Source organism: Crassostrea angulata, chromosome 6 (assembly GCF_025612915.1).
Source record: "Crassostrea angulata isolate pt1a10 chromosome 6, ASM2561291v2, whole genome shotgun sequence".
In the NCBI taxonomy this organism is placed as follows: Eukaryota; Metazoa; Mollusca; class Bivalvia; order Ostreida; family Ostreidae; genus Magallana; species Magallana angulata.
Genome location: NC_069116.1, coordinates 49,780,132 through 49,852,220, shown reverse-complemented (window position 1 = coordinate 49,852,220; position 72,089 = coordinate 49,780,132). Strand labels below are relative to the sequence as shown.

At 32.8% G+C, this 72,089-nt stretch overlaps 1 protein-coding gene across 1 annotated transcript; it reads right to left on the bottom strand.

Moving 5' to 3' along the window:
• Positions 1-20,370: 20,370 nt before the first annotated feature.
• LOC128188076 (uncharacterized) lies at positions 20,371-49,321 on the bottom strand. Its single transcript, XM_052858879.1, has 3 exons — positions 48,999-49,321; positions 32,296-32,795; positions 20,371-23,537 (listed from the first exon to the last, which is right to left on the bottom strand). The coding sequence occupies exons 2-3, from the start codon at positions 32,786-32,788 to the stop codon at positions 22,957-22,959; spliced, it is 1,074 nt and encodes a 357-aa protein (XP_052714839.1). The 5' UTR covers positions 32,789-32,795; positions 48,999-49,321; the 3' UTR covers positions 20,371-22,956.
• Between the last annotated feature and the right edge of the window lie 22,768 nt (positions 49,322-72,089).

Genomic DNA, 72,089 nt, shown 5'->3' with positions numbered 1-72,089 from the left:
GTAAAATTTTGCTTTTTTAATCACTATGACTAGTTTTCTTCTTATCATGATTTGACATATTATCAATTTTTGAAAAATCTAGCAGCGCTACATCACCTTAACTTTGTTTTTTATGAATCGATTGATATTGACTTTGATGAAAATCAATATGAAATTTTTTTTAAAAATATATGGCAAAATTAATAGCAGAGGGATATTACACCTTAAATAATATTATATCCATAATATTCATACTATTGTAACGTGCAAGGGGGTCACTGCCTGTGATCCCCGCGGGCCCGTACCCGAGATAGAATCGGATAGCCCTTATTGCTGCCAATATTTACAAGTGCAGACTTCCATCACCACTCCTGCACACATATAGGGACTCAACGTTACGCAGGCAGGGATGACCGCACACCTACCTAACTGAACAGGTACCAACGTTAACGCCAACAACGCAACCTAACGCAAGCAGGGAGTGCCGCACACTTGCGCCAGAAAGGCCTGAAAACCAGCAGGGATGACCACACACTAATGCTCTGCCGCAACCACCACCATTACAAGCAGGGATGACCGCACATTTGTATTAATGCGTTACAAAGCATGGATGACCGCACACTCTGTATCGTAGGGTAGAAAACACGAAGATTAGATAGAACAGGGATGTCTACACGCTCAATCTATTCGTACCTGTTCAAGTTTAACCCCAAACAGTCGGCCTAGAATAATTCGTGGTATCTAAAAACAGGAAATCAAAAATAAACAAACTAATCCGGCCTAACCCAAAACTGCTTATGCAGAACAACTTATATACATTTGATATTTATTATTGTATAAAAATAATAATCATCATCACACTATTGGTAATTATTGGAAACATTAATTAAATTATCAAGAATCAATAAATCAAAGGGGAATAACTCTTGCTATAAAATACATTAAGAAGCTGCCCACTTCACTATTAAATAATGCAGGTGCATTTGGCCAAAAAAGTAAGGAGAGAGATGATGTGATACGCTTTCATTAAAGATGGCCAAGTTAAATACCTTGTGTTATTATTTTGCTACATTCTAGTATATAGTGAACGTTTATTGCAGAAACATGTGTTTGTGGATGGAATAAGTATATACATCAATTCGTGATCAATGGTCTCCAATTGTTCGCAATTGATATCGGGTTCGGTATCCTCTTCATAACTTTATGAAATCATTAAAGCACACTTTATGCCATTTAGCGTAAGATATTACACCAGAATCCAATATTTCATCAAAACGAGAATTTTATCTAGTTTATTAATTTTGTCATTCGTAATATTGAAGAACTCGCTATGATGGAATAATAAATTTGGTATTATAAGACTTAGTGTGCGTTTTAATAACACGAATAAATCATCTTTTTAAATGCATTTCTTGAGGGGTTTTTAATTACCAAATTCGAACTTCGATAAAATGGTACAATTATTAATTTTTCTCTTTAATATATTTTAACATTATACACTAATGTATAAAATTGACTGAGTAATATAATAAAGTAGAACTTATTTTAGAAAATCACTCAAGTGACATATTGCAATTTGTCTTCATCTGTCGTCGTGCGTTAACAATTTTACATCTTCAACTTTTTCTTAAAAACTACAATTGTTACTATTTTTGGTAAGAAGCATCTCTATGGTAAGAGAAATCAAATCTGAAATTTATGGCTCTGCCAATCAGGGTGCCATTAACGGGACCGAATAAAAAAAGCCAAATTTTCACAAAAAATTCTTATTTACTTTCACACATGTGGGGAACAACCTAATTTATTGTAATAATGCCTTTGAAAGCCTTAACCAAAATTGTGAAACATATTGCCCATGGGCCAGGGGGTTCAGGCCCTAGGTTGGTTTAATATGGCCATACAGTAAATGTGTTTTAAATGGTCCTCTCTGCTCCCATATACGTCTGAGAAAAATTAATTGCATTTTAATGATGTCCATTAAGCCCTTTACCTAAAATGTGAAATTCATGGTTCTTTGATCAGGAGTTCAGGCTTTAGGGGTGTTGCTAAAACGCGGAACGGAAAACGGAACGGACAGCGGAACGGAAAATGAAATATCAAGTTTATTGCTTTAAAATGATAAAGACTGGCCAGAAACGATTTGCTTTGTATCATTTATTTATATCTAATAAATGTTTATTAACACGTGGTTGTCGTATTGATATTCGTATGAATTTCTATCGAATCTATACTTTGTCCCGAGTTTTTGCTTCCACCACTTTTTGCTTGATATTTCGATTATAATAATTACCTTTGTGCTCAAGCTATGTTCATCCACTACTTTGGAAAAATGTCCAGATTATCTGTATTGAAACGCCCCCTCTACCGCTCCATGTTTCAATACAGATTCCAAAATAAAAAGTTTACGGGGATTTTGCATTACATCAGCCATTAATAGGCCCGGATGATAACGTTGAAAAATTGCACGAGGTGTCCCGAGTACGTCCGAATGGAGAAAAGATTTAAACATTTCCCATTAAAAATCTCCGTAAAAAAATTGTTTTCGTTCCTGAAAACGTTTATGAGTGAAAAGGGATAATTTGTCAATGAAGATATCTTGGATATTTTCCATTTCATCGATTTCATTGTATCTCTTTCACGGGTATGTGTATTTTTATTAAAAATCATCAAAAAGTGACGGAAGCAATAACTTGGGACATACTATAGTTTTGCTTTTAATTTGCTTTAATTGAGTACGAAACGGGAAAAAAAATCAAATGTACACAAATTGTGAAATATTAAGAGTAAAATAGCTATAACCTGCTTTGACTTATTTTTCTTATATGGCATTGCTGGCCTTAAAGCGTAACGCAGTTAGTGAAAGCGTTTCATGCGTTTAATGAATATTATTTTATTTGAAATATGATGTACATGTATATATTTACATCAATATTGGAGTTTCGGTGTTCTATACAATCGTAAGCCATATAGACGATACAGTAACATTGAGATTTTAAAAAAAACGTACGACTTTCGACATTCACAATCATCTTTACTAAGTCTTGCTGCATTATCTATTTGCAAACCTGTCCCGCTATTGTAAATATCATTTTATCAAAATAGCATCATTTAATTGGACCAAAAACAGTGTGGATATCGTGTTATGTCTTTCTTCCACTGATATAGGTGTTCGTTGTCCACATCTTCTACTGTTTTAAAATACTAAGTGAAACTAGTATTTTTAGCAAAGTACTTTTAATTTGTTTACGTGTGCCTTACTTGGCATTTGATCATTCCTGCAGCTACATACACATGATTCGAATAGAGAGCTCTAGACGTCGTCTGGTGTGGTTATAAATTAGGACTATAGTCTGTCGATCCCAAAATATTTGTGCAGCACATTTGGACAATTATGCAAAATACACATACGTAAAGAAGAAGTGCAATTGAAATAAATAAAACGGGAAATATCCAAGAAAAAAATCATTGACACATCTTACTTTTTAATCACTTTTTAATCGGAAAAATTCACAGGATCGAAAACAGATTTCTTAATTTTTGAGATATATATAATGGGAAATGTTGACATCTTTTCTCTATTCGGAAATTACTCAGAAGACCTCGCACAATTTTTCAACGTTATCATCCGGGTCTGTTGCAATGCAAACCCCCGTAGACGTTTTTATTTTTAGCCGTGTTTTGAAGCCTGATAAGCTAGAGGGGATTTTTCAAAGAAGAGATCTTGAAAATTTTCATACTTCCGAATGAAACATCGCTTGAACCCTGAGGTTATTATAAATATCGAGTTATTTAGCAAAATGTGAATCGAGGATATCTTGGGACAGAGTATAGTGGTCAATGCATAAACTGTTAATTTGAGGAAATCATACATTTTTTGAATAAATAATCTCATATTAAAAATCTTTAAAATTACATTAAGTATTTCGTTTTTAGCATGATTAAGAAATTTATCAAGTAAATAACATTAGATAAGATTTTCCGTTTCGTTCCGCTTTCCGTTCCGTTTTCCGTTCCGCATTTTAACAACATCCAGGCTTTAGAGCAGGGCCAATGTGGCCACATATTAAAACTGTATAGATTTGATATTTTCTTCTGTACGATCACAGTTGTTGGATATTAAATCATGCAGTGTTGTTACTTTCATAGTGCCCTGATGATAAATGGTGAGATTCGTGGTCCCCAGACCATGGGCATGGGGCAGAAGTTGAGGCTAAGAGTTGTGTTAATATGACTATACTGAACATGTTTTTTTTATTTAGGTTAATTGCTGTTTGGCATCCACTGACAATTTTAACTTCATCTTGAAAACTACATGATAAATTGGCTATATTGCATTGATATGTGTTCTATTTTATAAAATCTTTTTCTCTAATCCCACACGTCTGTAAGAAAACCTGAATTCATAATCATGTAGACCAGGAAGCCCTCTACCAAAATTGTTTTATGACTCCTTGGGAAGGAGTTTTGACTCAAGAGTGGGGCTACAATAGTCAAATTGTGTTAAATTAATCCATGTAATGCATGTGGGCAAGCTGTAAACTATATTAAACATTTAATTGTTTTATTCAGCTTTTGGATTTTAATGAAAGAAATAAGTACATATTTAGGAAAGAGAATGAATGAAGCTGTGTACTGTGTATGAAATCAAAGATATCATGAAAGCCTTTGGCAAAAGTTGTATTACAGGGGTGTAACAGTTAATGGAGTTATCTTCCCTTGCTTGTTCATATTTAATAATTAATCTTAGTTAAAAAAAATGTAAATAATAAGTTAAAATATTAAAAGAATAAAGCTAAACACTTTTTTTAAAAATTGTTTAAAACAAAACAATAATATCCACAACCATTTATTTAAGTTTTTTAATAAACAGCAGAGTTGTTATTTGTAAAGTAAAAATGTCAAGCCAAACAAATGAAATATGATATGTGTACAATGATTTATTTAATAAAATCCAGATGGTATCATTGAATGAATAATTGATACATGTAACTGAAAAGGTAAAACATGAGAATTTATGTAGCAAAATAACTCATCAGTGGTTTTTGTTTTTGTATAAATGTCATAAGGGGGAGAGTGTCTGTCTGGCTCCTGGGGATGGTATGGGGGTTGTTAATGTTTGTAATAAATCTTGTACACAAGCCATTTTTAGTTTATCTATGAAAACATATATTAAACATCAAGGTAATCTTGAAAGTTTGATTTAAACATATTTTATTATGCAAATATACATTTACATAAATGGATTAGGCAGCAGGCAATGCCTATGTAAGCCTTCTCATAATCTTGAGAGTTAACAAATATGGGATAATTAATTTCTACCAATGTCCTTGTTGTAGGATTTTAGTATATAAGTGGTGTTCATTACCATATTTTAGATTTTGTTTTACTTCAGAATTAAGCATAATAAAATCATTTTTGAGAATCCTCAAAAGGTCTGTGTATGTGCTATGGTGTTCATTAAAGCTGAACACCTTTCGTAAATATGCCCCGTCTAATGAAATACATCCCAAACCATTATTAAAATAATTTATTTCAAAAGTGGTTCTATTTCAATAGTGGTTGCAATAAACACATCTTAAACTACTTTTGAAATAATTTATTTCAATAGTGGTTGTAATGAAATAATTTATTTCAATAGTGGTTGTAATGAAATACATCCCCAACCACTAATGAAATAATTCATTTCAAAAGCGGTTGCATAGTGATTCTAATAATGAAATACATCCGTAACCACTATTGTAATAATTTATCACAATAGTGATATTTGTGAAAAAAAATATTTGAAATTTAAAATGAAAAACATCAACAATTTACAAGTATATGGAAATAAAGCTATATGGTGAATTAAGGTGGGACCTTTTACAAACTAGGAGGATGATTCATAAGTTAACCTTATTATTTAAAATCATAAATGTTTTTTCACCCCAGTATTGGTATGAATTATTAAAATCATATATATTGTCCACCAAATCACACTTATAACATAAGAACAAGTGATGTAAAATTTAAAATTCCACAAATAAGAACTACATCGTATATAGACAGTTTTTCCCTTTCTCTGTCAAACAATGGCTTCATTTACCAGATCAATTTAGAAATGCTTCTAGTATATCCTCTTTTACGAGTCTATTAAGTTTTTAATTTTGTGACACGTACATAAAATATAATACATTGTCGATTAAGGAACAATGCAAATATGTTATAGCAGATATGTATAATCATGGTTTAACAAAAACCGCAATGTGTGGTAATTGTGTAAATTCTGTTGAAGATGTCTATCATTATTTTTTCCAATGTGCCAAGTATGAATCATGTACTGTTACTCTTTTTTCAAGCCATAAAAAATATCATAATTAGTTCTGATCATCAACTTTTACTTGCATTAATGTTATTTATTTAGAATATATCTTAACTCATCATTGTCTCGAAATCCTTTTGATCTAGATGTTAAAGTCATGCCAAACAAAAATATTGTTGTTTTTATAGCATGATTGGAGTCCAGGTAACGTACGTACATGCTCTAGTATCTATATGTAATGTTTGTTTTCTTCTTGTAACCTTATAAAACAAGAAGTATATTTCTCCTTCCGTGTCCCTCTTTTGGTGAGCATGCGCAATCAACACTCAAGCAACAAACCGTGAATGCCCATCGCCCGTATTCTCCCGCAATCCTTTTTCAACATCATCATAATATTTGATAAGGAAAATACCTTAAGTGTTTGTAATGGTTACCAGACCAGTTGAAAGTTGATGGATCAGAAAGTATAATTTAACTGTGCGTTGTACGACTGTCACTTGTCCCATAGGATCTATAAATGTATTGATTTGTGCTGATGCTTCATGTATTTTATCATTTTATCGGAGATATAGACTGTACAGTATATAATTATGTGATTTACACATGTTTATGTGTTGAAATGGTAAAGAAAGAAAGAAAGAAAGAAAGAAAGGAGGAAAGCAAAATACAATTGCGCTCCATACAGTGAACAGACGTTGTGATTGCTGTCTTCAAGGAAACCTTTGATCGATACATGCATATTGCAAGTGTTGTAAAAAATAATTGATTAACTAGACACGATCTCGTTGCGAGCAACGAGTGGGTCTTCCGTCCGAATTTGAATAGATTAGATTAAACTTATCACTTCAAAGATAAAATCGTAGATCTAAGCGAAAAATAGTAAAAAAAAATTGCGGCAATCGGGACTTGAACCCGGATCACCTAGGCCATGTCCACGACTCTATCGACTGAGCTACTCAGACTCTACCTTCCGAACTTTGACGCTTTATTTCTCGAGAATGCCTAAATTACCTGAAAGCACCTTGTTGCGAGCAACAAGTGGGTCTTTCGTTTGATTTTGAATTGATAGGGTTCAATTAAACTGTTGACATTTGGTACGATTTACTATCATATTAACTTCCTTTTAAACTAATTTTCCAACCTACAATGCGAAATGCAGATTTCCGGAAAACGTCATTTTTAAATTTCAATATCTCTGCAATGCGTTGTCCGATTTTAAAACGGTTTTCAGTTTTGTATTCAGTACAAAAATGTCAACTAAAAGCATATGCTTGAAAATTCCAAAAATCGAAATATTAGAATCACTTCCGGTGACGACCGGAAGTGACGGACGACCTGCTCATATTAAAATTTGATAAGTTTAAAACATATTCTGATGGGAATAAATTGTAGATTATTTGATTTAAAAAAATTCTAAAACACAATTTTCCAAAAATGCTGTTTGAGCGGACCGGAAGTGACGGACGATCGTAGTTTTACCTGATCGGCCCTAGACATTCAAAAATCTATCATTCCTGAAACTTTCAATTTTCTATCTTTAATCGTTTTTGCGAAAAAGGGAGGACAAGATCACTTTTTACAAAAAGAAAAACGAATATAACGGCCGACCGGAAGTGGCGTCATCAACAAAATTGTACATGATAAAAGACCTTGATATTTTGTATTATTCCTGAAATTTTCATAAAAATCCATTGTAGCATATTTGAGATATTTGAGTTTTAAGAGAAGTGTTAAGAAAAAAAAGAATAATAATAGTGAAAAATAGAGAAAAAGAAACCTAACAAAAACAATAGGGTCTTCCGTTGGAAACGGAAGACCCTAATTAGGCTTTTGAAGTGAACTGGTAGTTTTTTTTTATCTGGGTCAGAGTTTGACCCCTTTCTTTATTTATGGTTACATTGAAATTAATGTTAAAACGGGCTTGGCCCCTGTGGATCGACCCTTAAGCAAAGTATTGAGTATTCGATCACAGTCAGCTTTTCGTTTTTAAATAAAATAAAACTAATTTTGTACCTTAATTTTTGATAATCTCCAGTTTCAAATTGTAAATTCAAAATTCAAAAACCCTGTTTAAAAGTATATAGATTAAAAAAAAATTATTGTTCTAGCCCATAAGCAATTTACCCCCGAATTCAAACCACTTGTTTTTTTTTCCAGCAGGAAATCGATCTGGAAGTTTACATTGTATGTAATTGTAAAAAAGAACCAAACGCACTATGAATTTGAGAACCGAACAATAAATTTAGTCCGAGCGGCTTCAACTTTCGCCCAATTAGTGACAAGCACTATTTATTTTCGTCGCTCTTATCAAGATGGCTGCTATATCAGGACAAACTTAAATAAAGGCGCTTGAACTAAGATATGGTGCTAGATTTTAGTAATTGATGTTTTTGGGGTAGTAATATGATCGACCATTAACTATCTTTAGCGTCTTGTCTCCACTATCGTTTGAAAATGACGGAAAGAAAATTACACTGCCCAACGTTTCATATTCGTTTTATGTTCTGTATATCATATTTGTTACCTCAAAGTTTTAAACAATATTTGTTCGAAAAAAAATACATTTGTTATTTAGGGTAGATGTGAAAGCATTTTTTGTGTTTTTAGAATGATTACGGGTATGCAAATACAGTACAGTCAAACATCCTAGTTTAAGTCTCTATTGGTTGAATTTTCTGGTGACCCAATTTTTATTGTGATTTAAAAAAAAAATTTCAACTTGAAATAGACCTTTAAACCCTGTAGTCTGACACCCCTCATTTATTGTCACAAAACGCGTTATAAAATATTTAAAAGTTTTGTTATAGCCAAAACATTTTCAGAGTAAATAATATGATTATTATCAAATATCGGTGTATATTTTATTTGAATTTTTTCATTCGAAAAGTACTTTTCCGCCCAATTTTCAATTCATTATGTTGATTTTAACTTTTTGTTTTTGACATTGCGCCGCATGTAGAATTTCTGATCTAACATGCTTTCATTTCACTAATTTAATCTCAAACAATATTCGATTTTAAAACATTATTTGAATGCAAATTTCTTGAACCCTTTGTGGCACAAATTTCATCTTCCTTTGTCTTCGATTAACTGAATAACGCCACTTGTCTACGCTATTTTGGGACAACCCTCGTATATCCATTTCGAAATTTTCTAAAGCAGCAGAGGTTGTAGGCTTGATCAATTCAATACGCATTAGTTCTGTCCCGGACGTTCAATCAAGCTTTAACACAGAAGGGTCTTTAAAGGTCCTCTACACCCTCCGAAATGTTTTGCATAGAAGACCATTTTTGTATATTCCTCAAGGAAATGAAATTCAAGCATATATTTGATTACACAAGAGGCCAATTGGCCTTAACGGTCACCTGAGTAGCATATAACCCATACACAAACTTGTTGAGGAGTCTCATATATGCATCTAATCACCTCCCTGCCTGATCATGAAATCTTTGAAAAAGAACTGTAAAACCTATAATTTTGGCGAAAAACTAAAAGATCTGGTCTACAAAATCATGAATTCAGTTTTCCTCTCAGGTATGTGGGAGTGAAGAAGATAATTTTAACATTGTATGCATTAACACCTATACATCCATTTTGGCCCTGCCCTAGAGTCAAAACCCATCTTTTAGAGGACATGACAATTAAAATTTCAGTAGATGACTTCCTGGTAAACATAATTATTAGTCAGTTTTTTATACAGATGTGTGAGAATAGAGAAGACAATTTTTACAAATTATATGCATTAACACTAAATTGCCATATATTGCCGCCCCCCCCCCCCCCTCTCATGTCCTGAACCCCTGACCCAGGGGCCATGAATTTCACAATTTAGTTAGAGGAGTTAGTGGACATCATAACCATGAAATCAGTTTTTTGCCCACACCTGTGGGAGTAGAGAAGAATAAAATTCAAATGAGCATATACTGTAAACGTATTATATTGTGCGTGAACGATATTTGGCGGAAATTAGTTTTTGAACAAGTTGGCGTAAATTTGAAATTGCGTATTTTTGAATGTGAGTATTTATATACATATATGCATTGCATGAAGCGATGTACTTGATTTAGCGGGTGTCGCATTCCGCCAAAAGCGCTAAAAAGAATACACAGCCAAATGTGGTACGTTTACAGTATATTGGCCGGGAGAATGTAAAGAAAATATGAAGATTTTAAGATAAAAAAAAAAAGTAGCGGTTAAAGTTTCCGGTCCAAAATTCGAAAATGTTTGAAATTTCCTTGTAATACTTCTAATAATGACCGGGGGGTCATTATTCTACCTCGAAAAATGACCCCCGGTCACAAAAGGAAAAATTATACTTCTCGTTTTATAGGGTTAGGACTAAACTCCTCTTTGTAAATACAGGTACATATGCCGGTGTAAAGACTACTAATGACCCTTTTAATGACTAGAAGTATAACTTTCCTTTTGTTTCCCTCTTTTGGTGAGCATGCGTAGTCAACACTCAAGCAACCAACCAGGAATGCCCACCGCCCGTATTCTCTCGAAATCCTTTTTCATCATAATCAATAATATTTGATAAAAAAAAAATTCCTTAAGTGTTTGTAATGGTTACCAGACCAGTTGAAAGTTGATGGATCGAAAAGTATAATTTAACTGTGCGTTGTACGACTGTCACATGTCCCATAGGGTCGATGAATCGTTCTAGATATTGATTTGTGCTGATGCTATATGTATTTTGTCATTTTGTTGGAGATTATACACTGTACAGAATATGATTATGTGATTTACACGTTGAACATTTTAATGTGATGAATATGGTTTTAAAAAAAGAGAGAAAAGAGAGGAATACGTAAGTTGTAAGAACTTGTTGCCAATCCTCTTGTGTAATTACACAATAAAATATGGTGAAATCAAATCAAAGAAAGAAAGAAAGAGGCAAGCAAAGTACAATAGAGCTCCATACATAGAACACACACAGTGTTTGTTGCTTCAAACTAACCTTGGAACGACCCCTAGATTTTTTCTCAAAGGACCCCGCATTCTCTGCTCTGTTAGTTTCCACAAGACTGAAGATGGACTAGATATTGATTTCACGTAAGAATAATTTTCACCAATTATCGTTTTAAAAAACCCTGTTTTTTCTATAATTTGAACACATGTCGCTTAAAACATTTAATATAGGTACTTGAACAAACTACTGAGTATTTGATCACTGACAGCTTTTCTTTTTTAAAGAGACAGTACAGCTGAAAACATATGTATGAATATCTTCAGATTTACCTATTGTAACGTTAGGAATTTTTTTAGAAATAATGTTGATTGTAAAAGTTAAAATACATAAATATCCCTTTCACATACTTAATTAACGTAATTATGAGCTTCCAGAAATTTAAGGGTCGTACGAACCGGAATAATCTTATATCGTTTATTTGAACCACGTGGACTTTGATTGACAGTAATTGACACGTGCTGAGAACTACAAGACCTTCGTCCGACTACGGTCATCATGGTTATCAGGTGAAAGGGATTCTCTTAACGGAGCACATCCTCACTTACTCGGTAATTTATAAATGAATTACCAATTTCGGTTCATTTTAAAATGAACAGATATAAATATGTCAAATAACCCCTCAAGGGGCCTCATTTGCAAAAATATATTTAGGTTGTAGTAACTCCTATGATAAACACGAAAAATACATGCTTACAAAATAATAATTGTGGTTATTTTAAAAACTTTGAACAATAATTACCTGGGGGAAGTAGAAAAGACATATTTTTATCAACAAACATGTCCAGGAGAATCTTTGCAAGCCCTGCATGTGTTTTGTTCACAGTAAATACGCATGCGTAATAGTATAGAAGGCTGAATCCCGTAAAATATGTGATAGGTTATACGTAATTATTAATTTTAATGAAATCATTTGATTTATTTCGTGGAAAACTTTGTAATTTAATGAGTTTATACATTTGTGAGTAGTACAAAAATACCGAACCCCATCGGAAATTTTTTTCTAAGTCGGTTTTTTGATAAGATGCGTCGTACTGTCTTTTTAAATGATACAAAACTAATTTTGTACCTAAATTTATAATACAGTAAAACACGGTTATAACGAAGCGCCAGGGACGGGCAATATTGCTTCGTTATAAGCGTAATTCATTACATCCATCAAGTTCACAACATATAATATAGTCACGGGGAATAAAAATCACTTCGCTGCAAGCGTCAATTCATTATAAGCGTGTTCGCTATAGCCATGTTTTACTGTAATCTTCAGTTTCAAATAGTGAATTCAAATAACATATTTTGATATAATAATATATTGATAAAAATAAACCATTGTTCTAGCCCATATGCAATATACCCCAGAATTCAAAACACTGAATATTTTTTCCTAACAAGAAATTCGATCTGGTAGTCAATGTCATTGTAACATTGTAAAGAAGAACCAGACGCACTATGAACTTGAGCACCGAACAATTGGGAACCAAACAAACAAATTGGTGACACGCACTATTTATTTTCGACATAATCATAACAAGATGGTTGCTATATAATGATGAACATTTATAAATGCGCTTGGACTAAGCTATGATGCTTGGGTTGTTTTTTTTTGTTGTTGTTTGTTTGTTTTTGTTTGTTTTTTTTTTGGGGGGGGGGGGGGGGGGGTTATCTATTTTTTTTGGTTTATGGGGTGGTATTATAACCGACCTTTTGAGAATCGATAGAGTCATGTCTCTACTATCGTCTAAAAATGACCAGAATAATAGAACCGTCCATTTTATACTATATTTATCGTATTTGTTACTTTAAAGGTTTAAACAATATTTGTTCCAAAATATACATTTGCTATATAGGGTATATATAATAGCATTTTTGTGTTTTTGGAATAAATACGGGTGTGCAAATACAGAACAGTCAGCCACCTTTCTGTCTTCCTTTGGTTTAATTTCTTGGTGACCCAATTTCAAGCTAACTTGAAAAAAACTTTTTAACCTTGTAGTCTGACACCCCTCTCTCATTGTATATCCATTTCGAAATGTTTTAAAACACCAGAGGTTGTACGCTTGATAAATTCAACACGCATTCATTTAGTTCTGTCACGGACGTTCAATCAAATTTCAAAAGGGTTTTAAGGCTCCTCCACACCCTCCGAAATGGTTTTGCATAAAAGTCCATTTTTGTATATTCCTGAAATATATGGAATTCAAGCATATATTCGTCTTAAAAATGACAGAAAAGTTTTAATTAAGTGGAAAAATAAACTTTTTAAAGAATGTTTTTCAGTGTATAGAGAGAAAAGTATCTGCTGTTTTTTACCTGGGGACATGCAGGTTCGTTGATTGAAGCGATATCCATTGCGCTACACAGATAGACAACAAATAACGTTCTTGTGCGGATCTAGAGGGGGGGGGGGGGGTCAGGTAGTCCGGACCCCCCTTTTACCTGCAAAATTTAATTTTTTAAAATTTACATTATCAAATTACCAAAAATATGTCTCAAACCCCCTCCAATCAACCCCGGCATACTAAAATAACCCCATCTGGAATTTTTGTCTGGAATCACGCATGCATGTTGGTGACCTAACCGGGTTGAAATTATTTATCAACGTTTATCCTTACCTCGCCGTCTATAAAATCATCTACGCTAGCCAGGGAGGGAAGATCCACGGTGTTTCTCTATTCTTCCGAAGATGCTTTAAAACATATTATTATCTTAAGGAAAAAACAGACTGTAGTGTGTCCAATTTGATGAGCAAATGCATATAATTACATATGATTGTCTGCATACACAACCAACTAAGTGTATCAGTACACAGAGCAATCCTCCGTATTTAGTCAATTTAAAATCAATGCGAAAGGATTCCGTAATTGCTACATTGTAATGGGAGACAAAACTTAAGGAAATGAAAATGATGAAAGTTTAAAGACAGGGCTTTCTTCAGTCTGATTAAAATACGAACAATTGCTATTGTAGATATCTGTACAGTATTTTAATCAGATCGAGTTTTCTTTCGACATATCCCACGGGTTACATGTATAACTTAAATGCTAACAAACCAACTTTTGGAGCCCATACCATCCAAAGAGGGGGGGGGGGCACTTTTTGGAAATGGAAATGTGAATTTGCATTTGTATTCGATATTTTTTTAATTATTTGTACAATTTCAAAATTACTTAAAATATAAATACATGTATATCATTTTTTGATTTTAGTTATAAGTGATAAACAAAGATGAAAAATCATTATACAATGTCAAAATTCAAATGAGCAAAGATATTGGGAGATTGTAAAAAGATAACATGAAGATTTTAAGATATAAAAAAAGAAGCGCTTAAAGTTTCCTATCCCAATTTCGATGATGTTTGAAATCCCTTGTAATAAAACTTCTTAAAGTAAAGATGTTTAAATATATAAAAAAAAAAAATAACCTCCAAGGTAGGGTCTTAGATGTTTCCGAGCCCGATGATTAAAATTACCGTATATTTATATTAACATTGTATTTTACGTATTCCCAGGATTTCTCTGACTAGAGATAGTGCTACCACACTTGATTTACAGTAGTTAACCACTGATAACAGCTTCCAAATACTAATGATACATTTAAAATATATATCAATAAAATTCACTTTCAAATGACAAATTGTGTTTAAATATAGAATCTTTTGTTTTAAATATATCTGTCTATCATCTATCTGTCTACCATTCTGAAGCTAGCAGCCACTAAGAGGACATTTAGATGTTTTCATTACAAGCTTTAGATGACGTCTGTAAAATACTGAAGTTGTAAAATGTTAAAAATAGACAAAGTTCGGGTGAGCTAAATGAACACTTGTAGGTGTCACACGCGTCTTCTTAAGGTTGTAATGGCTACATTAAATGAGAGTCTACTTCTAATCCATAGTGTTGATTTTATGTGCATGGTCAATATCGAAGGCGATATAAATCATTGAAATGATTGATTTGGAAACCACCTCATGATGTCCCTACAGCCAAAAACTGAGGACACGGAATGATAGCCCTATAGGTTCCCCATCTCTGGTTATTTGTTTGATGCACACTAAAAAGATAAGAGATATAATCGTCTACATTTACTCCTATATCATTGTAAAATAATAAAAATGACAAAGTGTGAGTGTGAGCTAAATGGGCCCTTAAGGGTGTCACATATAACTATATTGCTGGGGTAAAATAGTCCCCAATTAGCTTTTACATAAGAGGGATTTTCCGCCAATTGAAGTCTGGTGCATGTTGTTTTGTCCTTTACAAAAAAGATTACTTTATTGAAAAATCAAAATTTGTACATTACAAAAAAAGTAGATTATTCGGAAATCATAATTTTTACATGACAGTAAAAAGACCCGGATTTAACTTTCCGACACATGTTTCTTTATAACTTCTTTGTACACTATTTGGGTACTATAAAGCTAGCAAAAATCTAGCGACAATATCTAAATTAGATGTAAACCCTAAAATTTCATTTTTTAGAATTTTTATTTTTCATCAAAAATGTGTTTAATATATTTTTTGTGACGGTAAGGTCGCAATTGTGTATTTCAATTTTTTTAAGGTCAGCGTCTACGTAATTATCAGTTCAAAACATGACTCGTAGACAAAGATCAAATTTTAGTTGATTCTCTGTAATGTGCTAAATAATCCCAATGGTGATGGGTAGTTGCTGCTTTTAAAGACTAAAGAATAGAATAAACAACTGCTAGCTTTAGCCTGTTCGTTTGTATATCCTAACATATAATTATCTAAATTTGTTTATGGTTTATTCACGCAAGGGGTGTAGATATTTGCTTATATCATAAAGCGTTAGGGCTCCTGTGCGTTGGTGACGCGTAGTGATACCTTTCTATCATTCATCGTCGATATATCATTAACCGTTGGTTTTTCCAACTGTTAATGCAATTTAAGCGGCGTTGTATCATTAACGATTGTTACAAAGCCCTAGAAACAGCTGTTTATCTATATTGTTAAACCATATATCTAATCTATCTATCTATCTATCTATCTGTCAACCTGTCTGTCTATACGTATGTCTGTCTTAATGCTTTCTGTCTATCTATCTATCTATCTATCTATCTATCTATCTATCTATCTATCTATCTATCTATCTATCTATCTATCTATCTGTCAACCTGTCTGTCTATACGTGTGTCTGTCTTAATGCTTTCTGTCTATCTATCTATCTATCTATCTATCTATCTATCTATCTATCTATCTATCTATCTATCTATCTATCTATCTATCTATCTATCTATCTATCTGTCAACCTGTCTGTCTATACGTATGTCTGTCTTAATGCTTTCTGTCTATCTATCTATCTATCTATCTATCTATCTATCTATCTATCTATCTGTCAACCTGTCTGTCTATACGTGTGTCTGTCTTAATGCTTTCTGTCTATCTATCTATCTATCTATCTATCTATCTATCTATCTATCTATCTATCTATCTATCTGTCAACCTGTCTGTCTATACGTGTGTCTGTCTTAATGCTTTCTGTCTATCTATCTATCTATCTATCTATCTATCTATCTATCTATCTATCTATCTATCTATCTGTCAACCTGTCTGTCTATACGTGTGTCTGTCTTAATGCTTTCTGTCTATCTATCTATCTATCTATCTATCTATCTATCTATCTATCTATCTATCTATCTATCTATCTATCTATCTATCTGTCAACCTGTCTGTCTATACGTGTGTCTGTCTTAATGCTTTCTGTCTATCTATCTATCTATCTATCTATCTATCTATCTATCTATCTATCTATCTATCTATCTATCTATCTATCTGTCAACCTGTCTGTCTATACGTATGTCTGTCTTAATGCTTTCTGTCTATCTATCTATCTATCTATCTATCTATCTATCTATCTATCTATCTATCTATCTATCTATCTGTCAACCTGTCTGTCTATACGTGTGTCTGTCTTAATGCTTTCTGTCTATCTATCTATCTATCTATCTATCTATCTATCTATCTATCTATCTATCTGTCAACCTGTCTGTCTATACGTGTGTCTGTCTTAATGCTTTCTGTCTATCTATCTATCTATCTATCTATCTATCTATCTATCTATCTATCTATCAACCTGTCTGTCTATACGTGTGTCTGTCTTAATGCTTTCTGTCTATCTATCTATCTATCTATCTATCTATCTATCTATCTATCTATCTATCTGTCAACCTGTCTGTCTATACGTATGTCTGTCTTAATGCTTTCTGTCTATCTATCTATCTATCTATCTATCTATCTATCTATCTATCTATCTATCTATCTATCTATCTATCTGTCAACCTGTCTGTCTATACGTGTGTCTGTCTTAATGCTTTCTGTCTATCTATCTATCTATCTATCTATCTATCTATCTATCTATCTATCTATCTGTCAACCTGTCTGTCTATACGTGTGTCTGTCTTAATGCTTTCTGTCTATCTATCTATCTATCTATCTATCTATCTATCTATCTATCTATCTATCTATCTATCTATCTATCTATCTATCTGTCAACCTGTCTGTCTATACGTATGTCTGTCTTAATGCTTTCTGTCTATCTATCTATCTATCTATCTATCTATCTATCTATCTATCTATCTATCTATCTGTCAACCTGTCTGTCTATACGTGTGTCTGTCTTAATGCTTTCTGTCTATCTATCTATCTATCTATCTATCTATCTATCTATCTATCTATCTATCCATCTATCTATCTATCTGTCAACCTGTCTGTCTATACGTATGTCTGTCTTAATGCTTTCTGTCTATCTATCTATCTATCTATCTATCTATCTATCTATCTATCTATCTATCTATCTATCTGTCAACCTGTCTGTCTATACGTGTGTCTGTCTTAATGCTTTCTGTCTATCTATCTATCTATCTATCTATCTATCTATCTATCTATCTATCTATCTATCTATCTATCTATCTATCTATCTATCTGTCAACCTGTCTGTCTATACGTGTGTCTGTCTTAATGCTTTCTGTCTATCTATCTATCTATCTATCTATCTATCTATCTATCTATCTATCTATCTATCTATCTATCTATCTATCTATCTATCTGTCAACCTGTCTGTCTATACGTGTGTCTGTCTTAATGCTTTCTGTCTATCTATCTATCTATCTATCTATCTATCTATCTATCTATCTATCTATCTGTCAACCTGTCTGTCTATACGTGTGTCTGTCTTAATGCTTTCTGTCTATCTATCTATCTATCTATCTATCTATCTATCTATCTATCTATCTATCTATCTATCTATCTATCTATCTATCTATCTATCTATCTGTCAACCTGTCTGTCTATACGTATATCTGTCTGAATGCTTTCTGTCTATCTATCAATCTATCTATCTGCCTTGATCATGTTTTATCACTAATTCAGAACTTACAAGTACAAAACAGTACAGGCACATTCTATGGTAAAAATTACATATTACTAAATGATTGTGTTATCTTTTAAAGGCTGCTTTTAATTTCGGGTTATTAAATGGTGCAACTGCAAGGCTTAATGATAAAAAGTTGGCATCATTAATGGTTGAGAGTGTAGAATATTTGCTAAATATATAGGGCTAATGCTATATATCATTTAGCCGTTGGCGATGTCAACTGTTAAAGCAATAATTTATACAGCACGTTGCAATTACAACGTTTAATGATATTTATTTCATTAAGCTACGGTGCATCATTACCGGTTATTTCAGAACCGTTTTGTTTATCATGGTAAACGCTAAAAATAGGAACACTAAACATGTGACTTTATCCCCCCTCCCCCCGGTATTCTGAAAAACTGGGTATATGATTTATCCATAGTTTCGCCTCCCATTTTATGTTCTCTGCCTTCATGTATCTACCCGGATACCATGATTCTATATCTGTGACCTCTCTATTTAGTTTTATAAGAAGGGGGTTATTTTCTCATTTTAATACCTGTGTTAAAATATAAAAGGTTCTTCAATAAAAACAAATGAAATTTGATTGTAATGGAAATTAAAGTAAACAAAAACTGGCACATCGCGATATCATTAAAACAAACATTCACTGTACAAAAGTTTTGGACTTTTTAAAAGGTATACTAGAATAAACAGTATCATTACTATACCGCATAATAAATAGCAAGACACAAAAAAACTAAATGAAAGATAAGTAAATCTACCGCAAAAAGAAAATTCAAGGTGTTTTAATCAGGTTACGATTTACCACTGAGGAACATGCATTGTATACAAATAGACTGGTGTTCATAGGTAATCACGATATAAAAAAAATACATCACATAATGGATTTTTGTCCCATTTTACACGAATATCCCTTCAATCAATATCAGTTTTATCATAAACCGTTTAGATTTACCTCTAGCTAGTCTTCAAGTTGTTGTATATGTTATGAATTATATATATTATGTACATTTTTCAGTTACTGTGTCTTTGCCTGTGCTAACTCAACGTATCGATTTTGTACTACACAGCTCAGTAAATTCAAATGACGTATAGTTGGAGTGAAAGCGGGTTTTGCCTTAAGTTATTGATTTTCAAATATTTAATCGTACAATGGCTGAAAATTATATAAATATAAGTAATGAGGAATCATTCATTGAATATTATGAGGTGATAATTTCGGTCGGGCCCAATCAAATCTATAAGGCCCGAATAAAGCAAGATTAATTCATTGTTTTTTTTACTTCTGACCTGACTAATATTCAAGTGTACTGGATATCGAACGCAATATCAAATAATTTGAGCTGTATTTTGCATCTTTGTTATTTACTGTTTACTTATTTATTTCACTTCATTTCATTATCAGTTTTTTTTTTATTATTTTGCTGCAAAAGTAAGCTTTTATGACAAATCTGCAATTAACAAAATTTAAAACTAAAACCAATCTTTAAATTCAAAAAGATCAAATAGAAATGTATTAAGATTATAGCAATATAATTTCTTTCTACAAAAAAATATACGAAGAGAAGGGGGTGGGTAGAAGTAATTTACGACAATGCAAAAAACAACGACGTGAAAACTGCACCTCACATATTGACTTAATCTCGAGTAGTAAATTAAACAAATCTAGATCTTTGCATATCTTGAGTATCGTTGTTTGCATAAATATATAATTGAAAGTGATAATTAGATTGATTCCAATTGTTTTTATTTCAAAAAAAATCCCCAAATTTAAGCAACAAAGAACACATAATTCATACTCGAATAATTACACAAATATACAATGGCGGTTTCGTTCATTATTTCATGAATTGTGTATAATAGTGATCAGTGCATGATTGTACAGAAAAATTCTATCTTTTTAATGTATTATCATTGAATTTAAACATATTTTATTGTACACAACATATACAAAAGAATTTTGAAACATGAGGAGAGGAAAAGTAAGTTGAAGGAACTTGTTGCCAATCCGCTCTACGTGTAATTTATCGAATAAGATATGTTCAAATCACAGAATAATAATTTTGTATAACGATCAACATCTCATAATTCTGCACAATCATTTTTTTTTAATATTTTTACCTTGTCCATTTGGATCTTAAAGTCACTTTACATTTTGAACAAAATATTGATGGATACAACATTGTATATGATCGTGCTATTATAGCATGTATGCATACAAAACAAAACAAAAATATTGCATATTCATTAATGATACATTTTTTTCGTGTGAAGAATATCTTTTCTATATGAAAATAACGGGTAGAAAATTTGTTCTTAAACGTAATAATATTACTATCATGTACCCCAAATCAAACATTACATGAATCATTTAAATACACGCTGTCACATTCACAAAAGTTATGTTCAATGTCATGTCAATTCTGGCAAATGAAATCTATTCAAAATTTTATTATGTATGGCACTTTGTTGCCCCATACGAAGACAATGTTCATAATGTATGTATGGCACAAAAGTCTTAAAAAACGTTTAAAGATTTATCTTTAAATGTATTTTCTTTACACAGGCATAAAACTCGCTTAAAAGTAGTCTAATTTTGGACAAATGGCATTGATTTTTTTTTCGCTGTCGAAAATGCTTATACATTTTGTACCTACAGATAAATTTTAGGGGAAGAAAAACACAACAAAAACCAGAACTTTCTACACAAATCCAAGTTATATTGCCAGCTAATTTGAAATAATTCATTAGCACAGTCACGAAATTAATATCATCATCGCTAATATACATTGTATTTTAATTAAATTAGATTGAGCAATGGTAACAGAGAAGAGGCCCATGAACCACGCTGGTTATATGAGCAACCTTATCGGACGTGGTACCACTAACAAGCTTTACAATAAGTATATCCGAGCCATTAAGACCCAGTTAATAAAAGAATAGCTTAACTTAAATATTAACGCTATACATGGGGAAAAATATATACTTTTCATAAACAAATTGTATATTTGTTTCTTTTTTCCCTTTTTCATAATCATCGACTTAAAAAAAATACTCACAATCATCAACTTTACTGAATGTACATGTAGCGACCGGACTGTCAAATAGATATTTCATGATTTTGTTTATTTAGAAAAACCTGATACATTTATATACCGCTTTTAAAAATACGAAATCGCAGTTGGGGCCCTATAATAAATTTATGGGATTCAAGTTCTTCGGTGTCAGATCCAATAAATATTTTTCTATATTTTGTGACCCTTCCTAACGCCTGCGGCTGAAGTTAGAACAAAGTTCAACGAATACCATGCATGTAGCTAACAATGAAAAGTTAATATTTAACTTTGTTTTTTTTTTTGTTTTTTTTGCAAACATATCATCCAAAAAGTATAATTATTCCCAGATACTTCACCCATGACTGAGTTTGAAATTGATTTAGGCGTGCTTAGCACCGTGCAAATATCATCTTGCCACGAGTGATTGATGTAAAGGTTTCACAATTTGATATCTTTAATCAATACTTTCTCTGCCAGTCTGACACTGAAACTGAATTCGTATCGACTGAATCCATTATAATATCAACCCATACATTATGAAATAGCACCTGTACTGGCTGATGGAAAGGATTATCAAATTGGTGAATCAAAAGTATCATTTAAATGGGAACTGAAATCTAAAACTAAACGACGAACAGTTAAAAACTAATTCGAAGTAAATTTTGAGCAAATAAAACAACCTTATACTTTAGACTTTTACATTAGGTCTTGTTTATCTCGTGATTTAACAAAAAAAATACTTTGTAAGCAGCGAACAGAGAGCTATGTGGATGAATGTAGACTTTCTTCTAGCGTAAACTCCGAAAAGTCAAACTCGATAAAAAAAAGGGCAATTTTATGGGCAAAAATATATATATTCATAAAACACATTGAACATCCATCAACATATTAGAATGGTCGTTGTGATGGACATGGAAAAAATGAATGAAATAAACAATGAATTTTTAGACAAATGTATTACGCAACCCCCACCCCCAAAGGATCGGGAATTTCATGATTTTGGAATATTACATTTTTCTTTGGCTTATCAGATTTGTTTTTGGAGGAGTCTGCCCACCTCCTGTCGAAAACGAAGCTACATACCTGGATTTTATATTCAACATGCAACAAGAAAGATAAAGAGGTGAAAAGGGATCCGCTGTGAAATGTATCAAAGACAATTCTAAGTATTCTACATGTATGTGCTTCCAAACTTTATAATCCAAACGAACATTTAACCCAAGAATTGTAAGACACTGACATCGATCTCTAAGTTTCAGCCTGGTAGCCATAGAACATCATATCCCCATTTGCCACTTTCAGCTATATTCAACGGAGCTTTTCCAACGTTGCATACATGAGGTTTATATTTTCGCGCTGTCATAAAATCAATAATTTTCTTCGCGGTTGGTTGATTTCTGTGGAACTCCCACTCCATTACAAATCCAACAACATTGATTTTCTCGAAAAATTTCGTCGCCTTTTCGACAGCACGGGCTTCGAAACCCTCAACATCCATTTTAATGAACACTTTTTGAAATTCTTTCATAATTGGCAGTTCCAGAAGATCATCCATTGTGATAGTGTACACTTGTCCATAGGTACCCTGAGCCCGACCTAATTTCAGTTCCTTGATATGGCCAGAATCTACATCCACAAATGTGCCGCCCATGTTACTCTTGTCCACACCCAAGTTGACGACCGAATGCCCGTTAGAGATAGCGTTGTGGATAAGGTATACATTGTCCTGTAAGCCCCCCTCCATGACAGAAGCACATATATGTTGCATATTCCTATCCAAGGCCTCAACAGCCAGTACTTTACGTCCAGCCTTTGCGGTGCTCAGTGTATAAACACCTGAAATTACACACACACAAAAATTCATTAAAAAATTCCTTGTTCAGGTGTTTTCATCATACATGCATGTTACAACGCAATTTTTTTCAATGTGCTATAATTTTGGGACCAATTTAACGCACTTTAGAAAAAAATATTTTTTTTTCAAAGTGCGTTGATATTGCCGATTTTATAGCACTTTGAAAAAAAAAACGTTCAAGATTTGGTCAAAATATTTAATAATATATGTGTATATACAATAAATGATTGTTTTAACCATGCTTAGCTCAAAGGGATATATTTAAAAAAGAACTCAATGCATTACTTCGTAAACAGTTTCTCGATATCATTTGTTTCTTTTCTCATAAGCTTACGTAGTTTAACAATTTACACATAAAGAACAACTCTAGAGATATCAAATTTCCAAAAATGCCATAAATCGCATCGCTTAGCAAATATATATATATAGTATTTAAGCTTTTTTGACATAAAGCTTAAATACTAGTGGTGGTTGTGTCAAAATTTCAGGTCTTTACTTTGAAAAGAACACAAGTTACGCATTTTTAAATGATATAAGGCTAAATTGCACAAAAATCATATGAACACCAACAAATGTATGTTTCAGAATTATCGAAATACATTGCATCCTAAATTTATTTGGCCTTGAGTAATTGATGGGTATGATTTATATTTTTTTTGTTAAGATAATGGACTGAAATTAATTTTTACATCATATTAAGTCATTATTTTGTGTATTTCAGAAAAAATTTGAAATAAATAATTTCAGGGGTGTTTCGTACTACCTTAAAAAGGGGGTTTATGTTGAAACACTTACAGATTATCTTAGATACAAAGTACCATTTGAGAAATTATAATTGTTTGTCCAGCTCGTTTTTTTTTTTCAATATCAATGTACTATTTCTACAAGAAAGCGTATTTCTTTTTCCGTTCTTATACGTTTATCCCCAATCTGCTGAATATTATCATAACAGCTTTGGTTTGCTTTTTCCGATAGCGTCACAGTCACTTCTGTCAGCTACGTCAAGCATAAACAATACACGCCGCCGGTGTGAAAACCTTATGATAGTCAACTCCTTTTCTTAGGCGGAGTTATCAGTCCACGCTTATGCAATGCCAGAGCTGAAGGATTTCTCAGAACAGTTCATTTCACCCCCATATGGAGTCATTGTCGGCTATCCCCTATGTTTAAATTGCAAAACTAAAACTCTCTCTCTCTCTCTCTCTCTCTCTCTCTCTCTCTCTCTCTCTCTCTCTCTCTCTCTCTCTCTCTCTAAACGGGCGTTTAACCATAGCCTCAAGCTACGGTCCAGAGAACGGCGTTAAAAAATTATAATATTTAAAAGTTGTATGTGCTAAGCGTTCATTTCATGTAAATACCGTAAATGTATAATGCTCATGTATTACCGACTAACTTGCCAGTCGAAGTGATAGATATATATTCCTCGATTTCGACACCTTTCGATCGACAGTCAATAAACGAATTGAACGATTATATGAAAGAATGAGACGGAAGTGGAGAGTGCAAGGGGTTATGTACAATGTACATGTGCGTCTTCATTAGGCAAGTGTCCGATTCGTTTCTCTTCTGTTACTTACCCTATCATTTTCGGTGTAAATATATATACTCAAATATCCCCAAACAATTTACTGCATATTTCTTTACTTGTCACTGAACCCCCGATCACCAGCTCCATACATGTACACTGGTTTGTTTACATATAAAAAAGACAGCTCTTGATCCGCTCTCCGAGTAAGCTTACTTTAAAGGTTGTTTAATAGGAGAAAGTTTGGGGCAAGTAAAGCTACAGTTATTAACAGTAGTAAACTAAATGAAGAATTATTTAAATGGATATTTGCACAAAATGTGGTATATGACGTAAATCTTTTCAAAAATAGCGTTATTTTTTTGCGCGGTAAATTGCCTTAAAGATTCTTTTGTACATGTAAGTATTGTATGCACTGTAGCTTTATATTTACTAACCCAAACTTTCTACAAAGAGCTACAGCTATGCATGTACTATATGAATGTTTTATCACAAGTGTACACTTTCGACAGTCACGAGTACCCATGTGAATATATGTTGTTGTTCTGTCCGTGCAAAATTTAGTCTGAGTTAACCAGCAGCCAATCAGCGGTAAGCTGAAACCACCAGTAAAACAAGTATTCCTTTTAAAGGAATGATCGGCAATAATGTATATTGATAGCTAGAAGCAATCAACATGATCAGTTTGATGTAAAATAATTTAAAAATCTGTACACCATGATTTCATCATTATAAACCGTCAACAAATTTAATTTCGAAAAAAAATTTGGGGAAAGCCGTTCGTAAACTCCTAAGCTTCTCTAGTTTTATATTTTTAACGTAATTATTAAATGTTAATGTATCTTCTTCTTTAGAATACTGAGTAGGGCTCTTCAAAGAGCATTAACACGTATAGAAAGAATGAGTTGTATTAAAATAAGTTAATGTGACTGAAAAACATTGAATGCCATCATAGCTTGCTATTGAGGTCGCATTATAACGTAACCTTGTTTATAAATCAAGCCGTCTTCCTAGCTTCTATTATGCAACATCAATAGATCGAGGTCAGTTCATGGAGCATCTTCTGATGATTGAGGTCAGTTCATCGAGGTCAACTGCATTACTGAATGAATCTTTCGATCGAAATTCTTACGCGTGAGGCAAAATGTGCATTCTTGAATTTAAACGTCGAACTGTATTTTATGTATGTTTGCATCTCTTAAGGTGTATGAATTTAAATAAAACTGAATAAAATGTTATATAACTACGAAACCAAACTTCAAGTTTTTGTAAGAACTACTAATGCAAGCGGAATGTGTGCGCACGTGGAAGCATTTGCCGGATGCCTCATGTGGACACAATAGTGATCGGCCGAAGCCGATCACAAAAAGGTTTGTGGTTAAAGCTGACATGAATTCATAAATACGCATTATTTCCTTTTATCTCAGACTACCGCTATATTAGTTGTCGATTTCTATTGTTCTGCCCATCGCTACACACCCCCTACATAAGGCCGAGAGCACTATTCATGCTTCTCCGCATTCAGGTATTTCATTCACCCGAACACGTTACCTTGGACGAAAATAATATGACAACCACTTCACTTGCAAGGCATATCCAATGAATGACAAAACAAGACAGACTGAAATCCAGCCACAAATACTTCAAAAATCCTCGATAAATGTAGACCGTTTTCCTGTGTATAATATAACATCGCACATGCACAAACTACACACTGTGGCAGATCGAGCAATGTCAATGATCGCATGGATTTTTAGAAACGGAGCGTTTTTGTTGGAACGGATGGAAACGCTGTTACGTTGTTACTTTCTTGGATTGACCATCATTTAGCTACTGTGTTGGATGAACTGCCGCCGGGGTTTTAAAAATGATGCAGACATTATGTATTCTGTATGAACGACACACGTGTTTGATGTGCATGCGAAGTAAAGCAGCGCTATCTGAGCAAAATATTACGGATACCATGGAAATTATCTCAAATAATAAATATATTTTGTATTTTATTGATTGTTGTTTCCTTTATTATTTATCACAAACATTTTACTATATTGTGTACTTCATGCATTCAGAAGTCTGTGCAACCTGAATGCCTCGATCAGACGACCGTTACTTTCTCAACCGGTATATATACCCCAGCGACATTAGAGGAGCGATCAAAACTAATATGGCCACCAAATGCTTTTATGAATTCATGTCAGCTTTAAGGTGCGGGTATTGTTTATGCATGACGTAGCTGATAGAATTGAACGCGACGCGATCGGAAAAATCCAACCAAAGCGGTTTTAGTAATATCATTTTTGGAAGGAAAGATGAGGGTTAGGGGACCTTCCTCTTGTAATCAATTTAATGATGTACTTGTAATATAATTGACCTGTATCGGTGGTTAACCCCAACCCGCGCCACCGTGCTCATAGACGGTATATATATTAAGGGAGATTCACTAAACTCTGTCCCGAGTTTTTGCTTCCACCACTTTTTGCTTGATATTTCTATAAGCATAAATACCTTTGTGCTCAAACTACGTTCATCCACTAGTATGAAAAATGTCCAGATTATCTGTTTTGAAACGCCCCCTCTACCTCTTCAGGTTTTAATACACATCCCAAAATAGAAAGTCTACGGCAATTTTGCATTGGATCAGCCATTAATAAGCCCGGAGGATAACGTTGAAAAATTGCGCGAGGTGTTCTGAGTACTTTCGAATGGATAAAAGATGTAAACATCTTCCATTACATGTATAAATCTCCGTAAGAAATTTGTTTTTGTTCCTGTGAACTTTTATGAGTGCAAAATGATTATTGTTCAATGAAGATATCTTGGATATATTCCCTTTTATCGATTTCAACTGTATTTCTTATACATGTATGAGTATTTTTATTAAAAATCATCAAAAAGCGATGGAAGCAAAAACTCGGGACAAACTATAGTGTTAACATTTCATCAAACTATCAACAAATTAAATACAATTACCAAACAGACTATAACCGGGGTTAATCATAAAGGGATATAGTAATTGAGAACACAGCTACATTAAAGTTTATACATACATGTAGTACTTGGTTTTTTTAATAAAATGGCAAAATGTGATTGTTTGAATGAATGTAAATTATGAATCATTTTAGGAATCATATGAACATGCGATTTCTGTGTTTGTGTGCAGTAGTATAAAAGACTTCTTAACATGATATGAGATGCTTTTTATTCCTCTAACCAAGTTAACATGGTTAAAATTTTAAAAAAGTTTAAATTTTTGAATTTCATAGTTTCATATATTTTGATTTGAGAGAGAGAGAGGTCCCAACATTCGATAAGATTTCTCAAGGCACCTGAGGCTCGTAACATAAAGGGTACTCAAGTCTAAGACAGTGATTAATTAGGACTTAACTAAGTACACTCTTAGAATTAAGTCCGTGACTAGAGGAGTGCTTAGCTAGGACAATTTATCCAAAACTTAGGCGGCCGATAGAGGTGGCTTAAGTTTATCTTAAGTTTGTTTTACACAAATTAAGAAGTTTATTTGTTAGTTATTTCAATTCAGCAAGTAAATACAGTGTATTTACAATATAATTTAAACTTATTATAATCTTGATATTCACCACAATCAGAGTTTTGGTTTAATTGATATAAACATTAGCAATGGTCGTAATGAGCTGTTACATTTTCCATACAGTATGCAAGTGGGCTGCAGAATACCTTGTAAACACGTAATGGTCAGTTTACAAGAAGTACTTGTGACTATATTTGTAAACTTGCAAAACCTGAGAAATTATGAAAAGGATGTTTGAAGACAAAAACACCCCTTAGTGTTTGAAAGACGATGATTGCCTCAATTCAATATATTGACTTTATGAAGAAATTATAATCAGAGTAAGGAAATTACCTTATTGGTGAGGTAAGATGTAGAACAAACGAGAAAAATAAATCCACTATATTTTTCTATCAAGTTTTAAAAGCATCGCGATATTAATATTACGCCGCGGGCAGTCTCGAGAACGATTAGTGAATATTCATCAAAACAAAGAAGTAACAACAATAGACTGAATGTATGGCCTGAGATCCATTGCTTTGAGCTTTTTAAAAAAATTTAGGTGAATATATATTTACACTCATGCCACCTTGAATTTTTGTGTCTACCAAGAAATACCAAGCACCTGTATCTATTAATAAACATGATATCAACTTAAGATAACCAAGCACTTGTATCTATAAATAAACATGATATCAACTTAAGATAACGATTTATTAATATTTACTTTTTAACATAAGCATGACTTAGCTTAGAGATTGCTAAGTTTGCTTTATGTTACGGTATAAGGCATACTTAAGTATGACTTCTGTAGGTCCTTAGATTCCGCCCAAGTCCTACTTATGACCCTACTTAAGTCATAGTCTAAGCGAGCCCCTGGACAGAGCACGGGTGCTGTCACAGACAGGAAATGTTATGCAATAGCGCGTTAACCCAGTGAGAGCTTTTCCATAAATTGTGATTTACTTGTGATTTTCAATATCCCTGTCTGAATCATGCATTATTTTATTTCCATGCGGTAAAGATCAAAAGCGCATATGATTTCTGAAAACGCCCGTTATGACGTCATGTGCTCTTATGTAGTGATCTGCATTAAAAACACATTAAAATACTGCTGTTAGGACTACAGGTATTACAAAATTTAAGTTCACATAAAATATTTGTTATTTGGAGAGAGAGAGAGAGAGAGAGAGGTGTCTCAACATTCTATATTTCCCACAGGGCATGGTCAAAGCACGTAATCAGCTTTAAGGAGTCGTAAAAAATCTGAACTATGTAGGAAAAAAGATGCCTGTTTAAAAAAGTTTTCGAAATTTTATCAAAATATTCTTAATATCACAGTTTTGGTAACAAGATATTTTCCAGTCATTTCACATTTAAAGATTTTTCTCGACATTCCTATGTAGTCATTTTACCCTTCATTGTGACCCCACACTACCCCAGGGAATCATGATTTGAACAAACTGGAATCATCTACTATCTGGTGATGAATTCATACAAGTAAAAGCATTCCTGGCCTATTGGTTTTTAAAAATAAAATTGAAAAATTTTTCTCTTTAATTCCTGTGTAAAAATTAAACCCCTCATTGTGTTCCTACTCTACCCTTGGGAATCATGTTTCAACAAACTTTAAAAGGGTGCTTAAAAAAAAATAACAGCATTCTTGGCATATTCGCTTTAAAGAAGAAGATTTTCAAAGATTTTTTTCCTATATATATTCCTATGTATAAAATGACACCCCCTCCCCATTGTGGTCCTAACTTACCCCAGGGGATCATGATTTGAACATACCTGAATCAAATCTAAATAGGAATACTTCCATACAAGTTACAGCTTTACTGGCCTACTGATTTAAATGTAGAAGATGTTTCAATATTTTTTCTATTTATTCTTATGTAAAATTCTACCCCTTGGTGTAGCCCCATCCCACCCTTGGGGATCATTATTTGAAAAAAAAACTTGAATCTACACTACTTGGGGATGCTTTCGCATACCCGGTAAGTTACAGCATTCCTTGTCTAATGTTTTAAAAAAGAAAATACTTTTCTCCCCAACTTTGGCCCACCATTGTAGCCCCATCCTACTCCTAGGGATCATGATTTGAACAAACTTGGCTAGCAAAGATGCTTCCACACAAGATTCAGCTTTTATGGCCAACTGGTTTATGAGAAGTTATTGGAAAAATACCAATTTTTTTTCAAAATTCCTAATTAATTCTCTTCTTAAAAAAGGGTGTGGCCCTTCATTTTAACAAACTTGAATCCCCCCCACCTAATGATGCTGTGTACCAAGTTTGGTTGAAATTGGTCCACTGGTTCTGGAGATGAAGATGAAAATGTGAGAATCTTACAACGACAACACCACCATCGACATTTTGATTCTACCTCTAGATTTTAATGAGGGCCATCTCAAAATATAAAAAACAAGTGAAAAGCTGTCAATGTGACAGCAAACCGGGTTTTCTTTTATGTGAACTTTATCCATAATCCATGTCAATTAACCCATATCCAGTGAAATGGTGTACCCCTATATGCAATAGTGTGCCAAAAAGTGACTAAATACAAAAGCTAGTATTTTTTTCATAAATTATCGGAAATCAAAATCCTTGCAATATGCACACCTCTAATATATGTACAATTGATCTGCAAAAGAACAACTTCCTATCTTGAAAACTGTAGGAGGAGTTATCCGTACAATGAGGGTACCCTATATGCAATATTTTGCCAAAAAGTGACTAAATTCAAAAGCTAGTATTTTTTCCATAAATTATCGGAAATCAAAATCCTACCAATATGCACACCTCTGATATATGTACAATTAATCTTTAAAAGAACAACTTCCTATCTTGAAAACTGTAGGAGGAGTTATCCGTACAATGAGGGTACCCTATATGCAATATTTTGTCAAAAAATGACTAAGTTCAAAAGCTGGTATTTTTTTCATCAATTATCAGAAATCAAAATCCTAGCAATATGCACACTTCTGATATATGTACAATTGATCTCCAAAAGAACAACTTCCTATCTTTAAAACTGTAGGAGGAATTATCCGTACAATGAGGGTACCCTTTTGGCAGCCGCCCGCCCGACAGCTTGCCATTTTCACCATTTTAATAACCGGATTTTTGCTTCGGAAAACCCGGTTAAAAATACACCAAATTTGCTAAATATTTAGGGTATTACAAATATAGATTGGTTCAATGGATTCATTCAAAAATTAGGAAAAATAACCCTGAGGATACCTCATGATGGGTGTAAAATTTCAAAGGCATACACTTTATACTTTTTCTTTGATGTTGTTTTTTATCTCATGTACTCCTACAAAGTTTCATTTTATCATAACATCCATAAAGCACAATGGCAACACCTACTAAACAACGAAAGAATTGTTTAAAGAATAAAAATTTTCTTAAAAAATCTAAATATTTTTATATTTATCTTCTTTACTATGTTCAATTTGATAAATGGTATGGTAAAAATTTCATAAAAGGTATAAATACTTTGTATTTTATAAGAATACCGGTACTCAAAAACATTTTAAATTTTAAAATATTGCACAAGATAAATTTTTATGTACACTAAACTATCCAGCAAAGTACTTTAAAAAAAACACACATAGTTTATAGATAGCTAGTACTTTGTAATTCGTTCTCTGTAGACGTAACATGTGAACATGCACAAATATTTACCAATATTGGCTCCAATATCGATTATATTAAGATCGGGGTGATCTTTCATCATCTTGGAAATGACCATCAGCTTTTCAGATTCAAATGTTCCTTTGTCTTGCAGTGAAGTTGAGACCCAAATATCTTGGTCTCTCGGATAAATGAAGATGGGTGTAGGTCCATTGCTGGTTTTAAGGGAAGCCTTGGGAAAATCGAAGCAGGCGTTACAAACTTCCTGGTTCTCATACCAACCTTTCTGGTCACGGCTGTATATGGTTTTAATTTTTTTCTGCCTTTTCCCTCGACAATCAATAAAATTTTTATCAGTTGGGTTAGAATCACTTCGTATCTCCGAATTGTCTGTCTGTGCAAAGCTGGGGCTTTTCTGGATATTACTTTTTACGTCATTTATAAATCCAAATGAATTTCGGTAAAATGCTAAATACAAAACCCCTACTGTTACTGCAAGGACAACCAAAGTCAGGTTCTGGGGCCTTCTGTCACATGACAACATAATGAATCTGAAAGAGACAAAAAAAAAGTTGTTAAAGTGATTTGCTCTCATCATGTACCCTGCTTCTCCCTTTCCTTTTAATCTAATTAGCAATTGTTCAGGTTACATCTCATTAATATTAAATTGTTTCAATTTAATATCATAAAGTATCATCACATTGATGATACGTATTGTTCTAAAGACCAAAAACTGAGAACAGACTAAATTCAAATTTTAGATTTCGATTGCATTAATATAATTTTTAATAACATTGTTTCATTTGTTTGAAATATATAAGATTGTATAGTCTGCATATTTTTAATTACAAACACATAACAAAAAATAAATTTTATTATCAAAAGAAAAATTGTTTTGACAGTTATTGTAATACTTATTTGAAATGTTGACTTATAAATAAGCCTGATGTAAGTTTACAGACTAAGTATTGAAACGTGGAAATGTCTAATACAAGAAAATTTCTTCAGAAATGTGCACAATAAACTTCTTTTTCATCCTTACAATTTACAAATAAAAATGCATTATGTTATATGCATATATATAGTCACATCTATTAGGGTGTGAACCCCTTTGGTATTATTGTCTATTTCAGTTACAGAACAGAATTTACTCTTTATAAGTATTCATAAAATCATGGGTAATTAATACCTCAATCGTTACAATACAAGATGAAACTGAGGCTCACAACCTTGGATGAATCAGTTTTATTCACCCTCAGTGGTAGATTATCAAAATCAAATTAGATTAAAGGGACTGCTGACATATATATTATTCAGGATTTCATTCTTTCACATTATAATATTTCCTTGAGTTTAAAGGGACAGGTCACAATTTTGGTCAAAAATTATTTTTTCGATTTTAATGTTTACAATGCTTCAGTGAGGCATTTTTAATAGGCAAGTAAAATTTGAGTGTCATTTGATGAGTTATAAGCGAGTTACAGAGCTTACAATTCTTTGCTATGTAAACAAAGCTTTTGTTTACATTTTGAATGTTGAAGTGAAAATTCCAGTTTTTGACCTAAAATGAATGTGTTAATCGTTAGGAACTGTTAATTTATGCTTAAAATGAATAATAAGATAGACAAACCAGCTTTAAAAAGAATTTTTACTGGAATATTGAACCTATGTAAACAAAAACAGGGCACGAGCCTAAAATGTTTACATGACAAAGAATTGTAATCCCTGTATCTTGCGTAAAAGTCAACGACGGTCACCCAAATTTCAATTGATCATTAGAAATGCATTCGTAAAGCATTGCAAATAATAAAAACAGAAAAATAAAATTTGACCAAAATCGTGACCATGCCCCTTTAATTTAATTTACTCTGGTCCAGACATTGTTGGTTGGGTGATTAATGTGGCCAACGATCTACTGCTTGTATTAAATGAATGCATTAATTGTTCAAAATCTGAAGCAATTAACATTTTGCTTTCTTTGATGAAACAATAATTGTAGGCCACACCAATATACTTTATTGTTCATTGGTCATTCAATGAAAAAGGGTATGAGCGGACGAGTGATTAAATTATAAAATCATTATTTTTTTGTAGCCAATTTAAAATGCGAAAATAGAGCGGGAATAGAACAGAAAACAGTGCAGAATTTCATGGATGTGGGAAATTAATAATATTTGTATAGTTTTATTTAAATGAGTGCACAGGGGCGAACGAAACGGCACGTCTTTTAACCCCAAGGAACCCCAAGGAAACCCCAAGGAACCCCAAGGATACCCCAATGACAGAAATGAATAACTATTGATACCCAAGGGGGTCTCATTAGAGTGCAAGGGTCACCCCTTACCCTTGGTACCCCAATTATACCCCAAGGAACCCCAAAGATAACCTAATAATACAGATTTATAACTCCTGATACACCATAGAACCCCATGGAACCTCAAGGATACCCTAATAATACAAATTTTAAACTCTTGGTACCCCTGGGGACTCACTGGTATTTCCAGACACACCTCTAAGAACCACAGGGAACCCCAGGGATATCCCAAGGAACTCCAAGAATACCCTAATAATACAGAATCATAACTTTTGATACTCCATAGAACCCCAAGGATACCCTAATAATACAAATTTAAAACTCTTATTAACCCTGAGGACTCATTGGTATTCCAGATACACCTCTAGGAATCCTAGAGAACCCCATTGATATCCCAAGGAACTCCAAGAATACCCTAATATTACAGAATCATAACTCTTAATACTCCATAGAAACCCAAGGATACCCTAATACATTGTAATACAAATGTAAAACTCTTGATAACCCTGGGGACTCATTGGTATTCCAGATACACCTCTAAGAATCCCAGGGAACCCCAGGGATATCCCAAGGAACTCCAAGAATACCCTAATAATACAGAATCATAAATCTTGATACTCCATAGAACCCCAAGGATACCGTAATATGTTGTAATACAAATTTAAAACTCTTGATAACCCTGGGAACTCATTGGTATTCCAGATACACCTCTAAGAATCCCAGGGAACTCCAGGGTATCCCAAGGAACTCCAAGAATACCCTACAAATACAGATTCATAACTCTTGATACACCACAGAACCCCAAGGATACCTCTAGGAACTTAAAGGATAACTTAATAACACAAATTTAAATTCTTGATACCCATAGGGACTCATTGGTATCTCAGACAAAACCCACGGATACCCCAAGGAACTCTAGGGATACTCTTATACATGTATTGGTTATATAAATTTTATAACTCTTGATATCCTATGGAACTCCAAGGATACACTATATCTCTTGATACTTTTTGGGTCTCTTTAATATTGATATCCTAGACAAATCACAAGGTATCCCAGGGAACCCCATGGGTACCCCAAGAAACCTAAAGGATACCCTAATACTAGTAGTACTCTAATAGTAATAATACAGATACCCCATTGTTATCCCTGACACACCCTATGGATACCTCAAGGAACTCCAAGGATACCCAGTAATATAACTTTTTATACCCAAATGAACCCCAAGGATACCCTAATAACACAATTTTATATCTCTGGATACACCCTCGGGGCTTTTTGATATCCCTTCTCCTCAAAAGAATGAATATTGAGTAATTTTACATGAAATAAAAATTAGCTTGTACGATCAATCATGATAGAACAAACCCTTTATAATTATCAAAATTTACTTCTATTACAAGTTTCTAATTAATTTTTTTAACTTTATTTTAAACATAATCTCAAAAAACTGCCTGTTATTTCTTTTTTATTAAAAATTTGCTTAAGGTCAATAATTGAACAGACTATAATTTACCTGTAATTAATTTCCTTTGTTCTTTGAAACCCTTACCTGAGCACCATTCCCACTTAGCTAAAATCAGTCACCCATAAAAATTTCAGAATTATAGCAAAGTGGGAAGACACCCAAAATTCACAAGGGTTGTCTACCAATAAACAAGGAGATGTAGGTGTAGGTAAATATATTGCAACAGTGATGGTGAAGCCATTGTGTATGTAAAGGGTTATGTTGGCCCTTTAATCCCTGTCCAAGAGCTACCACCAATATACAAAGGGTGTCTACCTGCAATTAACAGGTATTTTGGTGCCTCTCAGGTGAACATTCTGCACGCATAATGGGTCAATCCATTGTGTTGTACCCACTCCACACTTCCATGATCACTTCTTGTCTTTTCTCAAAAGTACTCCAATAAGGGTAACACCCCCTATGTCAATAGTAAAACAAGTTTGGGTCTTTGTAACTGAACAATATCTCTCTCCACTTCATTTGAAAATTTCACCAAAGAAACATTGTCATATTAAGTGTTCATATGAATGGTTCACCGGAAGAATTGCAGACTTCCTTGTGGTGACATAAAATTTAGTGCCCTATTTTCATGAATTTGATATAATTTGTTACTGATTCAATATTGGCTGATCATCAGTTGGTAAGAGACAACAAATTCTGCTGATTAACGGTACTCGATTATGATTTTCAACTGATTTGACAACACTAATTGTTAAATTCATCCAAAGTGAACAGATATTTTAAGTCAGGAGAAACATTATTTTTATCATACCAGTATGTATTGGGGTATCACAAGTGTTCCTTGGGTTGCCTAGATGTTTTTATGATATTCCATTGAGTAATTGGGTATTAATTAGTAATATGTTTTACAGTACAACTATTGGGGTGGTTATTAGATTCTATCAATTGGGTACCTTGCAATTGGGGTTCCTACAGGTATCCTTGGGGTACCAATAGTTGACCTTTGGACTCCAATGAGTATCCTGGGGTATCAATAGTTATCAATTTTTATAATTGGGGTATCCTTGGGGTATCAGGAGTGACCCTTTGATTTTTAATGAGACCGGCCTTGGTCATCAAATTTACTTTCCACCATTGAAGTACATGCATGTATCTATGGGGTTCTCAAGGGTATCCTTTGGGTTCTCATTGGTATATACTTGGGATTCATTTGGGTTCTTTGGGGTACTTATCACTTTAAATAAATATGTATAACAGTAATATATTTACAAATTAATGTATCTGATGATATTTTTTTTTATTTAATTGTTTTAATGAAAAACCAACAAAATGACAATAATCCCACCCTTTGCAGTAAATGGAAATACCGGTAGCCAAGCAATGCTCTTCTGTTGATAAAACTTTGAATATCTTTCTAATAAGAGTCTTAAAGCTATACACGCTATGATTTGCGTCAATTTTGAATAAAGGGGAAAATGTATGTGTTTGATTACTAATAAAAGTTACCTTTATTCTGTTAATTATAATGCTCAATTCGATCACGTAACAAATATATCAAATATTAAACAATAAAAAATATTTATTTTCCTGCCAGGAAAGTAATGCCTCCTCGTGAATATCAATATATCACGTGATATCGACAGCTAAATTTAGCCTATCATACCAAAACTGGTGAAGGGTCAACATCTTCATAATTGTAATAGTTTCACAAAGGAAAGGATATTTTCAGTAAAGCATAAATTTGTCCGATATACGAGTACAAACAAAAGAAAAAAATACAAGCCTGTGAGTAGATATGAATACTTCCTTTTAAAAAATGACGTAGACCTGTGTTTTTCCCCTATGTGCTATTTATAGATCCTATAAGTGTTAATGCAGAAGTAAGGGTATCGTGAATGGCAAGCGTATTTTACTCATTATACATGTATGTATTTCAAATTAACAATTTACTGTTAAGCATATTAAAAATCAAGTTGGATATTTAATTAGGCAAACAATAACGACCACCTAGTTCTCCGCGGACATGCGCAATGAGGTCGCTTTGCTCTTCCTTCATCAATATTCATGAAAAGGTATATTTTCCTGGCAGGAAAATAAACAATTAAAAATCTATATCTTTGTAACGAGATGGAATTCACCCTTGTAATTTACAGATTAAGGATAACTTTTATAAGTAGACAAACACATGCGTTTTCACTGTCATTCAAAATTGACGCAAATTATAGCGTGTATAGCTTTAACAGATGCAGTTAGTTGTTTCAAATTTTACTCACTTTCTGCTATGGTACAATGGAACTCCATATCAAAAAATTGATCCCATAGGACTTTATATATGATTTTCTTTGACAGGCGCTTGTTAAATTTAATAAACCCCCAAAACATTACTATAATTACCATACTATGTAAAAATATGTAAGAAAGAAAATTTAATATTACAAACAATTTTAAAATTGTGGAAACACTACAATCATATCAGTAATTTTAAATCTATAATTTAAATTAAATTCCCTATAGGGTCACTTCATCAATTTACTTGCATGACTAATAAATTTAAACAACTTCTAAAAATAGTTCACTTCTTTATTTTAATAATGTTATTATTTATTTCCTTTTAAATTAGCCCCAAAGCCACTGCCCATTTTACAGATTATCAATTTTCCATACACACATGCTCCATCTAAACCATGGCTCAGATAATGGCCCTCTTGGGACAAATGAATTCAGCCAGCTCCTAAGAATTTATCATTGACAAACAAAAATTCTGCATTGTCAGTTGATAGAATACTTATAAAAGATAAATTTAGTTAACGCATAAAGACAAAAAACCTCCATTTGAATGTATTTATATAAATATATTTTAGGGTATTTTAATGCTATAAATTAATTAATAAAATCTGTAAGGATTACCTCCCTTACTTTTCAACATCAGTGAACAATATATAGAATGAGGAAAATGAAAACTGCCATAAAATCATTAAATCTTGTCTGATCCTAAAAAAATTACAGGTGCACATCTTCAGATGGTGATCAACATATGTACAAATTTTCAGACTGTTCCATGCAGTAGTAAAAAATTCTATAGGGGGGACAAAGTTGCATCTACAGAGAGATGGACAGACAGACGGACAGGGTGAAACCAATATACCCCCTTAAACTTCATTTGTGGGGGTATAGGGGTATAATGAAACTCCTGGGGTATCACTAGTTACTAATTTCTATTATTGGGGTTACTTGGGGTTCTAATGAGTATACTTGGGGTTCCTTGGGGTATCCTTGGGGTACTACGAGGTGACCCTTGGATTCAAATGAGACCCCTTGGGTATAAATAGTTATTAATTTCTATCACTGGGGTACCTTGGGGTGAGACTTTGATTCGAATGAGACCCCTGGGGTATCACTGGTTAATAACTTTATCATTTGGGTTCCATGGGGTTCTTACGGGTTTCCTTGGGGTTCCTTGGGGTACTAAGAGGTGACCCTTGAAGTCCAATAAGACCCCTTGGGTATTAAAATTTATTAATTTTTGTTCCTTGGGGTATCCTTGAGGTTCCTTGGGGTTTCCTTGGGGTTTCCTTGGGGTTCCTTGGGGTTAAAAGACGCACCCCGAACGAAAAAGAAAATATATTGGTGTAGCCTTAATTGAATTTATTTTCTACTTTTCATAAAGGGCAGAAAGAACTCAATGCATGAGATCTCTCTACCTAAAATTATATCATATATAAAATGTGTCATGAATATTAAGAAAATTTTTATTAACAGCTTGTAATATTTTGTTCTAAGAGCTGTCTCCATTTAATACAAACTATAGACTTTGACCCGTGCGTGCACGGCCCGGGTTGACATTGCATATGAAATCAGACATTTAAATATGAAATAGATACATCGACACTATATAAATAGTGCCTGTTTGGGAGGGTAACAGTTGAAATTGACACCCCGAGAAAACCATTGTCAACCGACCGAAATTTTACTGCTTTTATATAGGAATAACGTGAATTCTACAGCGAACCGTACACGCATTTCACGCATGTAACAATTTTTAATGTTACCCGTTGCTAGGTGCGTTGCTAACGCTGAGGGTAATAGAACGGATTATGAACTGCGTCTTAGCCAATCAGATTTCAGTATTTAACATGAAAGTATAACAAACAGTATTGTTGACATTTACATATATGTAACCAAGCTTTAAACCTACAATAAAGCTATTATAATTTCACTACACTCTGCTTAGTTACACATGTTACATGTAGAACAATCTAAAGGCTTTCGCCACAGTTAAAATGTATCCCATATAGCCGTGATGTATGAATGAATTTTTTTTTACAGCAACACCAGCTATTGTTACAAATGGTACACAAATCAAAGGCCTGAAGGGCCATAATGGCTTACGGGTTTGATATGACTATATTTACATGGATCGAGTATGATTCCCTCTATTTCTTACGGAAACTTTAGTTTATTTATAGCTCTATAGAAAGTAACTAGCTACATGTAATTCATAGATCTATAGAAACTAACAGGACCGATATCAACATGCCCCATTTGTTGATTGGTCGAACCTTAGTGACCGAAACAGACAGGATTGAAATCTAGATGCCTCTTTTATCAATTGGTTGAAACCACCATTGCTTTTAGGAAAATCATAGACTCACTGCATGAAATAATTATGATGATGTCAGACTCAAACTCCAATATCCAATGACTGAAGTGCATTAACTGTAAATTCATTCCACGATATAGGACACAAAAACACTTAAAACCAACATGCTCTCAAATATCAGTATACCTTGAATTCCTACGTACTATGAACTTGCGCGAGAGTTGGTGCACGGTGCGGCGTAACAGTGCCACAGCCAGCACGAAATCATTGCCCGTAAAAATAATATAACCAAATGATGAAATGTACTGCATGTTATGTACTATAATTAATGAATTCTCGTAAAATCTACACCAACAAGTATTATTCCATTTTATTTGTATTTCATAAATGTATATTTATTCATATTTTTCTGGGTTTTTTTCTACTTTTTTAAGAGGCTGATCTTCACAAACTTTTATAAGAAATATAGATTCACAAGGCAGTTCTAACACCTTCTGTTTTATTTTTTTCCCTTTGTACAGAGATAAACTCTTGGGGGGGGGGGGGGGGGGCAAGAAACAGGCAGAACAATGCAATTACAGCAAACTTGTTTTGACACCAAATTTAATTAAAATTAATTACTGCACACTTTGCAGTCAGTCTCTCTTCACATGACATGTGTACACAGTCATTTTCAGAGGCATACTATACCATGCTATACGATGTTTCTATGGTATAGTAATGTGACATCGCTTCTGTATATGACTTGCAATCAAGCTTAACTGTATATTGTTTTCTTATTTGAGTACAATTGGTCTCTAGTTTCCAATATTTTTACGACAAATAAACAGTTCAAACATAGCACAACCAAGGTAACTCCATCGAGGGAACATTGTGCTATTTTTAGATCTTGGAAAACCCCCAATATTCGATAATGGCGGAGGTGTCGAAGAAGGCACATTATATTAAAACAAGTAGTAATTGCCCTCAATTTATGCATTTATTACCGATTTATAATCCCAGTTTCAATATATCTCAATCATAAGTACATTCCTTTAACCGTTAAACACTTCCCCCCTTGCTGAGATCGATGTCGATCGAAGTTAGCGACGCTCTCTGCGGGTGCAAACGTTTTTATGAAGATTGAACGAAATAACGACAACTTTACATTTACTTATCACTGTTAGGATCTGAAAGAATTGGGAAAAGAATTTTTGCTTATAATACATGTAAGTATGCATAGCGGAAAGCATGGCGGCACTGTGTGATGCATGGCGGGGGGCAGTATACCTCTATGCAAAAACACTGCATTTAATATTCATTCGCGTTAGATTTCGAGTTTATTTAAATAAGGTCAATTCATATTGGTTACAATAACATAAGTGATGATAACATATGGAAAATATAATCTTGCCTAAAGATATTTATTATGAACAACAAACAGTTAACTTTGCAACATTGCAACATTCGAATAGAACTATTTTTTGTCGCGCATGTTCAGATAACTGAACTCTTTGCCGTAAAGATTTTCCGGCAACTAGATGGCCGTAAGCCATAAAAATGATTTATATTTGTGATATAATAAAAATCTAACTCATTGTGCTCAAAGTAGAATTTTTTAAAGAAAAAATATTTAGATTATAATATCAACCTTATCTAACATGTTTAAATCATGCAATGCTCTGGATCTGGAAGATGGATCAAAATGCATTTTCAAATGTACTTCCAAATATATATATATAATAACTAAATATTGAGAATCTATATAACACATATATGTTGCCTGTCTTGATGACAGGATGATAATTAATCTTCTATTTTCAATCATAGCATTTTCATACACTAAGCTATTCAATAAAATATGTTGTTTTTTTTTATATATAAATTCACTTTAATCTGATAGTGTTTTATTTAAAAAAATCAGTCGTCCATTGCTCTGGTAATGGTATGAAGCTCATTACTGACTAGGTCGTCTCTGACGAATAACACACAGGGATTTCTTTCCTCATTAAAGATCAGCAAAACTCTGAGATCACCTACAGCTGGGTTTTTTGACTTAATATTGAGCTGAGTGTTCTTATCTGATGCTTAAATTAATGTAAAATGTCCCATTTTACATTAATTTAAGCATCAGATAAGAACACTCAGCTCAATTAAGTCAAAAAATTGTTATAAATTATTATAAATTATTATAAATTATTATAAATTGTTATAAACTGATTTATATTTATCAAAGAAAATGATTTTTGAAGAAAATGATTTTGTGTCACCTGTCCTTTAATTAAATCAAAACCCCTACCCTATACACTATACAAGTGTTTTGGCCCCACCCTAGATTCAAATCTCTACAGTGGGAGACATGAAATTCAAATACTGATAGATAGCTTAAATTTTCTTCTTTATGCAGCCAGTTGTTATTCAGCATCAGCAAAAGTAAAGAAGAAGATATTTTTAAACTTTAAATAAATATAACACTATGACTATTTTGCCCTCAAGTCAAAACCTTGAGTCGAAACCCCTACCCAGGGGGACATGAAATTTATAATTTTTGGAGAGAGCTTCCTGGTCTACAAATTTATGAATTGAGTTTTCATTACAGGTGCATGTGTGGGAGTAGAAAAGACAATTTTTAAGCATGCATTAATACTATGCATCCATTAAATATCCCCTCCCAAGAGTCATAACCCATACTCCTGGGGTCATGAAATTTAAAATTTTGGTAGAAGACTTCTTGGTTAACATATATAATTATGAAGTCAGTTTTTTCTTACAGATGTCTGAGAGTTACAGAAGATTTCTTAGCATATATTATATGCAGTTAACACTTAATAGCCATATCCCCCCCCCCCCCCCACCAATGGCCTAAACCCCTGACCCTGAGGTCATGATTTTCACAATGTAGGCAGAGTTCATACACATTATAACCATGCATTCAGTTTTTTTGTAAAAAAGAAAATTTGCTAAGATTTAATACACACATTTTCCATATATACCGGGTAGCTATTTTGGCCCCACCCTAAGGGCTTAACCCATGTCCCAGAGGTCATGAATTTCACAATTTAGGTAAAAGACTTCATGGACATCATACACATATATTTAAATAATAAACATGTATTTAGGTTTTAATAAATATACATTGAATATAGGAGTGGAGAGGAAAATTTTCTAAAATTTGGAGATTTTATACATAAATTTTACCATATGGCCATATGGGTCCCACCTTAGAGCCTTAAAAACCCGATCCAGGGGCCATGAATTTTACAATTTGGTAGAGGGCTTCATGGACATCATTACCATGCATTCATTTTTTTCTCACATATGTGTGGGAGTAAAAAAGATTTTGGAAAATTCGGCTTTTTTTTTTAACAGAATTGGCCCCGCCTGTGGCATTCGGGGTTGTAGAGCCGATAACAGAATTTAACAATTTAGATTCCTCTTACCATAGAGATGCTTCATACCAAAAATGGTAACAGTTGGCATTGTTCATATTAAGAAGTTAAATATTAAATTGTTAATGCATAGAAGAACAACGACAAATGAAGACCAATTGCAATAGGTCACCTGAGTGACTCAGGTGACCTAAAAATGGTTATAAAACATTATATCATATAAACTCTGACCAAGCTGCTTTCAATAGATCAGAAAGTTTTTCACTTGGTGCAAGGAAAAGCTCAATGTACTGCCTTCTGCAACTTGAATTGGGCAATAGAACACACAGAGCTGTTCCCTCCACCAATGGAAAATATTCTGGTCTATTGACTGCTCAGGCATGGAATAACTGAATATTATTACATGTTCAGTTTAAATATATTGCAGTACTTAATTCTATATATTTACATTCCACATATGTTTTGTTTGTAAAGTGTGTTGAAAGCTATGGCAACTATAACACTGTAACACAAACAGGGTACTCAAAGGTTACTCTATATATTCCAATGTAAAAGTTCAACCTCCCATTGTGGCCCCACTCTACCCTACTAATGGGGGTCATGATATTTACAACTTTAAATCTACACTACATGAGGATGCTTCCACACAATTTCAGCTTTCCTGGCTGATTGGTTTCTGAGAAAAAGATTTTTTAAAATTTACTCTTAATATTCATGATATTTCTTTGTAAAAGTTTGCCCCAATTGTGGACCTACTCTACTAATGGCAGAGTTGGGGTCAATTACTTTGAAAAGTAATTAATTACTTTCAAATACATTGACAATTTTATCAATTACTTGCAATTACAATTACATTGATTTTTTAAAATGTAATTAATTACTCTCAATTACTTTGATAAATGTAATTAATTACATTTCAAATACTTTAGTTTTATTTTTTTAAATCTTGAGAACATATACATATATTAATAGCATTAAGATATACATAGCTTTATGTACGGTTATGTTTTTAAAGGTTGTATAGTTCAGTTCAGATCAGATTTCTTGAAAATTTCTAGAAAAATTTTCTTTAACATTAAATTCATTAAGTACCATTGAGTTCATTTTTGGTTCTGAATAATATTTTCTCTACAGTGAATTAATTTTTATTCACATATTAAAACTATGTTTATTCAGAAAGTACAACTTACGGCAGTACAGCATATCAGTATATATAAATAATAGTTGCTATAATTCACAAGAATGAGATATTTTGACTCCCTTAAGTCTAAAATCAATGGGGGTTCTTGGGTGTTAACAGAGTTCACACCTCCACAAAATAAGATCTTTACCTATTGCCCTGGGCAGTGTTGACTGTATAAACATATGAAACATTATGGGACATTAAATTATTGTATAAACAAAAGTCAATGCCAAACATGTATAAAATCTATTTATCATTATAAGACACCTTTTTTAACCTGCCACTGAGCGCACGTGTAAATTCTGTATCTTGGACGAAATAGAGGACGAATTCCACTTTCTCCTAAAATGTGATCTATATAACAATCTCAGAAGTGAACTTTATAAAAGTGTTAATTTTTCGAATAATTCATATTTATCTCAAGACAATTTATTTCAAACTCTCATTTGCAATTTTCCAAGACAAACTGCTAATTTTATACATTCTGCATTTAAATTAAGACAAAGTAAATTCTCGCGCATGTATTAAAATTATTACTTAGTGTTTACAGTGACTTATAGGTCCAATGGGCTGGGTGTTTGATATATGTAATTTTATACTACTTAGTTGTAAAAGATGTAACACATGTCACTATAATAAATAAATGATGATGATGATGATATATTTAAAACTTGGAAAAAAAGTAATTGAGATGTAATTGAAAAGTAATTGAAAATACACAATATTTTTGGAATGTATTTAAATACATTCAATTACTTGTAATTGAAGACAGACTCAATTACAAATAACTTTCAATTACTTTTAAAAATGTAATTAATTACACTCAATTACAAATACTTTTTTCAATTACCCCATCCCTGACTAATGGGGGTCATGATTTTCACAAATTTGAATCTTGACACTACATGTACATGAAGATGCTTTCACATACTCTATATATTCCTAGAATATAAAACTTTTCACAGTACCGGTAATTAAACTGAGAAAATCAATAGAATAAATTACCATAAATTTACATATTAAAGTGCCTTTTCCCATTATTTGCCTACACCTGTGTATGGGCGGCAGGGATGGGGTCAATTACAATGGAAAGTAATTAATTAAATTACAATTACTTGCTTAAATTCTTCAATTAAATTACCATTACCATTACAAGAGTTTTCAAATGTAATTAATTAAATTACAATTACTTTGCAGATGTAATTAATTAAATTACAAATTACATTTTCATCAAAATTTACTAAAACCATGATTTATATACAACATATAAACATTTAAGGAGGTTTATCTATAATATGAATAAAATTTCCCACTAATCAAAATAATTTCACTGTTTGAGAATTTGCTAACTATTCTAATAATTAGTTACAATTTTTGGAAAGAAAAAATATAAATTTGGTTTTTATTGTTTATTTTAAAATGCAGGTACTGGTAGTCACAATATGGAGGTGTCCCATAATTTCTGATATTCAATAAACATTTAAAAGTCATGTCCCTTAACCTACACCTATAGTATTTCTTGCATGCAAAACTATTATATGAAAGCTTTCTCCTTTGCATTTTTATACACTATTTTTTTTCTTTGTAAATACAATGTCAAAGTACAGGTTAATCTCGGGTAGAGGGCAGACTTTAATTGTTATCAAAACACAATTCACACCTGTTGTTCTCTACCTAATTATCAAAATGTTAGCAATAAAGGAACACACCCTGTGGACATGTTAGGCACCAAAAACTTAAACCCATTTGAAGCCATGCATTTTAGCTCTGTGTATTTTAGGTTATCAATTACAAAGCATGACTTGATAGTTTATATAATTTCGATAACACTGATTTTGTACGTAAATTAAACAGTGATGATTTAAACTAATTCAATGATAATTGACACACTAATTATTCTAATAAGAAGGGAAATAAGTATTTTTTAAGAAAAAAGAGATCAAACAAATCATCAAATACATGTACTTAATTCAATTTGGGAAACTTATCATTAAATATTGAATCACTGAAAAAATCCATTTTGAAAAATATTTAGTATTATAATGATATATATAATAATAGTTTAATGCCTATTAACTACTCTTCGAACTTGATCTAATGTACCATTGTGGGGGGAAAATGGGTAGTGGATAGCTTAATATTTATATGGTTATCAGTGTGTAATTGAAAGTAATTGGAATTACATGCCTTTTTTAAAAGTAATTAATTAAATTACCATTACATGTAATTGGAAATGTGGCCAATTACACATTACTTCCAATTACATCAAAATTTGTAATTAATTACACTCAATTACCATTACAAATTACCATTACCCCATCCCTGATGGGCGGAAAGTACCTGTTACAAAACCTAGCTTCAGGTACCCAGGGTTGTCTCTAAGACCCAGGAGGCAGGGAATTTCCCCGCCTAAAGTGACGTAATTACCCGGCTATTATTGCATTTCAAACACAATCTACAGTAGCTATTAGCTAGACCTCCAGATCTCCTTCTACTTTTTTATTTCTCCCTTCTACTTCAATTTTTAGAGACAACCCTGGGTACCCATTCTCTTTTCGTCTTTTCCGCCAAAAGAAATGGTTCAAAATTTTTGTTCCAGATCATGTTTTCACTGGTTGCATGTAATCATCATGTTTAGAAGAACACATGTTCTACCCTTAATTCACCCAAAGATACCTTGAGGGTGTCTGATTTTACTCTAAATATTTAATTTTATACTTATTAAACTGAAAACATTCAAAATGAGTCAACTTCGGTTAACATGTTCATACAAGACCAATTTCTATAGGAGGATCCATGAAATTGGAAATTCGTCTATAGCACCTATAGCAACGCTACAAACCTTGGGCATTGTGTCTCGACCAATCATTATGTTTTGCAATTCAATGCCAATAAGTGAATACCTTGGCCGCCATCTTTATATTTCATACGAATACTCATTTTACGACCATAAAAATGATTGATTTGTTATTTGTTCAAAGTGTTAAAGATTAACAGATAAAATCAGCCAAATAAGTACATATACAGCGTTTATACCATGAAATTTCCATTCTATGTTAAAAATTTACAGATGGCCTGTTAACAAATTAAAATAAATAAAAGATTGACAAGTTCAAGTAATCCCGACAAGGAAAAAAGTTTAAAAGAAAAAAGTGGAAATCTGACATAAGCAGGAAACATAATTTACATATACACATCAGATTGTGCCACAAAGTGGAAAAGTAGGTAGTCTCCTATTACCCACTCCAGGTCCTATCAAAAACAGTGATGATAGACACCATGCATACACTGGTATACATTGTCTCGATCATATTATAATTAACATTGTATTTTTAACCATTATGTTTTTTAGTCTCAAGTTTCAGTAAAAAGGAGCACATAAGTAATAGTAAATAATAGGCATAATTGGCTGATTGTCGTTTCTCGTGTAGACCAACAAAGTGATCTTACGCTTTTTTAATCATGTTTTCTCATTATATATAGCGATTAAGCGCTAATTTAATATCATTCGCACAAAAAGAAGGAGATACACCCAGAACACGAAATAGTTTGTCTTTGTTTAGAAAAGTGATCACGTGCATACTGATAAGAAATGTACATGTATATACTGGTATATATATATTCGAACATTCGGGGAAACAAAACACAACATGTACTTAGGCATTCTAACAGAATGAATTTCTTGTGTGGGGAAGTAAAAGACAGCCACCGGTCTGAAAATTTTTCGAATGAAGACCCGGGAGCCCATCTATCCGATTTTTTTTTTCAGACCGGCGCGAGAGTATGACATTTGCCAACACCACTTAATTAATTGTACATACCTGTTTATAGTTTCAAATTAATTCCAATTTAGGTAAAAATAATACGCCAGAAAATGACACAGAAACTAAGCCAGCCTCAGTTTGTTGTCCTGTACAAATTGTTACTCGGCATAACAAACTATTTCAAATTATTGGACAGAAAGTTCAAAACTCAAAGCGACGGAGACGGCCGTGCGAATACCTCGATATCGGTCTTATCAGTCCCATGCCCCGAAAGGTACGGAAGGGGTTTCTTCTTTTATCTCAGTTTTTATTATCATAATTAGGCCAAAACTCCGTTCAACTCTGTCGTTAGAGATAGGCTTTTAGCTGAGTGATTTTTTTTTTTAAAGTTTCATTTTTTATGACTGTCTTTACGGTGTTTAAATTGTAGACACTGCCCTTTGACTTGGCTTTGCGTTGACCGGGTATTCCCCCTTGCCTTGGGTATACAGCACGTTGTTTACTCTCCCGCGAAGTACCTATCGATTACAAACAACGCGCATGAGCTATAAGGGTGTTTTGTTTGAACAGCCACGATTTTAACAACACGTTGTCTAATCACAGCAAGGGGCTTATGTATAAAAAATAAACATCGTTATTATTTTTCCTTTGCCACTTATTAACAATTTTTTTTCTATACAAGCCAAAACTGCATAAGATAATTTTCAATACATGTATACATGTAGTTCTGTTATTATATAACCCACACAGGCATTAACATGCATTAAAGCTCACGCAACGTCACACAGGAGGATGAATGCAATCGTGTTGGCCAGGTATGTGAGTCTGAGTGTGAATTAATGTGTGTAAGTAGTTATATTCTATGGTGGCATATCTCTGCCCCATGTGTGCAAGTTATGTTTCTATCAAATATGCTGACATGTAAGATAAGCATGTTGACATGCAAGATAGTTATGTCAACTTGCAACATAATTATGTTGACATGCAAGAAAAATGCAATCAAAAATAGAATTATAAAAAATCTCAATTATTGCTCACATACATTGATGTGATTATGATGACATGCGACTTCTTTATGTCGACATGCAATTTCTTTATGTCGACATGCAACTTAATTATGTTAATAGGAAAAAATGACGATATGCAACATATTTATCTCGCATGTGAACATAACTAAGTTGCATGTCAACATATTTATCTTGCATGTGAACATAATTAAGTTGCATGTAGCATGTAAACATAACTAAGTTGCATGTCGATTTGAATAAGTAGCATGTGAACATTATAAAGTTGCATGCCGACATAAATAAATGTGAACATAACTAAGTTGCATGTTGACATAAATAAGCAGCATATAGCATCTTGGTTGTCACATTAGGCGATATTTGAGATTTTTTTAGTTTTTTTATATTCTTATTTGACTGCAATTTTCTTACCTTTGTTTTTTAACTTCAATGTCCAATTTTACTGTTTATTTCTTATTTTTAATTCAATATTTTACATGATCCCATAGAAGTGGGGATGGGGAGACAACTCCATGTTAATTCAATTTTTTGCATGTATAATACAATAGCCAGTGGGCACACAACGTTGTTTCAACGTTGAGAAATGGTTGAAATCAAGTTGCAACGTTGATCAACCATTATTCAACGTTGAATCAACGTTGAGGTTTAAACGTTGAAACCCAAACCATAACTCGTTGATTCCACGTTGAAGACCCAACTTATTTTCAACGTTGAAGACATCAACCACTTTTCAACGTTGAAGCAACGTTTTAACACATATTTTCAAATTTAAACCTCTTTATCATTTGTTTAATTTAGGTTTTACTTATATTTTGAAAAGTGGAAGCATTAAATGACGTGTTTTTACAAATATTAAATGTTAATTTGAATACAATTTTATCTTATATATATTCCAATAAAATTAACATTTTATTGTCTTATCCAATTAAAATATCTATTTTCTTTTAAATGAAAATTTAAATTAATATTTCACATTTCATTTTTAGACGGTGGCTGTTCAACAGCCTCCGTATATTGTGATTGTCTTGTCCGTGACGTCAAATAATGAGGATTCCTTAAGCACCATCTAGCGGTGGTCGAAATAATGAATAATTATGAGATTCAATGAATAAACATGGTGTGCTTCTTTGTCTCTGTCGTATACCGTTCGCATATTATCAATTAATCTCCCGCGGAGACGTATCTCTCTTTACAGCTGCCCCCTCCCCGCAAGTGATTTGGGAAGTCGGTGTATTTAAAAAAAAAATATCTCTCTCTCTCTCTCTCTCTCTCTCTCTCTCTCTCTCATAAAGCCTATGGACACAATAAACACATGAACTTAATTTTGCTATTTATTTTGAATTTGCAGAGAACTCAAGTTCAGTAGTATGGTTCCAGTTTTAATTATATATATATATATATATATATATATATATATATATATATATATATATATATATATATATATATATATATATATATATATATATAATCTGCAAATTCAAAATAAATAGCAAAATTAAGTTCATGTGTTTATTGTGTCCATAGGCTTAATGAGAGAGAGAGAGAGAGAGAGAGAGAGAGAGAGAGAGATATTTCTTTTGAGAAAAAAGAAGTATACGAATTAAACTTCACAAACACTGTCACAGTATATATCATTCTTTAAATTAAACATCACAAACAGTGTATAATACTTCATTGTTAAGTATGCTTCCTTTCTCTTTACTTAAAATCACACATCACAAACAGTGTAGAATACATGTACTTCATTGTTAGACATATTTTTTTTCTCTTTACTAGAAATCAAAACATCACAAACAGTGTAGAATACTTTATTGATAGGCGTGCTTCCTTTCTCTTTCCTTGAAATCAAACATCACAAACAGTGTAAAATACATGTACTTCATTGTTAGACATACTTTTTTTCTCTTTGCTAGAAATCAAAACATCACAAACAGTGTAGAATACTTTATTGTTAGGCATAATTCAGTTCTCCTCACTTGAAATGAAAACTTAAAACGAAACGTTTTTCCCTTATCTTGGAAGGAGCACGTGGTGCACCTCGCGCGTTGATTTGATTAACAGGGGTAACACGTGGACTTTGACTGAAAATGCATGCTGGATTCAATCACAATGTATTATATTCTTTTGTGGATACTAATTTTATGAATATATAATATTAGTATATATTTTAAATGAATGTACGTAAAATTACGCCTAAAACGCTCTCTCTCTCTCTCTCTCTCTCTCTCTCTCTCTCTCTCTCTCTCTCTCTCTCAACGATCGTAATACGAGAATATCTGGATCGACGACACTCATTAATGAAGAAACCCCTTTTGCAAGATAGAAAAGGGGGGGGGGGTGTTGTACAGTTAGACAAAGTAGTTTGCAATTTAGAGGTTATCTTTTGTCTTGAGCAGGTGTGGAAACCTCTAAAATATACCGTTTTCAACCTTTCGTTTGCAAATCACTATACATAGGAAATAATATCAACTTAAACTAAATATACACAAGAAAAGAAATGTGTACATAAATAGTTTGCGTTGTATTTTTTTAGTTCGAGTTGTATGCATTTAATAACATGTACAGTAAAATGAGTTTCCAATGTCGTTTTGTGATGCAAAATAATTTCCTCCTTCCTTTTTTGTAAAGATTAAACACATTTAAGTAGTAATATATTAGCAAGCTTATAAGGTTAAGATAAGAGAACAACACAAATTTTTTTAATATTATCTACCTAACTCTGATGTCAACCTGAAAAATATCCTCGCGACCTTAAATTGCCATAATAATAAACCGCTTTGCGATTATCCTAACATGATAAGGGTAAGCGCGCTGTTTTTCCTTAAATAAAAAAATCATATACATGTATTGTCATTAGTTTAATTTCCTCCGAAATGATGCCTCCGTCTATCAGTACTTTCAGTATTTTGATTATAAAAAAGATTGTTTTCATACAAGAAATTTGAGATTGAGCTGTGAGTACTGCAAGTGGCTAATTGCATTTTAACTGGGTCAGTGAGAAGGGGATGCGCGGACCTATCACTACTGCAAGCACTGCTGATCAAGGGAGTTATGCAATTTACCAGGCTGCTCTATGTCAGCTTGACCGCTAAAGACGCTATGTGGCGAACAAAGAAAGTCAGTTCTTAGGTACACCTCGTGCAGTCACTACACAGATTTTATGTACAGTAAAATGCCGGGATTTTAGCTTTTGGACGATTAATTTGTGACTATTTTATATTTTACACTGGAGTATCTTAGGAGTTATTTTTTAAATCAGTCTGCAGAATGCATATGATGAACTGACTATTGTGGATTCTACGTTTTTGTGTTGACATCCTTTGTTTCATGTCATGGAAAACAAGCATAGCTACCATTTGGCGGAATGTACGTGGTTTCTCCTACAGCCTTATTTAAAACATTTTGAAATGCCAAGTTCAACTTTTTAACGAGGACTTAATACACAAGTTGTTTAGCAAAGGATATACTCAAAAACTTCTAGGATTTAAATAAAGGTCGACTTTACACATTTGGATTTTTTAAATTAATTGTCAAAACACATAAAACAACACAACGTAATAAAAGACGATATGTTTATGAACAACTTTTTACATAAATCACTTAATTTTAACTTGTTTTCATTGTCATATCTATATATTTTAAACCAGATTTCAACACATTTTCTACGTTGAATCAACGTTGAATTTTGACGTTGAAACAACGTTACATTTTCAACGTTGCCTCAACTTTCATATGCGACCTTATTTCAACGTTGATTCAACGTTGATGCCTGACGTTGAAACAACGTTGTTTCAACGTTGAAATGCCCGCTGGGTACTACGCAAAAATGGGGGGGGGGGGGCGATGCTACGTACACGTGCCTGAAATATATACATGTAAATAATAAGGAATCATTCCTTGAGAATTGTGAGGCGATAAGAACGACCGGGGCGTGATCAAATCTATTTACATTTGCAAATATGCTTCCATTTATGAACCTACACATGTACAGAAAAGCGAATACGCACAATTCTGTGTGAAATTTTAAATGGCGTCACAGTGATTATAGCACGCACTTATCACTTGTCGGATGAAATATTTGAAACATTAAATCTCCATTAAACATTATCAATTTTAAACGGTTTACCTTTTTCAAATGTAAAAATAAGTACACTGTAATACTAGTAAATGCCCTTTGGGCTTCATAGGATTTGATCACATGACCATAACTGTACACTTCCGTTCCTACACTGTGCATACGGTATATTCGGTTTTATAGAAGGAATCGTAGAATCAGTGGATCGGTATATAAAGTTCCTTCCGTGATTTTGTCTTAAAGTTTTTTACTTAATCTTTATAAGACACCTTAAACGTTTAGATAAAGTTCCTTCCATGATCTTGACTTAAGGTTTTTGACTCCATCTTTATCAGACATATAAAACACTTAGATAGAGTTCCTTCCATGATCTTGTCTTAAAATTTTCGACTTCATCTCTATTAGACAATTTAAACATTCAAATAAAGTTTCTATAAAGTATCTGAAGAAACAGAGAGAGAGAGAGAGAGAGAGAGAGAGAGAGAGAGAGAGAGAGAGAGAGAGAGAGAGAGAGAGAGAGAGAGAGGAGAGAGAGAGAGGGGAGGGAGAGAGAGAGAGATTTCATTTGTAATTCACTGATATGTTATCGTTTACAGTAATGCACATTGTAGCAGAATCCAAGGAAGCAGTTTCAGTCCACGTACTACACATGTCAATCAAATCAGCCCGCGAGCTGCACCGAAGAAAATAGAAAAATGTTTGACATTAAAGTATTTTATAATGTTTTAATGTATACTAGGATTCTTACACACTCTGTGTGTGAAAGTTTATTTGTTTACATACTACGTTGTTTAAGCAGAAAACTACACGTGTAAAACCCGTCTCTCTCTCTCTCTCTCTCTCTCTCTCTCTCTCTCTCTCTCTCTCTCTCTCTCTCTGAGTGTAGATTTGGGTGCGAACAATATTTTGAAACAAACATGAACAGATCCAATTTGTTTTTAACATCTTTCAAGTCCAGTTCAATCATTACCATTTCCATTTCTTTTTCATCCAATGATATTTTTTAATTGAGATTGCTTATCAAACTTTCAGAAAGTCGAAGACCCCCTCCCCCTTTTCCCCTAACTTCTTCGAGTTCATTGTTCATGCATTTAAAATTAAGACTTGTTATCAGAAAGATTATGAAAGCTTTTGCTTCCTGTACTTTAGTGAATAACCAATGGAAGCCGTAAGGTACTTGTATAATTTACATGTGACTGACTCACTACACCTTGGAATAGTGTCTCGATCAAATCAACAGAAATTTTCTTGATTAGAAAAGATGCAATGTGGCATAATGCATCAGAAGTATATACTTGTAAGTCATATAGGCGAAAATATATACAATTTTGTATTTTTAACACTTATGATTTCAAAAGTTCAATGAAATTGAAATGAAACGCATGCAAATTTAAACTTGTTATCTGCGGTTCACAAGCCCGAAACTCATGCACAGATACCGGTATGTTTTACAACACAGGTAGACTTAAAATTTCGAAGTCTTGCTAAAAATGGAACAGTTTTCAGCATACATTTCATGATATATATGTTTAAGTCACATACATAAGTTATATACCATTGGATTTGATAAATTCAAGGCTTTTTAAAATGTTTGATGCTGTGTATATTTGAAACACGGCAAATTTCGGCCAATAACGTCCCCTGTTCTTTAGATGTTTGGTCTAAGAAACGTCTCTTAAGTTTCAATTCTTCAGAAACTAAGGCTGTTTATTTTGATAATAAACGTAATACAGTAACCCCTACGTTAAAATTTCAAGGATGCGATTTGGAATTCGTATCCACCCAATGGCATATATTTTCTGAGGACCTTTCCTGGTCATCTTATATAAATTCTATTATTATTATTAGCAAATGCTCAAAAGAAATTGGGATTAATGAAAAAACTTTAAGAATTTAAACTTATTAACAGAAAATCACTGTCACTACTATATACTTTATTTATAAATCCCCAGTTACAATTTGAATCTGATGTATGGGGAGGATGTTCTATCACAGCTGATTCTGACAAATTAGAAAAAAATACAATTGATTGCAGCAAGAATTGTTACAGGTTTACCTATTTTTGCTTCTCAGGAATCTTTATTCCTTGAAACTGGGTGGGAAATGCTTTATAGTAGAAGGAAAATACCCAGGCTAAAAACAATGTACATGTATAAGATTGACCGAAACATTTTACCCAGTTATGTAATGGATATTTTTCCCCAAAAAAAAAAATTAGCGCGCTACAGTATCAAACTATACTACCAGAAATGCACAGAATTACTCTATACAAAAATGTCATTTGGAACTGTATAAATTTTTGTTTGTTCGTATTGTTGTTAATCAATGGAATATTTTTTTTATGCGCTTTCAACGGATGTCTGTGAAAGTGACTCTGTCCGCATTTTTAAAGAAAAAAAAATGCATGTTTCTGTTCAAAATGAAAATATACTTACTAGATATATACTTACTTACTATATAACTAGACCTAATTTTTTTAACATATGGAGATACACATTTGGATATTATTCATACTAAACATTGTCACAACTGTGCACTAACTAATTATTAATTTCGATGTAATATTATTAACAGTCCACACTGTTCATATGGCAAGTTCGAGGATACTACTTGATTTTATAAATAACTAAACGAAGTTTGGTGTGGGTTGGTAAACTCTGATAATCAAATGAGAGACCTGGAAAATTAACATGCTTGGATGAAAATCTCACTTGCGGTCAGATCTTTTGCCTATCTGGCAATCTGTGTTAACACGTGTAGTAATACATACTTTCGTGACTGAGCGGAGAAAACTTTGGTACACCGAAGTCGAATGTAAGCCAAGGTATTTTAAATAAGTCTCAATAAAATTTTATTATTTTCAGGATTTTTCTCTCTTTCTGAAATTGCAGTTTTTAATTGCATTAACACATGCCGAGAATATGATTCCATCGCTTATTTCCAAAATCATTTTGGAAAAAGAGATGAAATCAGTTTAAACGACAGCTGATGTGATCAAGGAACATATTCTAAATAAAGGTTTCGAGACACCTAATAAAGCAAAACTTGTTAAATTTTAGGGGTAATGAATTAACACAATGTCATATTGGTGTGTGGATATATATATATATATATATATATATATATATATATATATATATATATATATATATATATATATATATATATATATATATATATATATATATATATATATGTCATTCCTGACAATGTAGCAAAAAAAAGTATTTTTTGTAATTTTTGTGAATGAACGCGTACCGCATAAATTGTATATAGTAAAAATTCATGCACGGAGAGCTAAAAGTTGCAGATTTATTCGACCTTCTCTAGTACATGTAGCTTTGTAGTGAAGCATAAAATAAATAATCCATTTACTGTTGCATACACCTTTGTGACCATACGTACACTATTTCGGAATATATTTTAACTGAAAGTAAAATAAAATCCAATAAAATATCTGTAAAATTAAAGAAATGGAATGTATTGATTATGTTACATCGAAGTCGAGTTATGAATTACTTAGCTATCATCTATTAACACCAGCAATTAAGAAATTAATATGTACATGTACTTGTACCTATATACATGATTTACAGACTGTGGACAAAAGTATCGGAACGATTTACGACATCTGAAATATATAATATATTATTATTATATCTGAATGTTTAGCTCCAACAGGATCAAATAAAAGCCTAAAAAATATTTTCACTGCCTGCTATCTTTTTAAAAAAAAACCCAAATAAACTTATCTTGCTAATGCGAGATCTGTTTATTGCAATTTATATTACACGGGGTAAATACATTTATTTACTTATATCAGTTATTTCTTTGCAAAAAAAAATATACATACCTTCGACTTATAGGCCTACTTACACGAGTATAAAAAAATCAGCTGTAAACCTCAATGGATTGCCAACCGAATTTTTTTTATCAGAATTAGTGTCTCATGCTTATTGTAAAACGTACATTGACTTTAACAAATGATGTTTTCCATTATCTAGTAACACATCATATAAATAAGGACGGTATATTTCAAAACGACGAATCAATACACAGTAATGTCATTCTATACATACTTTTTTAGACCACTGATAAACATTTGTTTACATAGGCCAGTAGTGCCCAGTACAGTACACATGATTCAATTGATTAGTGTAACAGGTACTATAATTTTTTTTTGTGTAAAAAGTGCGCAGTATTTTCTTCATAATATTAACTACATTTTGTAAAGACTTTTCATTCATGAATTGTTCATATTACGTTCAAAACATACCTGAACGTAGAGATGCAGCACTTCAGAGGTCCTAAAGTGATGACGTAATACGCAGTTTAAAAACAAGAGGCCCATGGGCCACATCGCTCACCTGAGAAACAATAGGTATGATAAAATCAGCTTAATGGAGTCATAATACAAACTATCAAGACAATGCACAATAAAACATAATACATACTTTGTATCTATACTAGCTGAGGATGCTTTCACACAATTTTCAGCTTTCCTGGCTGATTAGTTTCTGAGAAGAAGATTTTTAAAGATTTACTCTATATATTCCTATGTAAAACTTTAACACCCCCCCCCCCAATGTGGCGCCACCCTACCCCCGGGGGTCATGAATTTCATAACTTTGAATCTACACTACCTGAGGATGCTTCCACACAAGTTTCAGCTTTCCTGGCTTTCTGGCTCTTGTGAAGAAGATTTTTGAAAATTTCTTGAAAATTTTCATAAATTCCTAATTATCTCCCCTTGAAAACGGGTGTGGCCCTTACTTTTCAAAACTTTGAATCCCCTTTGCCTAAGGATGATTTGTGCCAAGTTTGGATGAAATTGGCCCAGTAGTTCTTGAGAAGATGTTGAAAATGTGAAAAGTTTACGGACAGACGGACGACAGACAAAATGTGATCAGAATAGCTCACCTGAGCTTTCAGCTCAGGTGAGCTAACAAGGAAGGATCGGCATGAAATATCACTGGTCAGCTCTGTCTATATAATATACGCAACATGCGGTGAACTACATTAAAACAATAAAATGCTTTCTTTGGTGATTCATTTGTGATATGAAGGTAGTGACATTGCAGAAAAAATACATAACCCGCGTTAGCGGGTTATGTTATTTTTTTTCTGCAATGATCGCTACCTTCATAACCCGTATGAATCATCAAAGAAAACATTTTATTGTTTATATCAACATCTCTCTTTTAACAAATCAATAAATTGATTATGAGGAGTAAGCAAAATTCACTAAATTGCTGTTGATGTGCATTAGTACGTTAGCTAAATGAAACAGCCAAATCGTCTCCTGTGAGACTTTGAGTCTGACATCATCATGATTTTTTCATGCAGTCCGTGATGTTTTGTAAGTCGCTGTAGGTTTTGACCAATCGATAAACAGGGCGTGTCAATTTCAGACCTGTCAATTTCCTCTCAAGTTTCAGCCGCTGTATTTTTCGACCAATCGATAAACGGGGCATGTACATTTCAGCCTGGCCCCGAGGTTATAAAACTTTCTTGAGTACGATCTCGTACTCCAAATCGTACTCTGTGCTCCAAATCATACTCGTACTCAAGGTATCGAGGTTATAAAACTTTTTCATATTCATACTCGTACCCCGGCTGAGTACAAAACGGCGATTTTCTGAGTAAGCTTTGAAGCTTTCTCAAAGTCGTACACAAGACATTTAATCTAAATAAAATGCAGTGCAAACATATAATATTGTTCATATTGTAACGTTGCTGTATTATATGCTATAATTTAATCATATATACATGTATATGAATTAAAATGAAAACTTTTTACCACTTTATTAATGACATATCTACATGTAGATATAATGGAGGTGAATTTAAGAGTAAGGGCGAACTGCAACCAAGATTATCAAAATAACTTTTAGATAGTTTGCTTCATTAATTAATGTACATATACATGTAAATCTACGTACAAAATACTATCGTTGAATAGCTCGACTTTTTAAGAATTCTGTTTTCAGTCAAATACGACCCATACACCCCATCATTTAAAACAAAGAAATCAATGTATATGTATCGTAAGTCAATCAGATGTAATTGCTGGGTCCCTTTTTTGATTATAGTGAAGATGTAGGTTAGACATTAAACATTACAAAGGATGGGGGATGCATAAAAGTCTAACACTTTCTATTACTTAATTATTAATCAATTATCATTTATGTTGCATGCCACAAAACTTGGAAAGGGAAACATTTTATAGAATAAGCGGTAAATCAGTGGCGGAGTAAAGGAGGTCGCACCCCCCCCCCCCCCAGCCCTAAAAAAATTGTCCAAATAAAGTTAAATCATACTCCTTCTGGCAAAGGAAATGTACAACTTGCAAGTCTTAATTATCTTTTTTTTTTAACTTGGGGGATTTCTCTACATTAGACTGATTTCAATGGTGCAATATGAAGAAAACGCGTGTGTTCAATGGTGTAACTAAAAAACCCCAGAAAAAAAAATTTGGTTACGCTGCCCTTGTGTTCAAATATGACCAGTCACCTATATACCCACCTTTAAGTAATTGGTTATACTAACTAGTGTTTTAACGACTCTTCCATTGTTATTATAATATAAGCTGATATATATAGTAATCTTTTATTAAAACTTCATTAATTTACATTTTCCCATTGAACATTTTTAAACTGATTAATTTACAGTCATTCGAAAAATAATAAAATAAAAGGATATGTTTCTTGGATTTCTACAAGACAGAGGGATTTGATGACTGTAGTTCTTAAATCTACAAACCTTTAAAAACTTTAAAAAATTTTATTACTTTAAGTATACCGGTAATCACGAGAAGAAATATCTCAAACGTCTATTTGAATATCAAAGAAATTTTACCATGGAACATCACCTACCTTACGATCTTTATTATTTATTTCAAATTAAAACATCGAGAGCATAGACATGTCTAAGTATACGTAAGGTAAAATGCATTGTTTGGCTTAACATTTGATAAGAAACGCTCGAATATAAGAATGATGGGTCCCGGTGACCCCATAGTCTTAAGTATTATATTAGTATCTTTCTACAAATGAATATTTAAAAATAAAATTTGGTGTTATGACATCAAATTTTATTCTTAAATACACAGTTATGGAAAAACATTAAGTATGATCGACCTATATATTCTGCTTGAGAATTCGGGTAATTAACAGTTAATTAAAGCTTGTTTATGTAAAAAAAAGATAACACTTTAATTAATAATAACCCGCATGATAGAAGCTAGAATTTATGAGAGAGAGAGAGAGAGAGAGAGAGAGAGAGAGAGAGAGAGAGAGAGAGAGAGAGAGAGAGAGAGAGAGAGAGAGAGAGAGAGAGATGAAGGGGATTATTGTTATTCTATGCAATCGATTGAAAAATAAATGTACTACTTGTGATAAAATAGCTTCTTCGCATTTTCATGTGAGAGATTTTTCTCAATATAGCTTAGCTGTGGGAATATTCATCTCTTAAATTGTTTTATTTCATTAGCAAGTTACTATTTAGATAAAGTAACCAAATATTTATGTCAAATGCATCAAAATTAACACATGTATTTCGAATTTTAAAGATGAATAGGAAAAGGCTTGCTCAAAAAAATCAAATGACGTTACTTAAGATTAAAAATGACACAGTACGTGTATGTATAAATTCTAAACACACATTTTCAAGCCTTGACTAAGTGAGAAAAACTTGAACCGTCAATAAAACCCCACAAAAAGGGTTACAGCAACTTTAGTACACAGTTTCCTTGAACACGTTGTTTCGGTTTAACGTTGTCCTCATATTGGAAATTTCAAAAATATTTCAATTAGTGAATTTTCTTAAACTCTCGTGCACATTCCCAAAAATATTGAAATGAGAAACTTTACGTGTGTACTTGGCTTTTGGCATATGTTCATTGATGCAATTCCAACCCCAACCCCCACCCCAACCCTTCAAGATAATAGATTTTTTTTTCTCACAAGAATTAAGGCAAATATAGTATCTTGCAATTTAATTGGAATATCCATATAATTTCCTTAGTGTATACTTTCTGAGTGTGAAAATAAACGGATCTTCTCAGTATTTTTGTGATTTTCTCAAGTATATGTTTCTATTTTTTAATTAAACTCTTCCCTGATTTTCCTAATACAGGAACTGTTCACTTAATATCTTAAGAGATATCCACTTTGGGGCAGGAAAACTTAAGATATATCGAACTAAATTATATGTTGAAATACTCTCTTCATATCCGTGTAAATTCTTATTCTTTCTGTTATATTCATATCGTTCCTTACAACATAATTATACTTAATCATCACATGCATGAATCACTATCTGAGTCTCATGAGAGAGAGAGAGAGAGAGAGAGAGAGAGAGAGATTTGACATAAACACAATTTGTTGATAATTTTACCAATTACACTGGATTTATCGTCTCTGTTGCTCAAAAATTCATAAGTTATAGATGCAGACACATCTCCATGCTTGCAGATTGAGAAGGTAATATGTACATGTAAATAATGTGTTACATTTTGTTAATAAATAATTAATCTGAATACATGTACAGTTTGCCTACACTCTAAAAAAAGTTTTACTTAGTAATCATTTTTTACTTAAAATCATATCAATAAGTAATAGGTAATTACTTAACATTTACTTAAAAATTTAAAACAATTACTGAACTTCACGTCAATTACTAAATAAAAATATTTTACTTACATTTACTTAATGTGTAGAAATGTTTTACTAAGTAATTCCTTTTTACTGATTATTGTTATGAAAAAAAGGGACAATCATTTACTAAAAACAAAACATGATTTACTAAGTAATTCCTTTACTGATACTTGTTATGATAAGGAACAATCATATACTTAACATGATTTACTAAGTTATTCCTTTACTGATATTTGTTATGATAAAGAACTATCATATACTTAGAGCAAAAAAAGACTTACTATATAAGTATATTATGAGAGAGAGAGAGAGAGAGAGAGAGAGAAAGAGAGAGAGAGAGAGAGTTTGCACACAGACAGGTTGGGCAATACAATAGGAAATTTGAAAGTGACTAGCTTTTCAGAAATGGCATATATCTCCTTTGCTTTCAAAAAGGTATAATTGTGTCTAAACCGCTTGATGTTGAATCATGAAGATTGAAGAATTTTTCGTATGCTGTTCAGTGTTTGTTTGTACTTTCACTTTTGTTTCAATGTTACGCTACGCGCGCGCTGATTGGTCGATCAATAGCTAGCCGCCAATTTTCACATTTGATGCTGCCATGTTGTCTGCCATCACCGAGATGGTAAAATGAATGAAAATAAGGGATTAGGCTGTGCACAAGGTAAAAGAATGATTGTCAATGGAGTGTTTACTTTTGGAATATCTACGGCTAAACAGAGGACGAATATAAGTGAATGAATCGAGTCTCAACACCCAAGGCCACTGCATGTACCATCTCATGCATGATCATGAGCACGTTTTTGAAAAAGTAAGTGAAGTAATGAAAATATATTCGTTGAATGGCAGTTTAAACAGTTTTTGGAATATAAAACGAAAGACGGTGATCTTTTATAATGAGTTTAACAGTTTAAGGCCGTCCCTATGACAATAGACCAATCCACACTTTACAAAAGTTATCTCCCTTGGCCGCCATCTTTGGGGGAAAACCCATATATTTCTCACAGTAGCCTTTGTAGTTTAGAGGATTGTAACTTCGTCATTTGACATTAGAAATCGGTTTCCTTTGTGAATTTTGATTGCCCCAAGTTGGGGCAAACCACACATGAAAGGAATAAATTAAATCCTAAGAGATTTCTTCACAGGACGCCCAAATATTTGGTTGCATAAAGAAGGGAAAAGTTGTTTTTTCCCTTTTGATCTTTGGGTTGACCCCGCAAAGGGGAACAACTTTTGCAAGGCGTGGATTGGACTATGCCGGGTGTCGAATCAAGCAAAAAGCTCGTTATTGACATCGTTGTGATGCATGAAAAAATAATTTGAATTCAAAATTTATTTAAACAACGCCAAATTTAGATAATTATCATTACATAGTGTATAAGTACATTTTATATGACTTACATTTTTATTACTTAAATTAAAGAATTCATGTTCTACTCGCATAGTCAGAGTTAGTATTGCAAATTTGTAACTATATACTGATATAGAATAATAGATGGAGTAAGTATGATAAATAATAGGCTAACTTGTTTTTCTTAGAAACTGCTTTAAATTTGAAAAAAAAAATGTGCTTATATGAAATCCATTTATCTTCCCAATAGGTGTCTGCCCTGGTGACCGGGTTACACAGACCTAAAGAAAACCATGCATGAACAACTAACTCACTGATTTTATGATCAAATTATGCAAACAAAAAAGAGTGAAAACAGAATCTGTGTAAGACTGCGCAGAAAAGCATATAAAGAACAGTGCTGAAGTCTGACCATTCCATTGTGGACATTATTGTGATATTCGGCTATTTGTGTGATATTGTTTATGTGTTAAATTAAATCGGAGAGCACATACAAGAGGCTGTCATTAAAAAGACATCAAGAATGCCTTAAAGATTGCCGTGATTAATTGTAATATGACCAGTGACCTTGCAAGGCTTAATTGAGAACTATATGGTTTGAACTTCGCTCATTGTGAACTTTTGTCCAAGTCCATCTGTGCATGCATGTTGTGATCAAACTGCATTCAAGTTTATCAATCTGCAGCAACAAATTATCACCGTTACTGTTTTCTCTCAAGTGCACATTTGTTGTAACTCCAAGCTAGTCAAATTAGCAACCTTGTACACATAACATTTTGTTAGCCAGTTTATTTATATATGTGTTATGGTATTACAGATTTATTGATTTACACAGTTGTCTGGTGGTTTTTTTCCCTAAAAATTTCTTAGTTCACAGTTATCAGCGAGTGCAAGGAAACAGAATTTTAGGCGTTCAATTTTTAAAAACAATGTGATATATTATTTGGAGAATAATATGTCTACAACAAGTAAAAAACAAATGGGTAAACCATATTGGTATGGAATAAGTAAATTATTTAGATAAAATAAGTATTGCTATTACTTAATGAGAGAATATTTTAAAATAAATGAATTTGATTACTTGAAATGAGAATTGAGTAAACAAATAACAAGTATTTATATACATTTTAGTAGTTGCAAAAAAAGGAAAAAGTGAGTAATAAATTTGTCTACTACAAGTAATTAAATTACCTATAACAAACCATATTAGATAAACTAATGAAAATAAATAAATTTGATTACTTGAAATGAGAATTATATTGAGTAAATAAAAAACATATTTATATACATTTTAGTAATTGCAAAAAAGTAAATAGTCTACTACAAGTAATTAAATTACTTATAACAAAATGATTTTGATTACTGAAAATAAGTATTAAATTGAGTAAATAAATAACCAATAACTAATATATACATTTAAGTAATTGCAGAACTGATGAGTAAAATAAATCATAAGTAATTGTATTAGTGGTATTTACTAACTACGATTCCAATTACTAAACGAGATTGCCTTTTACTTGCTATTCTGACTAATTGTATTACTTAATATTTATAGTTTTTCTTAATTCAAATTCTTATTTTAAAAATGTATAGTAAAACTTTTTTTAGAGTGTACATGCCAGGACTATTTACATGAATTACCGTTCTCTGTCTTTCTTCAGAGACGTAAAAATTCATCGATCGGCTTTTGGAGCATACTCCAAATAGTACTCAGCGGAGAACGTACTCCAAAACTTTTATAACCTCGGTTTTTAAAGTCGTACTCAGTGGAGCACATACTCGGAGTACGGAGTATGAGTATGAGTACGAGTATGAAAAAAGTTTTATAACCTCGGGGCCTGGCTTTTTCTATAGAGCTATGAATTAATTATAAGTTTTTGTAAGAAATAGAGAAAATAATACTTGGTAGATGTAAATATATCATGATATATAGCACCGTTTTATTGATTTCCGAATTTGTAAGGCATGAATGAGCTTTACTTTTAATAGGCAAATTATACTTCCGAATAATATTCCTACGCATATGTACATGTGGGAAAAAACGTGATGTGAATCATTATGTATGTAGCTCTATAAATGTTTTATTTTAAGGGTAAACGGATAAGAGTACCGTTTTAGTAATCTACATCTAATTAAACATTTAAATAAGTTTGTCATTGCATAGTAAATAAAATAGTGCAAGGCGCAATGCGTGCGCAAATAGTTAAATTTGCCGGATGCCTTACATGGACACAACTGTGATTGGCCAAAGCCGATCACAAAAATCATTAATTTAAAAAATCAATATTTCGGTAATATTTCTTCCTCATTTGGTTTTGTATTTTCCTCCATCTGGGATCTGAATGTCCTTGTTTTGCATATTTTTATCATTTTAAATTGAATGAGATTTTTCCCGGTTATAATTCCATTTTGTTTAAAGCTGATTTTTAACTGGTTATTTATTTTTGGGAGTTGATTTTAATCAACTCTCCTATGCACAAATCATCGCCGCTGACAAGACTTAGTTCTTGAAAAAATAGAAAAATTCGATGTAACGAATGCTGAAGCATTGTTTTTCAAGGAAACTTATCTATAAACGCTTTGAAAATAGTCAGCTTTTATATAATACGAACAATTTAGATATTTTTGTCGGAGATTAACGGAGACAGCCGCTTGTCTGGTTGATCGAGACTAGAGTTCGATATCAATAGTGCGTGGATCCATACGATTTTTAGAATTGTTTCGATTTGAATACATAGTTTGAAATCTATCTTTAAATATTACACAACATGATTCATATGAAGTTTCTCGAAATTCTTGTCGGAAAAGTCTAAAAATTCAATTCATATAATAAAAAAGTGCGTAATTCAAATACAGACTAGATACTTATTGCCATGCAAGATAAGTTTATTTTAAAATAAATGATAATCGATAAAATCAACTCCCCTAAGTACTTCAGTACTTTGATTTTACTTATTTTCGCCGGTATAGCCCTATGTTAAGATAATCTGATATTGTTGAATAGGGAGGCATTGCCCTAACACGTGTTCTCAGATCATTTTTTTTTTAAAAATGAAAGATTTGAGGTAATTACACTAATTTCATACATAAAAGATGTATAATTTTCATAAGTCAGGGAGATAATTTAAAGACATGAATATTAATGAAAAAAGTGTCACGTGAAAGTTCATAAATGAAGAGAACTTTTTTCCCCCATATATGCATTTTGCTTACTTACTCGATATTCATAAATACTTAAGGTTTCATTCAATCATAAAAGACAACATCTGAACACCAACTGGCGGTTTTGGTCACGGCTTATTTATTGATATTGAACATGCATTTTAACAACCGACCTGCCACCCAATTGGTGAGCAGGTACATGCCTGTACAATCAATCAATCAATCAATCAATCATCACATCAACAATCAATTGTTCATTCAATAAATATAAATCCATCACATCAGCAATAGGACTGTTCAATCAAACAATCCATAAATAATCAATCAATCAAATTGTCTGATCAATCAATATAAATCAATGACATTAACAATAGGATTATTGAATCAATCAGTCTATAATCAATCAATATATCAATCAATATCAATCGTCATTGTCAATTGATGAATAAAGTCAATGAATAATCAATGGATTAAATAGTGGATAAACAGCGCTTTGCTTAAAGCGGGTTAATGGCTAGGATAGGTAGGCCCTGGGAGCAGTTGACCACCTATTCCCAAGCTTTGAGCAGGCCCTGGGAACAGTTACCTATATCAAAGACCTTAGAAACCCTGCCATGATGCAAATTCCTCCATACAAACAGCTTAGCTAAGGTGTTTGTCCGCCACACGATGCACAACCCAAATCCCTTTGAAAGGGCGATCACAGGGAAGAGGGCAAGTTTAAGGGTAAGCCATGACCAGAAATTGGGAATAGGGGGGAGGGATACAGGGGCAACTGGGAGCATGGACCATAGACAGGTTTTTACTAAATCAGAAAAGCAATAAACGTTAGATCAACATGCATTGCATGTAATAAACAGTATTGATCTGTTGGGATATTAACTCAATGTAAGCTAAACATGTTTAAAATTGGTTAATAGATATTTATAAAATTTTGTCAAAATCCATGAAGCCATAAAGGTTAAATGGATGTAATGTTAAGAAAACATTGTAGCAAGTCAGCTAGAAGACTATTGGATGTAAATGATTGGGTTTATGTACTATCTCATACCAATTGTTATTCAGTGTATTCAAGCTCAAAGGCATAAAGACCCTTTGTATTGCATCCATCACATGTTACAGAGAAGGGTCGATTATAGGTGTGCATAAATCATGACTTGTAAATGTGTATGTGGTAGAATTGGAGTTAGCAATGGTTAATACAACCATAATCTGAAATAAAGGTTGTTTCGTGGCTTTAAGGTGGCTCGCTACACCTTGAAATAGATTCTAAGATTAGCAGAAAATTACATGATTATAATATATATTATGTTGTAAGAAATATATAAGCCAAATAGGTTAAATAATGTGCAATTTGGATGTAAAAATATATTTTCAAAAAATAATAATCCGTAAACATTAACAAAAATCCCAAGCGGAGTTGAACTCAAAATATGCAGTTCACAAGCCTAGAACTTAAACCACCACCTAACCAATAAGTTATTGGATTGATAAGTTTAACAAACATTTGAATAACCATCTTACGACAGTGTCTTGAGAAGCACTCTAGGTGAGTGATGAACCTTAAAATGTTGTCCCCAAGCAAGTAGACTAAATTTGTAATTGAAATTATGTAACTTAAATGAGATAGAGTGTTAGAGATGAAGTATAAATATACTGCGGTCAGGTATAATGTGATACTTGTAGTTATTAAAGTCATTGGCCTTCGCAGGTGGACATGCACGAACAAATTCGTTAAAACTTGTGTCAAATAGCTGAATCCACCTGGCTGGGTGGAGAAGTAGTTGCCTTACCAACTTGATTATTTGTGTAAATCAGGAGTTATTGTACTGTGGTACATGATTTAAGCTTCAAATTCCAAAGCTTTAAAGTCCTTGCAATGAGATACATAATGTGATGTTTTTACTCGCAAGAAACAAGGTTTATAAGCTTGAAGATGAGTCGAGATGAACAAGTAGGTTGTAAATAAAGGAATACTTTAATTATTGCATGTTTGAAGTGCCGCAATAAGTCTGTAGGTGACAGAAGAAAAGCATCTTATGGGTAATGAGTGATGTTTGAGAAGTTCATAAGATCAATGCAACATAGTTGCCAGGATTTGAGATGATGATAGGATATGTCTTACAAATTCGCGGTCTGAAAAAATGTAAATACCGTATCTAAATAAATCTCGCTAGTCAACGATAGTTACGATCCACTCTGCTACAGTCTCTCTCTCTCTCTCTCTCTCTCTCTCTCTCTCTCTCTCTCTCTCTCTCTCTCTCTCTCTCTCTCTCTCTCTCTCTCTCTCTCTCTCTCTCTCTCTCTCCATACGAACATTTAAAGAAAGATGGTTTTGAATTTATTGCCAAACTTCCACTGTTTAGTCTATAAATGTATTATTTAAAATATATTTTATAAAAATACTATGAAAAAACAAATTCAACGGTCATAGCAAAAGCGTGAAACTAAGCTCTCTTGACGCTCATGTGATCTAATTCTTTGATCAAAATCAAGTGAATGAACACTTTGGAGTTATTGTGCTTTAATTATTCATTTGAAGATAGTTACATGTCAGTTTTCAGTATTGTAAAATAAGTGGTTAACACGCTCCCATACCCTGACTCCCATATTACTTGACAACACTGCAAATAATGAATGACAGGATTTGCATTAAATAATAAAAAAAAATATTAAAGAAACTAATCCCCAGATCATCACATCAAATATTCCTGCAAATATGCACATCTATATGTTTGTCGAAGCAACAATATTCAAACAGGCAAAGTTTACAGAAAAATTTAGGAATTAGAAAGCCCTTGTAATATGGACATCTTCACAGTGTGTCCCTATACATACAGCGAACTGTACTACAAGATTCCTAAGTTTAAAACGACATAAAATTACCAAAAATTAAAGAATCAGAATTTCTGATAAAATAGGCGTCTAAATATTGTGCCATAACAGCAAGTTTTTTGAAATTCGCAGCATTGGTTTCAGAAGAGTTACGTTGACGAACTGTTCAGTACTAGTTTCAATAAATGGACAACACTAATTCAAGCTCAAAACGATTAAATTCCAAGAAAAATAATATAATCAGAATTTCCCTTTTAACTTTCCCATCTAATAAATAAATATATTGTGTCCTTGTGTTGGATATATAAGAAAATAAACACGGATCCAGTGTTTGTACATTTATCATGGTTAAAGTTATCCTTTTTTGCAAAAATATGAACTGGGTTTTTTTGTATCTTGGTCAAACAAAATTGAGAGTTTATTTTAAATATTTTTAAAGCTGTTTTTCTTGTGTTCAATCCCTTACTTGCAAGATATTCTTTGTTTGCTTTGTTTGCTTTGTAAAACAAAATGTGTAAAAACATATTTTTTTAATATCTTTAAATCTGATTTTCTTGTGTTAAATTTTTAAATATTATTTCCATGTGTTAAGGTAGTCCTATACTCGGCACTAAATGGGCTCAATCATTAAAAGTTTAGCTTTAAATGATAGATATACATTCTAGCAATACATATACAAAAGAAAATATGTATGTTTACATGCTAGTTTGTTTGTTATCACCTCTCAGACGGGTGTACCCCCTTGCGAAAATTATTGACAATGGTGAAATTTGCCAGACGTCTGCTTTTCCTAAAAATAATCACCAATTTTGGGAAAATTAGAACTGGGCATACAAAATAGAGTATAAACATTTATTTAAGCCATATATCAAAATAGAATACAAAAAAAATGCGATGCATGTATCGTGTTTGGACATTTTTTTACTATTTTATCGACTCAAACTTAAATTCATGGTGTTTATTCTAAAAAATGACTTCTTAGAAAAAAGATTTGGTAAAATAAATCAGATGTTGACGGATTACTTTTCACGCTTTAAGCTCTAAACCAAGTATACCCTGACGAAAAAATTCGTAAAAATAACATTTTGCTACAGTTTTCTGCTTAGACCTGTCAACAATGTTAGATATCATTTAAACATTAATTAATTGACGACTGATTAAATTAAAAAAAGCTTCTGTCTCTAAATTTGAACCGGTTTTAGTAAAAGAAAAAGAAAAAATCGGGGGGGGGGGGGTAGGGCATCAGATCAAAGAAGATATAAGCATAACTGAGATCCTGGTTAATCAGAATCTTCGTTTTTTATTTTACTTTAACAGAATCGAGTTTCTCAACATTTATCATTTCTATCTCTCATAGAATACATATATTACCGTTCTAATTGCTTATTTTTGCCATTGTTTACAACAGCAATGTAAGGCAAAATCAATACCGGGTATCTAAAACGTTATGTAAAAGTCGAACCAATATTGTAAAATCCGTATTATGACGTAGTGCGATACTCGGACTACTTTAAGTATTCATGGAAATCTTTTTAACTAATGCTTTGTGTCATTGACAAAAAAAATATTTTGAAAGATTTATAAAACTAAAGTATTCTGAATCTATAGCTAATATTAAAAAACTTACTTGCAAAACACAGGAAGATGATCGAGAACAAATAACCGTAAAAGGATTCAGTTGTATACATCTTTCTTCCTTATATGTATATAAACGAATAGTTAGGTTTTTTTTTATTACATTTCATCGAGAACGAATTTTTATAATTATTTCCTTCCGCTTTTATTTCTGTCAGTCAGTTCCCATTAAAAACTTCAGCCATGATCAGCTTGTTAACATGAGACATGAACAGGACCTGGGGCCCGTTTCACTAAAAGGCGTAAGATACGACGAAAAATTTAGTCCGGCGTAAACTGCGTTTCACCAAGAGGCGTACGCCTGGCCGTAAACACTAGTATCGGACTAAGTTAAGGCCAGACTTACGTCCTTGACAACGAGCTTATGCACATGCGCGTACAGATGATAAACAGTAGATAGATAGA

What these genes read in the sequence shown, in the direction of transcription:
- LOC128188076 (XM_052858879.1), bottom strand. Translation starts at nt 32,788, where the DNA reads ATGTTGTCATGTGACAGAAGGCCCCAGAACCTGACTTTGGTTGTCCTT. An exon ending in CGATATTGGAGCCAATATTG is followed by an intron (nt 23,538 to 32,295) that starts GTAAATATTTGT and finishes GTGTAATTTCAG; the next exon opens with GTGTTTATACACTGAGCACC.